Here is a 72,089-nt window from a genome sequence, read left to right as displayed (position 1 = left end):
ACAATGCTATAAGGTTGGCGTCCATGTTTTTAGAAGAGTTATGCCAGAGACGTGGGGACGATAGCAGGTTGGCCATTGGTGTGTCTCTAGGAGACAAGAAAGGATGTCACTGGTGTGTTTTGTGCAGAGGTTAGATCTTGCTTGGCCCCAGTGAAACCTTCAATGTTCCCTGATACTATTCAAAAGTCCAGCCCTGACAAGGACTCATGACCAAGACCTTAATTGGGATGCATTAGCTGATGTAGGATGGCATTGAGACATAGTTCATCTGGATTTTGCCTATTAGGGGCGCATAGACCTGGTAGTTGCGAGGGCGCTGTTGGATGATTGTGCCGATCACCGTTAGCATTGATACGAAGATTGCCGAAGTTTAGCTGTCATCAAAAGTAAAGCGCATAGGAGTTGCTACTTGCTAGGCAACGTTGCCTTTGTTGTCTTCTGCTCATCACGCAGTCTGTAGTAATGCCAGGGTCCATGCTTCTTAGTATGACATCACAAAAGAAGCTGTCATCATTGAGCGGAATCATGAGTCGAACTGTGATCGGACCACTGACTACAGTGGATCAGATTTCTTCAGACTCATGGAAATGGGTCAAAGGGTAAGCGCTATTTAAAGAGGAGTAGATAGCATACGGTGTAGGTCTCTGTTGGAAACTTGTGCCGTCCGCCCACGTACGCATTCGACTAAACCACCGGGTCTATGTGCCTTTAAAAAGTAGTGTGTGCAGTTGAAGGACTCACAGATATGCTACGTGTACCTGACAGGGACCACAATGCGAATGCTCCTTCCATGGCCCCCATGCAGTCAGTGATGCAGCTCACCTTTTAATTTATCTGCAAGGCTGCTTAATCATCAGTGTGTGAGCATGCTGAATAATTTACACGGACCTCCAAACAGCAATATCCAAGATTAGAAAGTAGAGCGTGAGTCAGCAAAGAAGACAAGCATAGCGTTTTTGTTTCTGACTTTGTTTCGCCTCAGGAGAGAAATGTTCAGAGAAATGGGAATCTTTTAGTCAGCAGTGATGGGCAATCCTTAGTCACAATGTTTGTCATGCATTAATTCATACACTAATGAGATTTTTAATAGAACATGACTGGAAACATAGAACTGTGTAGAAATTTCATTTTCATGTTTGCAGAAAATATCTTAATTTCCTCTTTTTAGAAAGAAATCCCCCGTGTTTATTTCAAACATTGTATGAACTCATTTTATAATATGCACACGGAGGAAGTACGGATAGATCATTCATAAAGTGATCTAGGGCTTTCATACAAGAGCTATCATAGGCACGTTACCTAAACATTTGGTTGCAGATGCCCAGTTCATAGAAGTCACGGACAATATATATACAATGTATGTGCGAAAATCTACCACATTCAGGTTGGTGTTACCACTCAACATTCCTCCAATGAACTTGAAAGTGAGCAGCCTGTTGACCTCATATTCATACTGCATTTTTGGTGTGAATTCTTTTTAGAATTAAAAGTAATATCAGGGTAAAGTAAGTTGCTCAGGGCCCTGTTTTATCAAAAGATATAATCGATTTTACATTTCCTTAACACACTGGCTGCCATAGACTTATGATAGAAATCAACTTTATTATCAATTTTAACTCTTCATAAAACAGGGTCCAGGTCTGAAGTCTCTCTTTGGGTGTGTTACCTTTCAATGGTTGTATTATATTGAGAGAATAATATTTTGATTATCTGCAACATATTTCTGGAATACAGTATGTCTTTTATAGGTCATCAGTGTTATATCCAAGATACTTGCAAAAGACAGACAAAAAAATTACAAGACCATTTAAATTTAGTATACAAGTGTACATAAACTATTAAATGGTAATGAGTACGATGGTACAAGATTTCGCACTAGGTGTAAGATAGAGGCGTTCTATTCAACGAAGCAAAGCCGAGTCGAACGAAGTGAAGCCGAGTGGAATAGTGCGAAATCATGTTCCATTGCCCAGTTGACTCCATATTGACATTCAATATGGCTTCCTGTGTCAAATGCCCATCACAGGTGGGGAGGACAACAACACGAGTCACAACGCCGTGGAGGTGTACGACCCGCAGAGCGACACCTGGTCGTTCGCACCATCGATGAAGCAGCGGCGGAGTGGATGCGGTGTGGCAGTGTGTGACGGGAAGCTCTACGTGGCAGGTGAGAGTCGATAATGTGCCGAGATTTTTAAAAGAGGTCATAAGTAATTATAAAAAAGGGATGGTATACAATGTAGATTTTATAAGATGGGAAATAGATTAAAATTTTGTGCAAGATAATTAGAAAACACTTTTATGAAGTATTCAAAGAGCATACAATTCTACCAGAGGAATTAAAAGTTCATTTTATGAATATTAGCTTTTATGAATGTTAGCGTGTGAACCCAGCAGTCTCGTATGTTGTATCTGATATGAACAGGATGCAAAAAAAAAAAAAAGTCAGCCATACAGAATTCTAATGCAATTAAAGCTTCAAACTTAAATACAAACTATGTAGCACAAGCCTGACATTTGAGCTTGCATTTTCACTTATCTGCACTCCTAAGCAGCCTGACCAATGAGGTGCTTTCTCGGCCAAGCATTTTAGAGACACTTGTGAATGTTAAACAGTATGTATGCAGGTCGAATGCAGTATGCTGTTGAAGATAGTGTCGCAGCAATTCAATACAAGTTATTCATCATCCTGTCCCGTAACCGCACCTGATTTGGTGCGTGGTTTAGGTGGCTACGACAAGAGCTACCGAACGGAGAGGGCGAGCGTCGAGTGCTATGACCCCGAGACCCAAGAGTGGCACTTTGTGGCAGAGATGGAGAAGGCACGGTCTGGCTTGGCGCTGGTTGCCATGGAGCACTACATCTACGCCTTTGGAGGTCGGCTGCGGCACACCGATCAATTCTTCAACATTGCCGAGAGGTATGGGGCCCCAACCAAGTTTCTGTGCAATAAAAGTTTGTTGTGTTTTTTTTTTCTTTTTCTTTTTGCATTCTTGGTTGTTTTATTGAAAAGCAAGACTGGTACATGGTTGTAGTAATGTTCTGAGAATCAACAGTTCATTGTTTGTTTAAAAAAAAAAAGCCTTGTTGTTGAATCAAAATAAGAAGACATGCATTTGTTTATATGAATATTGTACATATGATTTGTAATGAATATTCAAGTGGGCGCAAAAAATGGCTGGTGACAAGTGTTAAAGCTGTGTAAAAATCTCTGCATAAAACACCTTCCTTGTTCCTTCAGCTCAAATGGCTTGTCATATTTTCCTGAATCAATCCCTGTCTGTACAACAATGATCTGATTGCTATATTCAAAACATGTTTTATGCATTTCATCCTTCTATCAGTCAGGAATCTTTCTTTTGAAATATCTGACTGCAGTTTCTCAACCATGTCTCTCCTTCTGCCTTTCTTTGAATCGAGAAAAAAATTGACCGCCTGCTTTCACTTTTTTCTCAAGAATTGTTTAGACATAATATGTTGACAGATTTCATACAGTCTTATGTCATTAATGGGCTTTATTTTAGGATTCCTTTTTTGAGCTTTTATTTTATTTAATAAACAAAAAAATATATATGATTGCATTCATTAGTCAGGGTCTCTGAAATCAGTTGCAACCTCTTTCCTGTATTTTTTGTATTTTCAGATACAATACACAAACCCAACAGTGGTCTTCCATACGTTCCATGATAACGCCCAGGGCATGGCCAGCAGTGGCGATCTACGACAACAAAATATTCGTCATCGGCGGCTATGACGGCACGAATCGCCTCCGCAGCGTGGAGGTCTACGATCCCCACCTCGATGCCTGGTCGCGGATGAGCAACATGAACGTGGCGAGGGCGGGCTGTGGTGCAGCGGTCGTATGACGTAACGTGATATGAGAGGAACCTTCATAGGTGGTTAGAGAAGCATACGCAAAAATGTGCAGAAATATATTGTAGTACTGAGGACATAGAGTACTATCACACACAGTTTTGGCCAGTGTCTGATGGACATTGTCCAAAAAAAAGGGATTTCTAGCCAGGATGTTGTCATTGAAAATAAAACATCATGTCACATACGAACTAGGATTATGAAGTCCACTTGCTGTTCTAGATAGAGACATTTAAAACCATCTCCGTTGCTGCCGAGAACTTTCCGATGCACTCTAATCACGAGTGCGCAAAGGAAGTGACAGTAAAATTGTAACAACATCGACACAAGGACTTGCGCCGGAATGTGAAGCAGGAGTGCTATCTATGTTGTTTTTATGAGCATTCGGAACCAGGGAAAGTACTTGTACAATGTACATTGACTTCCAAAACAAAACAAAACAAAAAACTTCTCTGCTGCACACATGGAATTCCAGTCACGTATTGCGCACAAACACATTCTGGACTATTTGCCAAGTGTCATCGATGTGGGAAGGTTTTCCTCTTCTGCCAAGGTTGACTCGAGCCATTTTGACTCTGATGTGTAAGAATGGCCCTGCCTAATTGCTTTGGAGCAACCTGCCAAATTCCAAGAGAAAGTTAACCAGTCTATTCCACTCGCATGGGTCCCAATCCAGTATGGTGAATATTTGTCCTGTAGTCTGTGTTCTCTGTTCAAGTCAATGCTGGAGGCATTAATGCACAGGATCAATTGTTCTCAAAGTTTCGCATCACGACTCTGTTGTGGGGCAGGAACTCTATCTCTATCACATTCCTGTGCCCCCTCGCCCCCCCCCCCTTTCAGACCAGAGATCTCTCCTATCAAAATGGATGTATGATGTATGGATATATGACGTATGCATATGGGGCATTTTCATGTTTCTGAATGGCAGCATACTGATAAGTCGTATGAAATATTATATTGAAATGATGGTTTGAGCATTGTTTCATTCGAACATCATTAGCTCATACGACATATATTCACGTCTGAATGCTCTCTTGTCTGTACGTTGTATAAGTAGGCAGGGCTTACTTGCTTCCTACATGGTGAATCCAATGCAAAGTATAAACACTGTACACATGGCGCGCAAATTTCATACTGTGCAAGGGAAAATATTGTCCAATATTCACAGGCTTACCTTGAAACATGACAGTGCACGAGATCTGATGCTGCCATAAGATTATTGTGTCTTGGGAGTTTGAGTATGAATGATCTCATAGCAATACATCATATGTCCAGACGTTATATGAATGTACGATAATTCGGTGTGTCTGAAAGTACCATTATGCGGACCATTCCTTGCAATGCTCCGGTTGTGAATCGTTCTTGGACAAAGTATCTTCTGGTCAGTTTCCCCTTGACCAGTCTCCTGGACGGTCACCCCAGGACACTTCAACCCACTGTGGTTACCCCTCTACTGTCCCCACTGAACGATTCCTAGCAGAAAATAATGTTGCATGAAAATTGGCCTTATGCCGACTGTCTTTGGATTTCACTTGTTCTTTTGGGTAACTTCCAGAGGTGGTAATTCTTAAAGGGTCATCACCAAGAAGGCGGTGTTTGTGCTGATTGTCCAGCTACTTTTTCCAGCCTGATTACAGAACCGACTGGAAGCATTTTTCATTCATAGCCAAGGTCTTTACTCCTCTGCCTCGTACTTGTATTTGTTTTCTACATTCCCGATATTTTCTGTTATGTTACTGTCTGTTTTTATGTATTCATTCCAGGCGAAGACTGTATGACGTGACACTGCAGTATTCACTGCGACTGTCACATTGCAGAGCTAACGCAAAGACCAGAATATCAAAAACAATTGAAAGGAAGTCCATGATTTTAAACTTTACATCATGGGTAGTAATTAAGCATGAAAAGTGCACACTATTCATATTTGGATATTTCTTGCCGCATGCTACGTGTCAACATCAAAATCAAATTCGCATGATCAATCCACGAGATTCAAACTGCTTTTGTGCATTCTAGCCAGAACGATTTACATTGTGACTGAGTTGTGCAATGAATATACAAATGAGACAGTAAAAAAAAAGGGGGGTGTCCACTGCTGGCTCAACTGTAATTCACACTTGGTGTTTCATAGGGATTTATTAAGCCCATTGTGTCCATTATTTTGATGCAAGTGACCCAACTTGAAATGTTCAGGGTCCCGTTTCATAAAACTAGTAGATATCAGTGACAACTGCCACATTTCTGTGACAAGTTTGCTCTTAGCCAATCAGATGCAAGGATTTCAGTGCTTATAAAACTATGACAACTTGTCACTGATAACAAGTTTTATGAAACGGGGCCCTATGCCAGGTCTGGCACACATGATGCTTTAGAGTGTATTTTACAATGCTGAGTTTTCTGCCTCAGTCTTCCTGTTCATATCGTGGTTGTATGGAATCAGTGGTTGTGCTGCTTGCGAGATTTCGCGGCAACGGAACTGGGTTTGCCACTCCCTGAACTTTCCATACCACATATTATGCAACTAGACAGTCCCACAATGCACTGGTGAGCTCAGAACATTTCTCGCAGACTCATCGACACATGAAATGTACAGCTAGCAACTGCGATTTGTTCGGTCTTTTTACAAGCAAGTAATCAGGTGTGCACAGTTCTTTTTTCTCATCATAATACGACAGGCCAAGACCATCCATGCAGAGAATAGCCATATAAGCAAATTCTAGCAATTACATCCATAAAATCAAAAGGTGATCAGCTGGGCTCCATGACATCTGCTCCTGCGACAATTTCTCCCATGAAATATCTGCACGCTAAAGCCAAATGTAAAACGTACCCACAAAAATAACCCTAACCCTAACCCTAATCCTGACATCAAAGTAAACCTGAAACCCTATCACAACGCTAACCCTAACCATTGAAGTCCTTGGAGAAAATAAGACTGGAGCAATTTTCACAGGAGCAAACGTAGTGCCACCGATCAGCTGATGGCTGCCTCGTAATGGAATAACCATATACGCAATATTCTCTTGAAGTCCGAATTTGAGCAATTATCTGTAAAGCATTCGGTATTCAACAGCGCATGTATGTATGCATATGTGTGTCAGCTACAGATGCGCACTCCCTGTGTGCGAGAAGTCTTCATGCATTCGCAACTCCAAATATATGTCTATGAGATCAATGGGTTATCAAAACTAAAGTGTAGCATCTACCACCATCTAGGCAGTTCTATAACATGCAGTGTGGGGGGAAAAAAATGTATTGGTAATGTTGCTACCAGATGCTTAATACTGTAAACATGCTTGTTTTGATGTTATTTAAGTTTTGCACTGAGCACCTCATAAGTACATTCGTAGCTGCTTGAATTCGCACTACGCAATAGCTCACTCGTGTGTTTTCGTGCAGTACACGAAAAAAGATGGAATTTGATTTGATGTTTCCATGCACAAAAAAAATGATGTACTGCTCAAACTTCACATGCTAGTAACATTTGGAGAGGGAACAGACTTGTCAACTTTGTTAGTGACATCAGCTATGAAGTGCTAGTACATCATACTAGAACACATACACACACACTTATACTCACACGCGGGATACTACTGTACAATGTGTAGTCAGCTGACGCAGTACACAATTCAGCCCACTTAAAATATGCATTGAAAATCAGAATGGTATTTGTGCAGGTTTTACAATTCATGCTAGCCTTATGTAGTGTGAAATGCATGAAAATTAATGTAATGTTAATATTTCTGCATTTACAGTACTCTGAAAAGTCCTATTTTGTCTGGGATTTTGGCCTTTGTGCTCAAATGACATTCAGACATTAAGAAATGCTATTAAACACCTTGTTATCAGCCAATGTTATCCTTTGATTTCAGCAAGAATTGCAATGAAGTAGGACTAACATAAGGGTAAAGTCACACTGATCTAATAGGTATCTTCTCTCTTAATTCTGGGCACCGTTTCACCAAAGTTGTCAGCGCTGACAAGTTGTCAGTCACAGACAATTACCATAGTAACAGTCAGTGACCAGAGCATCTCAACCAATCAAAACCAAGGATTTTACTGAAATAGTCAGCGCTGACAACTTGTCAGCACTGACTATATCGATGAACACCCCCCTGTGATGGACCCTTCTCCCACAGATCTTCTCTGTCTGTGTAAAGATTCTGTTAATCATGAATGAAGAGTGCCAGAAACGTGATGGGAGATAACAGTATTACAATGATTATTTTATATCAGGGCTTTCTGTGCTGACAAACATAGAAGCCTTCTTTAATGATGAGTGAATTTCATCCATGAGTAAGCAATGATGCAAATGCAGTTACCATGGAGATTTTGTTCTTTAGATGGCATCCAACACAGGTGTTACCAGGTACTCTAATAGGCAGCACTGTTCCCATTATATTGGTGTTCATTGTGGCAAGTAAATTTTAGAGAGGATGGTACAACATACTGTTTCTGGGATGACATTTTTAGCTTGTCTATTTATTTATATCTTTATTCAGTTATATATTTATTTATCTATTAATCTATTATATTTATTTATTTGTTCAGTTATCTGTCAATGTGATCTATCTATCTATTCTGTCGTTATTGCATTTTCTTCACAGTCGCTTTGCTTTTATCAGTATCGTCAGTGAAAAAAAAAAAAAATGTTTTGCAGCAGTCACATTTTGAGGACCAAATACAGACTTATGTGTTTGTTTACACCATGAGAAAAGATTTTTACCCAAGAAGTCTTTTTTCCCCCATTTACACTTTCAGCCAGTGCAGTATTCCAGCACATTTTAAGTTCATCAGTCTTGCATAGTGATGAGCCATTCATGATAGCAGCCCTGTTGATACCGTTTCTTACATCTGGAATATAGTACGCCTTCCCTTTAACTGTTGTTGCTAGGTAACCTTTGGGCGTTGTTATGGCGACCTGTTACAAAGGGAGTGAGCCCCACATGCATGTGTGGTCATGATGACCTTTGTTATCTGCAGGTTTTAACTAAAAGTCTTGATGTTGTTAAAAATCGAGAATTTAAGCACAGCCAAAATGTGAACCACCTTGAGCGTTTTCTGGAAAATATGTTATCAAGAAAGCATTTACAAACCTTTAGTATAAGTCTTTGAAACTGTATCGGGTTAAAAAAAAAAGACTCAAACCTGTATGTACTGCAAAGCCTTGTGCTAACAGATTGTGTGTGTGTGTTTTGCCTCAGTGTAGAAGAACTCTTGTCCAAAAATGTGAAAACTTGAATATGAGTACGTCACACTTGGACCCCGAAACTCAGTATAGCAAACAGTACTTGGAGAAGAAGTAGTGTTCAGATGACTTTGGAATGCTTGAGTGATACTGATATTCAAATGTCCTGCATGTTACCGGATCATGTTAATCAGAAAAAAAGTATACAATGTAGTTGTAAAAAAAAATCTCGACAGCCACTGACCACCATATGAAGTAAAAATACAAAGACCTGTGCTGATGTTGTTAGCATAAACATTGTGATTTTCTCCTTTTTTTCTTTTTTTTGATCATATGTTATGAGACTAGTAAGAGAGCAAGGTTTTTCAGTGAGTTTTCTGCTACTGTAAAAGTGGATATTTTCGCGCGACTAATTTTTCGCGCTTGGCCGGGTAAGAAGAGTTTCGCGTGTTTTTAATTCCGCAGTGTCAAGACATCAACTGCTGGGACGTATGGTAGAAATTTTCGCGTGTTTTTATTATCGCGCTAGCTTCTGGTTGCGTGAAATGCGCAAAAATTTCAACACCGTTATAATTTCCACTTTTACAGTATTCTACAAAATCTTCTTGGGGCTCTTTAGATTTCCATCAGGCAGCCTGTTGATGCTGACGATGGCGACTATGGAGTTTCTCAGAAATGACAGAAATTTCCAGTTTGTGTGCACAATTGTGGACAGTAAATAGTGAAGAAAATATTGCACATTAGGAGACTGGAGGGGAATCTGTAGTATGGTACAATGTTTCAAGTAGTGCTCAAGACATGGCATAGACACCTATCATACGCAATATGTTGTAAGAAAATATAAAAGTCAATGGTGAAAGATTTATACTTTGCAAGCAAAAAAAAAAAAATGTGCCTAAAGTGCTGTTAAACTTTTTATTTTGTGAGAAAAATGCATCGTTTTTTGCCTTGAATGTTCAAATATAGGGCTGTGTACTTGTGTATCAGCAAAAAAAAAAGCAAAAAGAAAGTGATGTATGTGTATATAAAGAGATGCTATAAAATGGAAGAGATTTTTTATTTTTGATTTACTCAAAGTACATTATTCCCCATGTTGCTTTTCTTTATGGTTTCGCAAATATCATGTGCTAAATGTTATTTCTGTTGTTTTGTGTGCAGTTTTTATGTTGTTGTTAGCAATCTTCCTATCTTATACTGTATACGCCATATATTTCCCGAGTCTAAATTTTTGCAAATCGGGAATTCCCGACGATTTCGCGAGTTGTTAAATTCGGGATCGTCGAGTCTTGTATTGAACGGAGAAATGTACATGCGTACGTCACATCCACATCGGGATCAGAGTCAATATTTTTGCGTGTCTTTAATTTCGCGAATAGCACTTGACTCACAAAATTCGCGAAAATAAAAACCTCGTGAAATATTCGGCGTGTACAATACATAAACACCGACAGCAACACAGTCATTGTATTGAATGTACAGAAGCAACATCGTAATGTTTGCCTTTTTCATACGTTAACTAATTGATAGTTTGGTGGATTTGAAGGCCATTAACTTTTTCACTGAGGGGATCGTAACTTGTCATTCATAATTTGTGATTTTTTTTTATTTTTTTTTTTCTGGCATGATCCAGTTGTTGATGTCCATTCAGAATTGTTTCTTAATTCTTGAAATGGGCAGGCCCAGAGCTGATTTATTTACAATCTCAGAGACTCCAACTCTCCCGCTTTCGACGGGAGATCTCCCGCCGAAAGCCCATTTTTGCAAAATTTCCCATTCTCCCGCTTGAGATTTAATTTCTCCCGCCCTGGCTCTGTGTCTCCCGTTGGAAAGGATTTCTTACTTATTGCCATATCGTATGTTGCAAAATAAGCCTTAGATAGCATGAGAGAGCATCTAGAACCCTAGACTGGACCCCGGCCGCAAGGAATTCTGGGCTTCGCGCACATCATCTTGGAGTCTCCCTTTTGCTAGGGGTTTCAGGCGGGAGAATCTCCAGATCAGAAGGTGCTGGGGATTGGAGTCTCTGCAATCTTGTGAAATTCTGATGACAGGTTTTATTTATCTGGTGTGAAAGAACCTAATGTACTCACTTTGACTTGACAGGCATAATCAATGGTCTCAATCCATGAACTGAGTTGCTCTCTTTACAGCCATTTTCCAATTAAGATTACAAGATATTCATGCATGCACTAGTTAAGTGTATTATGCAGAATAAAAAACCAACAACTGATAGTATGACATCACTACCAGTAGCTCAGTATGACAGAGGATTCAGTTGTTGTGAAAATGTGACTAATCAGGAGATAATATGCCAACTTGTGAATCCATTGAAAAGGAAAACTTTCAGTGAGGAATCATTGAGGAGTTCATTCCAAGGTAGCAGTGTTGTATGTCCACATGTACATGTATTTCTATCCTCCACTGAAGTGTTTCTGATTTTATATTGCCTTGACCCATTATTGGAGAACCTTGCCATAATGAGAACCTTGTTATAACAAGGACCTCAAAACTATGACAATTACCTTTTTATGTCATGTTTCCCACTAAATCAAGATACAAAAACAAAGAAATACATTTGTAGGGCATATTCAATTCATAGAGTTTCGACCTACAAAATCACCATATTATAAGAATGTTTTATTATATCATACCATTTTAAAGCAAGGTTCCACTGTAGAGTCTACTTCAAATGCCCTTTAAAATTGTTTTTCTGTGTCATTTTGTCCCAAGATAAATTTGATTTTGACAGTTTTGTTAAGTCCATTATACAGTAGTAGAAAATGCTCGGCTTGAAATTCCTGTTTAACCTCGTGTCGTGAGTATGTGAGTTGAAAACCATGCGTCATGGCAACATTCCATATTGTGAACAATTTTAAGGTGAGAGGGGCTAGATTGGGCATTTGAGGTGTCTTTGGAATCTGCTCCTGATTTTAAGGAAATTTCTACACTGCAAAAATATCCACTTTAACAGTAAATTTGAAAAGGGAAGTAAAAACTCTCGTGAACAGAATGCTAGAAGTTTTCTTTGAAATCAGACATTCTTAAAAGATGTAGAATAATTATCAGAGTGAGTTTTTCATGTATTCACTCGACAGTGATAATGGTTGCAAACACATATGCAAATTAAACATGCAAATTTAATGATGTCATGAGCTAACATCTGTCCTATTGGTTCATGCTCCATGAGAGCCAAGAAGCACTTGCTATGGGATTCACTTTCATTACATTCCAACCTCAGTTAATAATCCGCCATGTCAGGACCAGTGTCCATCTCGATACTGTAAATCCAAAAACTTTTGTGTGCACGAAACTTTCTCAAACTTTGTCAGGAGCCAAGATGAGCGAAAGTAAAATGCATATTATGTGAAAGTTCTCGTCTACACAATACATTAAATGCCAGAGGCAATTCACATTAAGGTTTCGAGCCGTGAAAATGACGTTTGGCTCAAATTCATGAAAGTTTCAATCATGCTGCGAATGTTCTTGGTTTAGTGAAACACCGTACTCTCAAGCATGACATTCTTGTTGTGATAGGGATATAATGTACATCAGGCATTGTTTATTTGCTTTTCACTGCAATAATTTCGCATAATATTTGCATGTTCCCTAACTCAAATAATGTTGAAATAAAATTAATGTGAGTGGGAATACATACAGCTGTATTCCTCTTGGTCAGTGTTCGTTTCCTCCTAGTAACAGTATTTCGCACTAAAAATGCAAAGACAGTTGTGTGCCAGTCCATGTTGGGATAATAGAGAGATCCTTGCAGAGTGATGGCTCCACATATATTCACTTGTATTTTAAAGGTACGTAGACCCGGTAGTTGTGGGGGTGCTGTTGGATGATAGTGCCGATCACTGTTAGCATTGATAGAAAGATTACCAAAGTTGAGCTGTCATCAAGAGTAAATCACGTAGGTGTCACTGGGTAACGTTGCCTTTGTTGTCTTCTCTGCGCATCATGCAGTCTGTTGTGATGCCAGGGTGCAGGCTTCTCAGTATGATGTCACAGAAGAAGTTTGCTAAAGTTGTCATCATCAACTGAATTATGAGCCGAACTGTGATCGAACTACTGATTGCAGTGGACCAGACTTTTACGGACTCATGGAAATGGGTCAAAGCAAAGGAAACTTGCGCTGTCCGCCCACGTACGCAATCAACTAAACCACCGGGTCTATGTGCCTTTAACCAAGATCAGATTGTACTTCTAAACTGGACAGTACTACAGTGTAAACCATGAAATACCATTGCACACTGAAGATCTTGATTTATGATTCTTTGAAGGATCAATTAGAATGTCAAAGCCCCATTTGGGGGTCTGCCAAGGATCTGACTGATTACATTAATTCTAAATTCATGGTACCATGTTGTAGTTATACAATAGAATCATCACAAATATGTTGGTGTGCTGACGAGTTTGTTTGTTTGTTTGTTTGTCAAAGCAGGCTTTGCTTTTTAATAGCTGATAATGCAACTGCTCTGTATATGTGTGTATTTTATTTCTTTGCAAAAGTGTTCATTTGATGATAAGTTTTGCTCATCTAAAAATGGTGGAGGTTTTTATCAAGACATTTTTTGGTGCTCTGTGACTTTTGAACAGTTTAAATGATTTTATTGTATCGGGCTCTTAGGGTTGTACATAATCTTGGATTGAAAATCACATAATAAATTATATCTGCATTTACAGAAAAAAACAAATAAAATTGGTTCCATTTTCTTGACTTTCTGTGTCTTGACCTTTTCTTTCATACCTTGCTCCCCTTCCATCCTTGAAATTTGTATCTACAGATTGTTACTTGTTCATATCGTACATTTACAGGTTGTAACGCTGTTGGTATGTTAAGCAAATTTGGGGAAACTACCGGTTGTTGGAAACATCCATTGTTAAGTATTAAAGGGATGGTATAGTATCGGTGGAAATTAGTATTGGGCTTTAGCTTCTTTTTTTTCTGGGGATACCAAGAAATCACTTATTAAATAGTACAGAGCATACCATTCGTAGAGGAATTCAAAGTTTATTTGATGAAAATTGGTTTTGGAATGGCCGAGACATAAAAAAACAAAGTAAAACAAAGCAATCATAATAAAAGGTGGGTCCCACCTTTTATTAGGATTGCCTCGTTTTGGATATCTCACATTTCTCATTATTTTGCATTTGAAATGGGCGAGATATCCAAAACAAAGCAATCCTAATAAAAGGTGGGACCCACCTTTTATTACGATTGCTTTCTTTTGGATACCGTTATCTCACCCATTTCAAAAGCAATTTTCATCAAATAAACATTGAATTCCCCTTGAAAGTACATTCTCTTTCACATTTCGTAAGACATTATCTCACCAAAAAATGTTAGAAATCTGAAGTTCGGTCTCATACAAAACCATACAATCCCTTTAAAGGGAACGCAAACCCAAAGAGCAATGTGGATTGAATGGAAGCAGCAACAGTAGAACACATCAGTGAAAGTTTGAGGAAAATCGGGCAATCGATGCAAAAGTTATGAATTTTTAAAGTGTTGGTGTTGGAACTGGTGGGTAAGGAGACTACTAGAGGTTATGATGTACGAGTGGACTACAATATAAAGAAAATATAAAGGGATTCAATCAAAATTCATTTTTCATGAAAATTACACATTCCATCAACTTGATACTGACATATGTTGGGGGTAGCACTTATTCCCCCTGCTTACTGAAAGCGGTTAGTCAAGTACTCTTTCATTTTGCTAGAAAAGTGAATTTTTGTGGAATTCCTTTTATATTTTCCTTATATATGTCCACTCATACGTCATAACCTCTAGTAGTCTCCTCATCCAGCAGTTCCAACACCAAAACTTTAAAAATTCCTAACTTTTGCATCGATTGTCGGATTTTCCTTGAACTTTCACTGATGTGTTCTACTAATGTTAATGCTTTTACTCAATCCACATTTCTCTTTGGGTTTGCGTTCCCTTTGAAGGGTGATCAGTAGTGTGGGGATACCATGGAGTGGCAAGGCTGACCCAACATGGGTATGTTGGAGAATCCCTGCAATGAATCATGTTTAGCTTTAAAGGGATTGTACAGTATTGGTGGAGATGAGAATCGGGCTCTTAACTTTTTGCGAGATACCAAGAACACGCTTATGAAATAGTACAGAGCATACCATTTTAAGAGGAATTCAGAGTTTATTTGATGAAAATCGGGTTTGGAATGACTGAAACATCCACGCAAAAAAAAAAATATTTAAAAAGCGATCGTAATCAAATGTGGGTCTCACACTTTATTAGAATCGCTCTGTTTTGGATATCTCAGCCATTTCAAAACCAATTTTTATCAAATAAACGTTGCATTCCTCGTGGAATTACATGCTCTTTCATATTTCATAAAGAGGTTTCTCATTATCTCACCAAAAAATGTTAGAAACCTGAAATGATGTCTCAACCAAAACTATACGATCCCTTTAATCATTGATCTCTGTGTAAGTACAAACGCAGCCGAAGAATCTAGACGCGAGTTGACTGTTACCGATAAGCATACATGCCTCGCTGTACATATTCGCTCATGGGCAATATTTGTGGTTTTAGAATGTACACCAGTGGGCAACGAATGAAGATCAATATAATTGGACCGCCCCAAGATGAATACCCACATTACTTAAGTACTAGGTCTTAAAGGGAAATTCCAGTGCACCTGAAAGTCGGTCTGAAAAGAAAGAGTAGAATTTTTGTAACACAGCAAGGAAAATTTAATCAAAATCGGATGAAAAATAAGGAAGTTATGACGTTTTGAAGTTTCGCTGATTTTTCAGGAAACAGTTTTTTGACAGTCAAAACGAATATGCAAATAGTGAAGTGATGATGTCATCCCCTCACAACTTGTTATATAGTTTGCACATACAATTTTGAAACTTCCAGTTTGTCATTCAAACATAATTACACCCCAGTCTCAAATCCTAATATACATGTATGTATATCCAACACCATTACTCTGAAGTTAGTCAACCAGGAATGACATCACGTTTTACAATTTGATAACAGAAACAAGGATTTTTCATTAGTTTTCTGTAAATGATGAATCGAAAATTGTGAGATGACATCACCAGCTCACTCAGCTCACGCATTTGCAAATTCATAACTGTTCTGCAGAAATTCACCTCCCTGTGTGAACAATAGTGTATTGAAGAATTTCAACAGTACACATAATACTTACGTTGATTACAAAGGTATTTTTTATTCAAAAATTCAAGTGAGAAAAATAAATCAAATTTTCAAATTACCGAGACTTGATGTATGTACCTACTTTTCATTTTTAATTAAACTACAAAAAATGCAATTAATCAAAACACTTTATGAATTATATAATACCAGTATTGTAATTTTTTAAGAATATTATCTTCATCATGCAATTACTGTGAAGATATTGGAAAAAGGAGCTTGAACAGAGTGAAAACAGTACTTAAAGAGATAATATAGTTTTGGCTGATGGGCTTCAGGCCCAACTTTTTGTGAGGTAATGAGAAACCTCTCACGAAATATGAAAGAGCATACAATTCTAAGAGTTATTCAAAGTTTATTTAATGAAAATTGGTTTTGAAATGGCCGAGATTTCTAAACCATAGAGGTCCTAATAAAAGGTATCAGAACCATTTTGTTTTACTATGATTCTGGATATCTCAGCCACTTCAAACTTGTTTTCACCAAATAAACTTTGAATTCCTCTTTATAGTATTGTTTGCTCTTCCATATTCATTAGTGGTTTCACAAAAAAAAAAACAATCAAAACCATATCATCATGTGTCAATTTCTTCATTGGTAAGAATTCTTTACCGTTATGGCCAATCCCTTAAATGGCAAAAAAAAAAATATACGTACAAGCAAACATAAGGAGAAGAACACATCTGTATAACAAAGCCTTTTTAGAGTGGTATGTAGGAGTCTATGGTTGAAGTAGTATACCCTCAAACTTTTTTTTTCTAGTGACTTTTCACCTCCATCAATAGCAGGTCAATCCTGTGAAAAGGAACATTTTTGTATGTTTGCTCCCTGTCAGTCCTCATATCTTTTATGACAGAGATATTGACTACCAGTCAGGGGTGTGTGCTGTATTTGCAATTCCTTCATTTCAAGAGAATAATCATGCACTGGTAATTAACAGAAGCGGATTGGAAATAACCACAGTACAAATTCATAGAAGTGCTATTTGCCTTGAACTTTATCTAGTATTGATAAGCCCGTCGTAATTACCAGGCAACTGTATTCTGACTCAAAAGGGTGATTATATTTCTTCCTCAGCTTAATACACCCAAGCCAATCAGAGTTGTAATTCAATAAACCTGTTTCCCAGTCCCTCATGTCCCTCCCTCCAACCTCCCCATTCCCCAATGGATCACTCCAGAATAGGCACGTCCACTAAAATATAAAAATAGGGCCTACAGTCCCATCATGTTGAAACTATTTCTTTGCTGCTTGTTGATAATCAACCACGGTGTCAATAGCTGAACTCGTGGAACATTCTCTGTTTCATCTCCAGCACCTGAAAATTATCAAGAAAACAGGAGAAGTAATAAAAATAATTTATATGATTCTGATTATTATTACCATAATCATCATCATCATTCTTGTTATAATTGTCATCATCAACATCAATATCATCATTCTCATCACAATTACCATTATTTGATTTCTTCAAATTCACATTGTGGCTTGTTTCTAAGGATTACTTCTCTCTTGAATTTAAGAATAACGAGGACAAACTGTTGAGAAATCAATGTTAGATATTAATGTATACATCTAAACATGGCAGGTCTTTTCAGTTGTTCAGAAATCAATACTAAAAGATATATATAGAAATATATATATATATATATATATATATATATATATACATATATATATATATATATATATATATATATATATATATATATATATATATATATATATAAGAGAGAGAGAGAGAGAACAGAAGGCATGAGAGATATGAACTAAACTACAGAGTACAGAGAGACAGTGGAATGTACTCAATTGGTGAGGTTTTCTGAGAATATCATGAGTTAGTTATTTGAATAAGCAAAATATTTCATCATCAAGAATTTTTGATACTTACAGGCTCTGGATTATCATTTCCATGGAATGACGGGCCCTTCTCTCTTTTCTTCTTCTCAGTTCCATGCTGATATTTTTAGGGAAAAATGAGAGAATATAGATCAAAATATCATGATAATGACACATGTAACCAATGAAGAAAGATACATGTACATGTAGGCCTATAGTATACCATCATTGCATCAATTCCACAGGTTCAATCAATGCAGATTGATGGAAAGAAAAATAGAATATTAAAACTCAGAATTAATTGTTAGTTGCTACGCTTCTCATGGAACTTTGACTCTATAGCCAAGATAGTTTATTTTATAGACCACTGCTTTTACTTGAAAGTGACAACATTCATGCTGAAAAATGACAAAAGTTTTCCATTAAATCGTCTCTCCTGACTCTATGCACAAATAGCCCATACTACTGCAGCCATTCAGATAAGTGAACAGAGGTCTGCTGATATAAATTATCATTTCTGATCTGCCAATAAGCAGCATGTAGTTGCTTCCAGCTTGAAGTAGTTCACTGCTCAACATTTACAGAAATTTACACAAAATACAACGAATGCCTTCTTGTATTCCACAGCACAACTTAATCAGAGCGGCCAATATGACGTACAATATTTTGCATGAATCGCAGTGATAACAATCATCTATTGATGTGTAATATATTTGTTTGTTTGTTTGTTTGAGTATTTGCTGTTTGTTTGTTTGTAGTTCTGTACAGTGAGTGTGATAGCTCGCTAAAAAAAGGAATGCTACAGGGAAACGAATGCTTGTGTCTGTCAGAATGAAAGAGAACTCTCTGGGATAACGCACCTTGGCCTGCTTCTGTTGCTTCCTGAGATATTTTTCTTCCAAGTTCCTCTGCAAGGTCACTCTCTCCTGATGAGACAAAAATATGTTTGAACAGAACTGTTTATCTTTCTAGTGTGTCTGATTCGGTTTTTTTTTCTGTTTCTACAACTCAAAGTTCAAAACTACACCAGACACGCCCTTATATCATTGGGTGCACGTCACGAGACCGACACCCACGGGTCATACAGCCCACGAGTCATACAGCTCACAAGTCATACAGCCCATTAGTTTGACACTATAAGCTATCAAGGCCCACGAGACCCACACATTAAGCCCCTCGTTGCATCTGTCAAACTTGTGGGCAGTTTTTACTTGATGTCGAACTCACTGGGCTTTATTTGCCTAGTGTCGATTTCATGGGCTGTATGACTTGTGAGCTGTATGATTCATGAACCTGTTTTCAATGTCGAACTTGTGGGCTGTATGACTCGTGGGTGTCGGTCTAGTGGGATGACCCCATCTAGACCTATTTCCCGTGCACCACAAAATCAAGGCCACCTCTCTACTAGATATTTGAAATGAAAATCATTGTCAGTGAAGGCTTGCATTGCAAAAGTAATATCTAAATTAATGATCAATCAAATTTCAAAACATAACAGTTTGCACATTTTGGACTTAGAATGAAGACAGAAACACTAAACACATTAAAGATATTTTGTTGTTCTCTCTTCACACATGGCTCAATGTGACACCCAATGGCTCAAAACTACTGTTAAGTCACTTTCAGGACAATGTGATGGGTGCAGGCTTTCATGTCTTGCATATCAACTTGCTGTTTAATGAACACTTTGGAAGAGTGAAAATAAGACCAATATTACATCCACTATAGCTCTTTCACTTTCACGATTAACAAATTATCGCAAGGTATCATATTCATTTCGACCCAATCATAATCCTGTTTCTGACAAATATATGAGGAGACTGTCTTGTTACATAATAATATTTAAATCTTCAGTAATGCAGAAAGCATTTTTTTCCTGTGGATTTGCAGTGGATAATTGAGGTGCATTGATATTTATGCCAAATTGTACTACAAGACTGGGCATTGTTATGTCATAGTTTCATCAGGAATCGAACTATGCATGTTGGTCTTGATTGAACGAGGCCAATCTAGGCCATTTATTGAGCAAAATAAAACACGAAAGTAAGTCAAATTAGCGTTTGCAATAACAGCCTTGAAACTTTGAAAGCACCACACCCTCAAGCTTGTGTAAGGATGCCCATACTAAAACACACATACGCACACACACACACGCACACACATACACATACAAACCTGTCCTTTAGAAGTATAGCAACAGGTATCACAGATAATTTTTGGTGCAGTCAAATATGATTATATCATCTTGGTATACTCACTCCTTCAGGTTTGTCAGCATTAAACTTTGGGCCTCTCCCTTTTGCCTTCTGCTTTCTACCTGCAGTTGGAGACTAGAGTAGATTCGGGGAGGATAAAAAAAGAGTTACTACCATTTTTGCATTGTTTGCATTGTCACTGTATGTTTCAAAATGTCTAGGTAGACATCAATTTTTATCACAGCGTGTTAAACTTTTTTCTTTGTGGATTGAGATGTAACTGGTGAAGTATTATGTGTCGGGGTGTTCGTATGTGTGTGTTCTGCAGGTTTATAAAAATCAACAAAATCATGAAAGAATGGAAGGTCAACAACTTTGTTTTTCTTTCTCTCTCTCCATATCTATTTATATATCCATCTATCTATTTATCCATCTAACTATCCATCCAGTTATCTATTCCTCTATCTATCATCTATCTATCTACCTATCTAACCATCCATCTATCCATCCATCTGTCATCCATCCATCTATCTATCTATCCATCTATCCATCTATTCATTTACCTATCCATCTATCTATCCATCTATCCATCTATCTATCTATATATCTATCCATCTATCTATCTATATATCTATCTATCTATCTATCCATCTATCCATCACCATATTCTATCTATATATATATCCATATATTTATCTATCTATTTCTATATCCATATGTCTATCTATCTAGCTAGCTACATGTATCTATCTATTTATTTCTCCAAAGCTTCCAAGACGTTGCCACTTTCCACTTTTGTTTGACGACCACACATGATCATCTCGCACCAAGAATCTCAAAATCGAATCTTCTTTCACAAATTAAGAGATCTATTAATAGAGACCAAAAGTCACATGACCTATATACACTCACGTGTGCAGCATTCTTCTCGTGTTGGAATTGGAAGGCGGGGCTCTGGGGAGGGGACGGGAACAGCAGTGGAGGGGGTGGTGGCGGGAAGCCATTTTGACCCTCGTGTAGGAAGGAGGGACCCTTGGTCTTGGTCTTGTGTTGAGTCTCGTTGATCTCATGGACAAAGACACCGTTGGCAAACTGGAAATCATCCTGGCATATACAGGACAAAGAGGGCGCCATGAATATTTAACAAGTGTGACGTGACTGCATTGTATTTTTTTTTTTTTTTGTTGATGATGATACTTGAGAAATTTATAGGGAGAATCCAGTTGCAGAGTTAAAGCAGTGATATACAGATAAAGACATGCTTACACACAAACAGTATGCATATGATTTATGAACACAAAAATAAAGATTGCATATATCTCTTAATCAAAGGGGTAAACAAGCAAAGTAAGCATAATACTATAAGGATGCATGCCAGAAACAATTTAATTGACATGTAGGCATTGATTAACAACGCTTTAATACTAAAGGCCAATACTCCTCAACGAGCAATAGTATTAAAACTAAAACCTAGCCTTGCAACGCAAGTCAAGGTTTCTTTCCAAAATGGTATTGTAACTAGGAAAGAATATCATGCAAAAAGAACAAAATAAAAGAAAAAAATGATGAAAGATTCCATAAAGGACAGGCTGGCTGGAATCTCTTCCTTACCACTGGGGACGGAGCTGGTATGAGGGGTGCGCTGAGATTGGGCGGGGCTCTCTTGGGTCGATGGAGACGCCTCAGCAGCCTCTCCCGCCTTCTGCGCCTCTGGCGATCGACCTTCTCCGCGGCCTTCTCCGCCTTCTCGGAGGCGTCAGCAAAGATGATGACGTAACAGCAGCACGCAGCTACGAGAATCACGACCAGGACAAAGATAGCGCCCCCTATCGCTATGGCGATGATAGCTTCGATGCTCAATCCTTCGGCAAAGGAAAGTAGTGGCGGAGAGAGATGTCACAATATATAAGGCAATGGCAAATAGTGAAATTTAATTTGCGTACATTGTACCTTATAAAAAGTACAATGTACCCTGTTTTTTATTACTTATTCACTTTGTACGTTTATATGTTCTTGATCACGTTGGAGAAGGAAAAAGAATAAACTGACCATGCACTACCTCACATTGTCTATGCACTAGGAAGTCAGTTCCCAGTTTCACGTTTTCCAAGGAGTTATCGGAGAACTTTCTAGAAACAAAAAGAAATGCGCAAAACCACGTTTTTTAATGTTTTGATTATTAAACCCACTATGCATTGTCGAATTTTCATAGGACACATTTCTTAAAGAATCCAATAATGTATTTATCTGGATCAATCTATGAAGGCTGAGCCTTCTTCGGGCAAAATGATAATTACATAAATATGTGTGTATGAACATGAACAAAGAAAGTGAGATTCCATCCGAATCCGAGACCTCCGGATTGCTAGACCCGTGGTCGAACTGAGTGAGCCATGCGAAGCCCTACTGTTCGTCTTCAGTGTTAGTCCCTGAAATCCCTTTGTTTCATTGCTTGTCCGGTCAGGAGTTATCATAAACCTGACATTAAACCAGAAGGATGGAAATCATCTTGGCGATAAATGCGATGGATCTCAGAAGTGATGGAGCTTTTGGAATATATGAAAAATGCAAACAAAGAGAAACTGTGTTAATTATATATAAAACAGGGCACATAGAACAGTCTGGTTCCTGAACATTAGCACTGGACTTAGATGATAAGTAACTGTAATTACCTCTATATTGACACTGTGGTCCATAATACCGCTCCACACAGCTTAAAAGGGAAAACGGGGAGAAAAAACCAAGCCAGAGATAAGGGGTTGAGTACATTGACATATATACAGGTACCATGTGCGATGAAATAGTTCCTGCCTCAAACCTAGTTAGAACAGTCTGATTCTAGAACAAAAACATAGAAATTCCCTATGAACTTTTGAATACTATCCATTATAATTAGTTGAATTGCATGCTGAACTAAAAAAAAAATCCAACGAAACCTATTTAATTTGTAATTTGGGAGAGGGTGAATTCTTGACTCGGCACAAAAATAAATCACTCTAATTTCAGGTCGTTGTCAGTTAGGAATTGGCCAATATGTGATTGAAAAATTTATATTCCCAATATTAGCAAAGTGAACTTTAATAAAAAATGAATAAAAGACTTGTAGAACAAAACTTAACCATGGGATCGGCACATTATAAACAGCATGTGATGAGGATTTAGCGGAAATGAAGTCTGTTGAAATTACATTATTTACTAGCTGCATTTAGCGGTGAGAGAATAAACATTTTGTTTCAACAAGCAATTTACTTTGATATATTGCAAAATCAAAAACTTACCTGCACGCAACATCGTAAGTGGTAGAATTTACGACGGAGCAGCTTCCTCCGTTGAAGCAGTACCCACTGGAAGGACAGATTGCTGTCAAATCAAGGGAAATAAGGTACTTTAAAAATAAGTAGGTTCTCAAGCTTATATTTTGCGAACATCATAAATGATTACGTATGTGTCGGGATGTGTATCTTTTTGAGGAGAGATTTATCTTGTTCAACGATTTTGAAGTCGGCGGAGGAAAATCTTACAAAAAGAAAAACAAACAAAAAACATGCAAACAAAAAAACAAAGCCGTACAATCACAATTAGTACATGAGGTAAATGTACCTGTTGATCGAGCAGATGGGCCTCATTCGAGAGGAATATCGCACATTTTATGTCGATGTTATTATTTTGTTGAATACACTTTATGTCAGTATAGATTCCTGGATATACCTTACGCTATCCTTTGCCTTCGATTATCTACTGTTGATAATCTGATAGTGTTATGTCCTCCGTCATGTCCATTTTACTCATTGATTGATAGTTTTTACTTTCAGGGTCCTGTTCTCTCAAGCTGGAGTTATAACTGATCATTTAATCAATTATAAACATGACCCTCTTAAAAATTGACCATACCTTTTAAGCAACTATAAGTCGCCGTTTTATTAATAGATTTCTTCGTTCTTGTAATTTATAATTGATTGCTGTGACTCATAATTGATTGTAAAATGGCAATTGATTTGTAGAATTAACATTATTTCAGGACTTAAAATTGATTTCTGGGACTCATAATCAACTACAAGATTTGATCAATTGGGGCCATATTTGTTTGTTTGTCGTTGATGTTGTTGTTTATGTTATTTTTTCCGCTAATAGATGAGAAAACATCACCTTGCACCTACCGTTACTGCATGACAATAAACATAATTTCAAAATATATGTTTGCAATCTTCAACTAACCAGAGATATTCTCATACCAGCTGAAATCCAAACACTATAACAGAGCCAGCATCCGTTAACAACTCATAAGATATCAACTTGGTCATTAATTGGTGAATAGTGGCAATGCCTTGCTCAAGGAGATACTAAAACGCTGTCAGCTAAAAATTTGAACCACGAGCCTCCAAGTTCACTCAATTAGTCTCAAACCGCTAGGCCACAACACATCATAATTTTTAAAAAAGGGGGAAACCTTACCCTGCACGCTTCTCGCAGTAGCTCCCTCTACGATCTCAAGATACAGTCCTGTGCTGACCCCTTCCACCAGTTCAAGGGTCACTGGGGTCACCGAGTCGTCAAACATCTCCCTCACTTCAACGGTCGAGGGCGCGTCGGTGGGGTCGTAGGTCAAAGTATACTCCACAACGATGCTCCCGGGGCTCAGAAACAGGATATGAGACATGCGGAATGGTGACTGCGAGCCATAAACACGCTCGAACTGTAGGAGGGGAAATGGCAGTAAGTTCATATCAGCTTTAGATGTCTACATTAATCTCAATTCTAGACGGAACAGTTTTCAATTCAAACATTATTTTAGAGCATTTAGAGTAATTATAATAATGATTATGATAATAATGATAATGATGATAATATGTCATCCATGCAGGATATTCAGGCCCTATTTGTATGTCTGAGCGATAAAAGTTATAAGAGGCTATATACTTGAAAAAAACCAAACATAATATGCATGCGTTATGATGAATATATTGAGACAGTTTTAGAAAAAGCTGGTGTTAGGATGCAGTTTTTGATTTCGTTCTTTTAGAACAAAATTACTGAAATATGGAATATACATGATATTCACAACGAGTATAAACATACTAGATGGAGGTGTTGCGGGGTTTTTTTTTCTCTCAACTATTAATATCTTAATCGAATAAAAACATTTGCTTTTCCTTCAATGAGTTGAGTGGTTGCCACAATGTTTGAAAGAAAAAAGAATGTGTGCCATACAATAATTATTCATTACCTCAATGTTCAATGCAATTTGTATCCATGCACTAGCAATTCAATTATCAATAAATCTTCACAATACTGTTGAGACGTTATAAATGTCATGATGTTGTTAATACTGTACTCACGTGATCATAGATCCTGTCGGACAGGCTCAGGTAGCTGCTGCTCGTCGGGTCAGAGCAGCACGCCTGGAAGTCGACCGGGACCGTCCCGGGGGTCTCAATACTCTTCAGCGTGAACTGGCCTCGGAATTCAACCACGTCTATAAAAAGCAGGATGATGAAGTAAATAAAAAAATAGTTGGACAGGTTTGTCACTTGGATAGATAGCGGAGGGACGATGGCGGTATTTTTTTGATATACCGTGCATTGCTAGATGTATTTCATGCCAAATATGCAATTCCCAAACTGCTTTGTAAAGCTTGCAGTTTGCGGACAGCACAACAGTATATTTGAAGAGCTTGCTTCCAAAAAGCACTAAATCCATTGAAAAATGATGGATTTAGCGCCTTTGGGAAGCAAGCTCTTCATATGCTGGTTTTGCATTTTCGTAACTTGTCATAGTACACAGGTCTGGCTAGAACTAGCATGGCATACTGAGATTTCTGTAGATAGCAATCTGATTGTTTGAGTCATGCTCCATAGAATAATCTTATCCATCGAATAGCAGTATTCCGTAAGGATGGTGTTTCCTTACGAGGCTTTTTCTTAATTTTATCAAGAAGGACACTAACACAAAAATATTGCCTTTTAGAGGAGCAATACCTATCCCCGCGAAAGCACTTTTTTTTTTGTTCTTTCTTATTTGCCTCCGAGACAAGGTATTCCCGACCAAAGCGCGCAACGCTGAAGGAAAAATATCGTCTCGAAGGAGAGATATAACTCCCAAAGGACTGGCAGCCGTTATACGACAACGATAAACAAGGCAATATACTGAGTAATGATATAGTTCTATATGCCACAAAAGCAAAATCATTTCAGTCTAACTCCGTCGGCAGCCAGTCAACTTGTTGAATTATAATGACCTGACGTGACGTCACTGCTCGTAATATAATGATTTTAATCCTCGCACCAATAGTTGTATTATAGCCAATCACCGACTAGTATTTTTGTAGACCATTTGAATATTGAGCAATGTGCTAAGATTGTCTTCATGGACTAAAAAAGAAAAAGGCGCGCGGTGCAGCCATTCTCTTCATGTGCACACTCTTAAAATACTATACATTTCTTACATTTTTCATTAGAAAATAATGACAATGCCACAGTAAATGTTGATGTTCCAGCTTGTGTACTCACTGAGGTCGAAGGTGTCTGTCAGGACAACGTTGGATGTGGCGAACGAGTCCCCGTTAGGCCCTGTCAGAGCCCCGAGGAAGATGTCCTTAATGCCCTCCTCATTGTAGTGGGAGGAGGCGCAGAAGATGAGCAAGAAACCAACTACGTAGTTGTCATCGTTGTCGAAGCGGCTGCTGGTAATCTGGACGCCGACGAAGTCCGCGACGAGGGAAGTGCTTCTGAAGAGATCGTCCAACTGTAAAGGGGTGAAGTTTAACCCATTTCTTCCTAAATATTAAGTACCTTTGGGCCGTAATTATGACGTCTCACACAAGGGATGAAATGAGAAATAGTATTAAACAAACAACACAGTTTTGGTGACGATCTGTTTCAGCACGTTCGGTAGGACCCCATGCGTGCTAGATTGTTCCTTAAAATGATAGATTCTTCTTTGACGATTTTTTTTTTCTTCAAATGATAGAATTTATTGATTTCTCGAAGCAACATAATTTTACAGAGGATAAATGAATTACAAAGTTATTACTTCAACACAAAAACATTTCTTTGATACAAACAATTTAAACACATATCTGTGATTTTATACTTTTTTTTCAAATATTTAGATATCTTCTTACTAAAAAACATACTATAAAGGGTCGTACATGCGAGAATGCGAAAATAGGATAAAACAACTTTTGGCAGTCCGAAAGCCCGCCCGGGCCCGCCCGACATGGCGACGACGAGTGCACATTGAATAACTTCCACAGGACCATTGCAATTGACTACACACAGCCCCGCCGCCGTACACAAGTGTAACACTTGAGCTCAGCGACAGGGCCGCGCACAGCCACATTGCAATGTACAGCTAATAAAAGGAAATTCGTAAATACTAATAGGCCCCATGGACAGAAAATCTAGAAATTAGCAAACAACATTCACCCGCCGTCCCCACGCTCAGGCAGGCCCCCAGCGGACTTCCGGCAAGCCATTGGAACGCCAAGGATGCACCCTGCCCGAAAGTATGTACAGTGTATACATTTACATTACACACGCCACACCCAGGTAGGCTCCTAGAAAGCCACCGGGTTGCCACGAACATACCCTGCCCGAAAGCATGCATAAATAAACTTACATCATAACAACGTTAAAAGAAACTCGCGGGTACATAGACCTTTAAACTATTTTCATGCATACCTCCCCGGCAAAGGTTGCTCCAGGCAACCCGTAAACACGTCAATATCCACCTGACGTTGCAACAACTAAATGTATGCAAAGTGGATTCCAAGTATGGAATTATTTTCTACAAACAAAATCGAATGTTACCAGTTTCCGAGAGAAAATACCTCCATATATTTGACTACGAACCAAATGAAAGTGTTGCATCAGCCCCATCCTTGAATCATCAAAAAACATGAAATACACTATATTAACGAAACAACATCAGACAGTTCAAATAAGTTGAACATGTCTCCATTTATCTAAAAACACAGTGATTTTACCTTGTTTTAGATATATAATTTCTTCAATTTCATAATGATGTTTCAAAGCTTTTTGAAATAACGCCAAAGATAATGTACCGTTCTTACATCTTGTGGCGAATATGTAATATTTGGCATATAAAAAAACAGAATTCAATGTAGTGAAAGGACCATTTAAGATTCCAAATATGAAATCGTTAAATGTGAGAATAACTTCGTCTTTCAAAACTTGTCTTTGGAACTCTCTCAAAAAACGTTGAGTATAAGGGCACTCCCAGAACAAATGTGTAATTGTCTCGGTTGTATCTAAACAAAAGGTACATAAATCAGAATCTGACAAACCAATTTGTTTTAGCAGTTTATTCACCCCGAGGATGTTGTGTAGAATCTTGAACTGAAAATAACGCAATTTTGTCGACAATGAACTTTTAAAAGTCAGTGACTGGTTCTATCAAAATTGAATTCCATTTTTCTTGTGATTTTGGAACTTCACGAAAATTATCTACGCATTTTCTATGAATAAATCTACATACTTTAGGAGCTTTCTTAATTTCAAGAATCAGTTCTTCTTGATAATTTTTATCTTGAGTTTGAGGTTTTTTAACAAAATTTTTCCAGTTAAGAGGAATTGCAGATATGATGGAAAAAAAATCCAAAAAATTGCATTGAATTTCATATTTATTTCTAAATTGTGAAAATGAAAGAAAATTACCCTGTTCATTCAAAATATGACAAATTCTCGTAATACCTTTATTTATCCAATTATGCTTAATAACAACTTTTCCATTAATTCTAATGCAAGAATTATTCCATATAACCTGATTATGAATATATCTGTCAGGAGGGTTCTGAGAAAAAACTAAATTACTCCAGCAGACAAGAATTTCTCGTATGAATATATTTCCGACCTGATTAATCATATCCTTGCAATCAAGATTACAAATCCAAAATAAGTCTCCACCGAGATCTTTCATTGACAAGTCAAAAAAGCATTTGACGATTTTACTAGAAAATTAAACATCAAAACTCCCAAAACAGTATAAAAACACACTATGATATCAAACCAGTTCTATGACTTTGTCCATGACCTGGTTTTTTGGTCCAAGCTCATTTTTCCATTGACATTATTGGAGGAATGTACCGGATATCTGAGAAGAGTTTGGTCTAAATTTGACTCCTAATACTCACGTCATCTTGAAGGTTTCTCTGCCGGTACGAGCCGGCGAACACTCCTTGCAGTCCGCGAACCACGTCCATTGTCACCTGCCCGTCCAAGGCAATAGTACCTACACAGTTTGACAGAGTAGACACACAAATACAGTTCTTAACAGAATTGTACCACAAAGAACAATGCTAAATATTGGCATGCTATTTCTTTGGCAACAATGCATGCATCACGCTCGTTTTGGGAAGATCAGAAGACCGTATTCATTGTGTCAAGTCAGTACAACGAGACAGATCTCACGCAAATAGACAGCTGGATAGACTCATAGCTATACCGTATGTCCCAAAAAAAATTACAACGGGACCCTCCGCAATGATATCTCTAAAAATAGTGAATCAATCTAAATACAAATTCAGAGTATGAAACTATAACTCATTGCCCACATCTTACGGAAAATCCCATTCGATTTGCTTCAGTGGTCAAAGAGAAATGAGAAGTTTTGTAGAGGATGTCAGAAATCTCTTCCCTCCAAGTTCTGTCTATTGTATTCACACACAAGAGCATCGAAGTGCTAAACTTGGAAGAATCAGACTCATGACATGCTTTACAACAATCAACATTTCTCTGTGACCGCTTAACCAAATTGAATGCGGTTTTCTGCGAAATAGAGCTAAGATGTTATATTTCAAGACTCTGAAGTAGCATTTAGACAGTTTAATCATATTTGGTGTTATCAATGCGAAAATCTGATTGTAATTTTTTGGGGACATAATGTATAGGAGATGAATACTGGGATTATCAAACAAGTCTACGCATGCTATCATTGACGATCTCGAGGCCTATCACGGGAGAATGAAGACATTTATGCTTCGACTGTTATTCTACAACTAGCAGCACCCGTGGAAATCCACGGGTCTGAGGGGTTTTATTTTTTTTTTTCTCATAATATGATTTTGCACATTTTTATTGAAGAAATAAAAAGAAAAGTCTTCTCATTCTTTCGTTAATTGTGCTGTCTTCTAAATGACCACCCTTCCCAGAAATTTTATAATACATTTTTGTAGTATATGCCCGGCGATCCGGTCCATTGGTAGGGATCATTCCCGCCACTACTTGCTTTTATTATAGAACTCAGTTTCGAGGGGTTATTTGCACCCGTTGAAGTCCAACAGTTGTCTTGTTGCCCCTCACCCCTCCCCCCCCCCCCCCTCACGCACACACACATTTCCACCTCCGCAGGGCAAAAAACAAAAACATTCAGGGAAAAATTACCAAAAACGCAAATGAGATTCCCCGAAAGTTCTGCCCACAGGTTGTTCCCGTCAAAACGGGAAGATATTAACGCTATGACTTTGATTACCCCCTGCTCTTGCATCCACGCGGGCACCCGCGGGAATCCACGGCTGGTTTCAAGGCCTCGGTTTTTTTTTTTTTTTTTTTCATGTTTCTTTTCCCCACGTTATGAGAGAAAAATGAGATATTTTCGTCTTCATAATTTTGCTCCCTCCTTTTTGTTTTTAATCACCAAAACTTGGCTTGATATATCATATTAATATAGAACTACATCTGCTTCAGATTGTACATTATCATAATCAATATTAGGCCTACAATTATTGCTCCTATTATAGTTATTATTATATTATTATTATTATTATCCTTATTGTTATTATTATTATTATTGTTATTATTATCATTATTATTATTATTATCATTGTTATTATTTGGGGAGGGGGAGATCATAGTCATCAGGTTTAATAGGCACCCGTGGGAGTAGGGTCTCACGACCTCGTATTTTTTTTCTTTAATATTTTTCCCATGTTATGGAAGAAAGAAGAATATATACATCACTGCATTCGTCTTCATTTGCTCCCTCTTTTTTCTGTCACCAAAACTTGGTTTGATAGACCATAGAACCACACATTCTATTTCCACTTGCAATATATTTTAAAAATAGGCGGTCGGCAAAGCGAGGTTTTCCTCTACGTCCGCTCATCTTATGAATATGTATGATTACAGCAGCTCTGCAGTAAACGAATGGACACAGCTGCGCGTGTAATCTGATATGGAAGGGTACGATCGGCAAATATATTTAGCCGCGTCCTAAACAGTCTGCGTACAAATAATGACATCGGACTTGAGAGCAAACGGCGAGCAAACGGCGAGCAAACTAAATGACGTACCTGAGCTGCATATAGTATTCTGCAGTTGTGCAAAATACAATTATATAACAACGTTCGTTGTTTTCCTTTGGGGACGCCAATAATGGCGAACTGTACGTAAATGCCCTTGTAGTCCATATCACGCACACACAGATTCGTGTAACCATCGTCAATACATTCAGTACACGTAACAGGCGGAGGCAAAGGTACATCACAGAACTATACACACAGTGTAGAGTGTGTAGAGTTCTGCGAGGTACATTGTGTGTGTGCGTGCGCGTCCGCCGGAAGATGTCAGAGATTTCGCTGCACCATCATCTTCAGTATCCCCCAGTGTCTCTGCAAGCTAAAAGATGGAAGATCGAGAAAGCAGGAGGCCAGCGCAGGTACCGTGAATATTGAAACGCTCGGCTCTTTCGTCACGCACAAAAATGCATTATGCATATTGCTAATTAATTTTTCTTTTTCGTCCTCGACGTCGACATGTAGGCGGAGAGGGGACGAAACCCGCGCCATTCGATGTAGGATACTCTCCTGCGGCCGACGGCACCGGTCGCAGCTGCCCGGAGCCGACGGCTCGGGAGGAGATAGACAAACCAGCAACGCCGAAATAAAACAGGAAATACATAAAGCCGCGACAACAACAACAACTTCGAGTATTATAGTATAGGACAGTTACTGAAACATGCTCATGTTACAATATCCCATAATGTACTATTCTTCGGAAAAAATAAAAATGCTAGGTCTCGACTTGACTCAACAAAGAGACGTATCATTGTGTTTTGATATATTTTACCAAAGTACAGTACACATGACACTGAGTTGAATAACGTAACTTTCGCCAAAGTTCATTTTGCGTTCTATTTCATTGCTTGTAATACAGTAAGCAATATAACGCTCAACGTTGGTGGCTCACTTTGTTTGACTTCAACGAAGATGACGAATGAGCAGACGGCAAAATTTCCGCTGGGGTCCTCCGCCACGTAGAGTATGGTGGAAGTGCCCACGGGAAAACGCGAGCCGGATGCCCGTCCCGACGGACGCGTGATTGTCACGCTCCCGGAGTTATCCGTGGCGCCGGGTGTCGACCACAGCGCGCGCACGTCAGAAATGGCGTTTGCAACATAGAGTGTCTGGTCGTCCGGGCATGGGGAGATGAAAGGTGGTTCCAAGTCTGTGGACAAAAGTTTGTCATACCAGTGATGATGGGAATATTGGTATTGATACAGCGGTAAAGATAAAACAATAAAAATCAACGACAAAATGACAATCATGTGAGGCGATCCGTCATTATTATTTTCATCATTGTCATAATTTTCATAACACGTCTTTCGAGTACGTCGTGTTGATAAAACGCACTAATTTTCTTCTTATTATCACCCCATTCATATCAATATGAAATCAATCTTACACCTAAAGTTCGCTCACTCCATTCCCCTGTATAGGCATGGCAGTCGAGCAACCATGTCAAACTTTCCGCCAATCAGTAGCCCTGAATGTATAGGGATCAACAAAAGCTACGATTTACACCATCGTTCCTAAAGGACGTACACACCATGGTAAATCTGTAGAACACCTAAACGAGTTATTGAATGCCTCTGCTTATTATTGCTGCCTACACTGTCTATTTCGGGTGTTAATTAAGAAGGGCGCCCCATGTAGTTTGATAACAGACATTTTAGTCAGCAATTTTCGTTTGTTGTTTGTTCTGATGTGCAACGTATTCTTTATGTCGTCGAACATTTTGAGTGCCTTTAGATACAACGGCCGCATAATTCTTTATGAACATATTTATATGCAAACTACGGAATCTAATTGCGCGAGCTCAGCGAACTGCTTCACAACATTGTCAGTTTGCCCAACATTCTGCGTTTTGTCATGATTGCAAGGGCATAGCAGGAGGAAAGCGGTGATGCAACATTATCACTTGCATGCTTACCAATGACCTCTACGACGAACCCGCAGTAGCCGATATTTCCCGCGCTGTCCATGGCTTGGTATTCGACATCGTACGACCCGAGTTCCAACTCCACCCCTGGCTGATAGTTGGAGGTGATGTCGACATTTGGGTCCTCGTCGTCCGTGGCCGTAATCGTCGGCCACGTCACAGTTGCCGATGACGTTCCTTCGTCGGCAACGAAGTTCAGTGTCCCGACGGGGCAGTTGTCGAAGACGGGAACGGCCTGATCAACTGTGGAGCAAGATCACCATGATACCAGATTCATTTCGTTTCTGTCTACGTGCAATTGAGCATTTGACATCTGATCAAAGAAAATTCGAGCGTTATGTCCAATTTCTTAGAGCACAACGAATGACACGCGCATACTGTTAGTCTTATATGCTCACTATGTCTTTGCATTACCCTTTTCCGCTCTAATGCTTACGTAAACGTTGTTAATGTTAGAAATGGGGAAGAAGGTATAATATACATGTACCTTCTTACCTTAATATTAAAATCCTTCATTCTTCAGGATATTATCTTTCAAACCATACACACAAGACAGGTAGCAATTGGGCATAAGTGGTTTCTGGAAGTTATTGGTGCGTTTATTTTATCAACACTCTTGTTCCCTTGATTAGGCTAACAGAAAAACAAAATAAGATGAAGAGCGAGAAATTGATGAATAACAAGAATCATTTCCCCATATTATACATTTGTCATCATTGGTAACACATTGGGCCATTAGAATCACTGACTTGAAAGTTTTTATTTTCATCGACTCTTTGTTTTGAGTCCCAATTGATGCATAAAACTCCATAGCGTTGTACACACTGATCAAAGTTCTTGGCACAGAAATGATTAAAAAAAAAGCACCTATTTAGTTTGATCCAGATACATATATATTCTAGCTGCCAGTACCTGTTATTGTGACGGTGAACTCGCACTCGGCCGTGTTTGGGGGCGTGGCCTCGTCACTCGCGACATACCGCACCGTGTAGGTTCCAGCGAAGAAGAGCTCGGGATTGGACGCCGTGGACGTGATTGTCGGTGCCACGCCCGAATTGTCTGACGCCGTCGGCTCATCCCATCGCACGATGGCCGAGTTGGTCCCTTGGTCAAGCGGTTGGGTTATGTCGCTGGGACAATCTTGCAAGACGGGCGGTTCAGCATCTGACAAGAAAACAGAAGTAAACGTGGCTTGATCGTGTTCCTACCAGGATTATGTGCAAACATCTCCATCAAAATAATTTCTGTGAAATTCTTCCTTTTTTATAGCATTAACTCTGCACAAGAATCATCGTGATAAATCAAGCGTCGTCTGTTGAATGAGGTTGAATCGCTAGTTATTTCATGCCTCGAGCATGCGCACACTCATTCCAAGACTTGACAGATTATGCAAAAAGCAGAGAGAAACAAAGCGCCTAATATAGTTACGTGAAAGTGATTACTAGTTGTTGCTTCATGTGTAGTATAGCATTTTTTATGACAGTATATGACACACTTATATTTCATTTTCTCATCAGTAACAGCAAACTTGACATAGTTTGCTAAACTTTGCAGAGGGCTCACCTTGTACCACAACAGTGAACACGCACGTCGCTGTGTTGCCTCTCACGTCCGTGGCTGTGTAGGTTACGGTGACTGGTGTGTGGTAATACACGCGTAGCGGTTCTGAGTGAGTCATCGTTATCTAGACAGACGCAACGAAATATTTTGGTTTTATTTTCGAATACTGTACATTATCTTAACTAGATACAAGTTTGGTGCGTTTACGTTGATTTTTTGGTTTGTTTTGTTTCGTATTTTAAACTTAAAAACCTGTAAGCGTTTCTCTGCAGGTGCACCATAAAGACCCGGGATGCCATGTTATGGGAAGACTAGCCCGACTCGGATACACTCTCTCTACTCGGATATCATCGCTGATAGGAATTCTTTTTCTAGAAAGACTTCTTTAGTCGGGATTTCCGAATGTGCGAAATTAGATCGAGTCAATCGGGTCAACATTCTCTCCCACACTTGGTCTTCTGTCGGAGAGGGCGTTCTTCTTTCTACAGGTGTAACAGAGGGCTCTCCTACAGGGAGAGACCTCAAGTTTTCGAAGTCTGTTATGAGTACCTAAAGTATGTAACAAACCTTCACCTACTTCTGCGTTGAAGAGGAAAACACATAAAAACTTTAAAATGTTTTTACCCTCTTCATCACTAACACTCATGCACAACAATAATCACCTACAACACTTCCATATACACAACTGCACATGATTGTTATGCACTTACTTATGCCCCACTCCCACACACACATTAAAGTTTTTAGCTCACAGGATACACAAATCCCAAGACCACCTCTCACCCACTTTAATCCCTTATAGCAACTGAAGATTCCGTAAATAATGACCTATTGTTCCCTGGAAGAGACAGCTGTATTACTCTCATTTTGACAACTTTCTAAATTGTGCGAAATAGCTCACAACATAGTTATTTTGTCTATCATAAGTTATTTACATATTTATATTATATATGTAATATATAAATATATAAATATATATATATATATATATATATATATATATATATATATATATATATATATATATATATTTGAAAGCCTATTAAGACTTTACCACGAGACTTGTTTGTCACAGAAGTAATTCTGACATACTTTTGTTGCCTTTTGACCTCTTTGAAGTTACGTAACTATACATGCATATTCTAAAAATTGAAGACAATAAAACTGGTAGAGCATAAAACTACAAAAACACGGACGGCGGTTTCGGGAGGTTCAGTTATAAATGGGTTAATCAGTCACGCACACACACGTTATTACCTGTAGGGAAGCTTGTCCTGTGTAATCGTCAGACACAGTGATTTCTGGCCACGAGACATCGGCGTAGTCCTGTCCCGCCCCGTTGTCCCGCGTGATGGTAGCAGGGCAGGTGAAGACGGGAGCAGTATCAACTGATGGATCGGTAAAGTATGATGGGGGATATTAACGCGGGGCATGGTTTGTCACGTTGCCGTATAAAACAAAGATACAGTATATCGAATGACAGAACATTATGCGCAGGCACATGCGCGGCACCAGTCCTCCCTAAAATGATTCATGAAAGCGGCTACCCTTATCTACATGTTTTTTTTTTTTAATTCAGCACTTTTCAATGCATTTTACAGATGTTTGACCACTTTTCTACATCGCCGTAATCACCTATTATTACCCTGCAATACTATGCCCGGCACAGTTTTGTTCTTGAAGCCGATCCACTGCATGGGTTACTTCTTGGAGACGGACAATACAAGATTTTCCTTTTCATTTATCTCAAATTCTTAACTTTAATTCCCCATTTCTATAATTTGACACATCTACAGAATAACAGTGGAAAAATTATTGAATGAAGTAAAATTACAGTCTGTAAGGAATTAAAAGGTGTAATGGTACAGGCATAACTAAATAGTTGTATCAACCCAAAATGACGGGGGAAATGGAATATTTCCTACTATACTAATGAATAGAGCCAATGTTTTTTTTTTTTTTCGTCATCGACTCAATCTAAGAAAAAATATGCTGGTATAATAAATTTAATGATTTGATTTTCTTTATCAAGGATGGTCCCTCTCAGTGTTGTCACTGCTCTGCAAGTGGGACCTGGCATTATTATTGCCCTAATTTCACAAGATACTCATTTACACACTTGGATCAAAACCGACATGGTGGGTAAATACATGATCTTGTCCACGGACGTGAGAAGTAAGTTGACAGGGAATTGAACTCGAGCCCTTTTGATTAAAAGAGTTTTATCCACTATGCCACAGTGCCCTCAAAATTCTAGGCTTATTCAGATTCTTAGAAGATAGTGGGCACAGGTAAACCTGCAGGAATTGGTGAGAAATGGCAAAAGGTAGTAGCTGGATTTCAGAGATTAGGGGCCTACGGGCATTTTAGTTTTCACGCTGATATACATTCCCTTAACCCTATAAAGCCCAAGCTATTTTGACCCCTTCCAGGCCCAAGGGGGGGGGGGGCACATTGTGCCCCCCCCCCTATATAACTTCTTTATTATGTTATGTATGACCGTCATATTTGGCACATGGGTAGAGCAACTCACACTCTACATGACCCGACATTTGAAATTTCTCAAGGTCATCCACTGAGGGCGCTATTTACCAAAATATAAAGAAATACATAGGAAATATCCTAATATCATGTTTTTTCTTTTTATTTCTTTATCCCCAGTATATATGTTTCTATTTTATATCAATCATTTTCATATTTACCATAAAGAAAAAGCAAGTCAACCTTCACTATTTGTAATGGTTGAAATTTCTCAAGGTCAACATGTGGGGGCGCTATTCATTACAATATAAAGAAATATATGAAACTATGATGTACTGCTTGGAATGGGTACATATATTGGTATCACATTTCATATTTCCAAAATATTGAAATTTTGAGTTTGCAGATTGATAATATGATAATCAAATAATATTACAGGCAAAGCTTGTGTGAAAATAACCCAAAATAAAAGGGTAGTTTTTGAAAAATGCTGTATTTTCGATTATTTCCATTATATCTATTGTTTGATGCCTATGTCGTATAAAAATAAAGGAAATAATAAGAAGAGCATTTCAGGGTAATTCACAACCATTATTACTTCACATTTTGGTCCTTCAGCAAATTACAGCCAAGAAAACCCCCATATCATCCACTATTATACTGTTAACTGAAATTCGAACAGAAAATCATGCAAAATCTGACGAACATGGTTGTCAGTTTACGGTTGCCATGGCAACCAGCAATATCGGACATAGCTAAATTATATATCAAAATGTTTGCAATAAGATTCTAGGAAAAGTCACCAAATTTGGTTGAAATCGAGTAAAGGGTGTGGGAGTGGCAAACGAAAATATGGTAGGGGGGCACAATGTGCCCCCCCCCCCTTGGGCTTTATAGGGTTAAACGAAAAGAGCAATGGGAACAGACAGAGTGCGGACAAAAAGAAAACTTGTTATTTAATCGATACTTACTAAGCACACTGACAGTGAAAGTGCAGACGGCCGAGTTGCCATAGTTATCAGCGTAGGTCATCGTGACCCTGTCGTTTCGCCTGGTCAGGCTGGCCTGGAAGACGAAGCCGGACTCCAGGTTGGTCTGGGTCGTGAACTGACCCGAGTTGTCCGTGACCGTGGGAGATGACCACGTGACCGGCAGGGATATGACGCCGACGGGAACGTACTCGACGATGTTGCCGGGGCAACCGGTGACAACCGGTGCCTCGTCATCGACTGGGGACCAGTATTGAAAAGATGACATGCGACTGTTCAAGTGCATTTTAACAACAGAACTTTCACAACATGAAGTCGACGTAGCAGTTACAATTATTTTGCCACCAACTTGATGTTCTTTAAAGTCAGTTAACTTATTAACATCTAACATAATTTTGCAAAGATGTCACTTTGCCGTGAAATATTAATCTCCATCATCGTTTATATAACTACAGCATTTGTAATGCGTCATCGATCAAGTGGCCTATTCTGAGGCGCAGAGGGGCATAACATACATGAGCAATATTGTGTAGTTGTACATAATCATGACAGTTGAAGAACAAGGAAGAGGTAGAAATATCATATTAATCTATTTGTATATAATAAATAAACATAAAATATGAATGAACATATATCTTATCATGTTAAACAGAAATTCACTCAGCGGCTTCAATGCCATGTTTGTCTGTTTTTTAGCCCAATATCAATCATTCGGCAACTTTCGAAGCATGACAATGCAAACTTTCGCATTCCATAGTTATATACTGTCTAGCAAGTGGAACGCACCTGCAACCGTGACGAGAAACGAGCACACAGCCGTATTGCCAACCGTGTCGGTGGCAGTGTACTCCACTGTGACGCTTCCAAGCCCGAAACTAGAACCTGGCTCGACCGACGCAACCACCACTGGCGTTCCATACTCATCCGTGGCATTGGGCGGGGTCCAAGAAACGGTTGCCTGGGTGGTTCCCGTGGCAACCCATCTCGTGATGTTGCTGGGACAGTTATCAAACTCTGGTGGAGAGGCGTCTTGGGTTTCTGTGAGTTAAAAGGGCAAAGGAAATGCATCAAATGATATTTCCTAGTTCTTTCACGCATGTGTATTCGCTCATAATGTTCTTATATATTATAAATCTTTCTATTCACGACCATGACGACAGAGGTCACTAAAAAATGCGCATATACTTTTTACTAACTTTAGGGGGAAAATAATATATATATATATATATATATATATATATATTCTATTTGCTCATGCAGATGAGTGAAAGTTGCAACACATTAAATTTACATTTGCAATTCACTTATCAATCTGAAATTAGAATACAGCAAAGGAAATTCGGGGGAAAAACTCAGTTTTCAGGACATTAAAGCACCGGACCGAGGTCCTTAAAAAGGCAGAGAACAATATTTTTCCTTCAGCATTGATTATCTCAGTAACACGTTGAGGAAATATATACCTCATATCAATATTGATTAAGATATTTTCAAATGCTTTTATTGTTTATACATTTACCACAATATGTTTGAAATTACAATTCTGCGTTCACACAATCTGAATAAATCATTTCATGTTACGTTTAAGGGAAACTATCCTTTAACACATACAAGCTATTTGCATTGTGCTACTCACCATTGACAATCACGGTAAAAGAACACTGGCTTGGGTTATAACTCTTGTCCATCGCTACGTACAGGACCTGGGTGGAACCCGTCGGGAAGTTCGTTCCCGGCTGGTGCGTCTGCGACGTGTAGAGGTCCGTTCCGTCGACGACGTCGATAAACGAGGGCTCGGTCCACGTGACCGTCGCCTGGTCGATTCCCGGAAGGACGTACTCGATGATATCAGCAGGGCAAGGTGTAACGAGCTGTGGTGGCGTAGTATCGGCCGTCTCTGGGGAACGCAAATTTTCATTGTGGGATAGAAGAGTGAGTGGCCCATTACATATAAGATCAGGGCCCTGTTTTATAAGGTTGTTCGTAAAGTTACGCATGACTTTACGAACGACTGGAATATGAAGTGCCCATAATTATTTGTGCCCATTTTTTTCCTTACGTGTACGACTGTATGACAATATTTCATCTACATTGAGGCAAAAATACACTTTCAACCATTAAAACGTGTGTCAACATGTAAGAATAATAATTACCATCTACAAATTTCAACTTTAGCTATTGAAAATTAACAATGATTAGGAAACCCACTTGGCTTGCCATATTTAAAGTCGTTCGTAAAGTCGCGCGTAACTTTACGGACAGCTTTATGAAACAGGGCCCCAGGGAGACAAGAGTGAGTGGCCCGTTATACATAATAATGGTCGGGAGATAAGAGTAAGTGGCCCTTTACATAATGAGATCAGGAGATAATGGTGAGTGGCCCATTATATATAAGGTTACAGATATGAGAATAAGTGCCCCATTATGTGTATATGGTCAGGTATTTAAGAGTGAGAGGTTTACAGGGTCAACCTATACGAAACAAAGCATCTGAATACTCCATTAGTCAGGTATGGATTTGACATGACGCAAGCAGAGATTTTGATAAGGAGCGAATTAGGAATTTATCTAAAATGAGGTGTCAAATATCTAAAAAATACGAAAAAAGAACAAGAAAAAAACAACTTCCCCCAAATTGAAATAGTTTCTGAAATTATGATCAAGAATGATTAACAACGTTGATTAAATCATATCATCTGCTTTAATAGGCGTGCACACCGTCTTATTCTCAAATAAACATTTCTGAATTAGACAAACAAAGCTGTACATTCAGATTGAATTAATGCAAATTGAAAGAAATAGGCCTAATCTTTTTATCCACTGAGAAGAAAACTCACTCTCCACTTTAACCCTAAACACACACTGTGAAGACTCTCCGGCATCATCGGTGAACACGTAGGTGACTTCCGTCGTTCCGAGCGGAAACGACGCGCCGGGCTCGAAGTCGCTCGTCACCGTGACGGTCCCACCGTCCGGATCTACCGCGGTGGGCGGGGTCCACACGGCGATGACACTGGTTGCTCCGTCGGACGCGCCCACGAGCTGGTTACTGGGACAGTTGGAGATGCTCGGGGCAGTATCCGCTGGATGGAGAGAGACAAGAAGTAATAAACTGTGATACGTTTTGGTTTGGAGTTTGTTACGCATCGATATGAGATGTGGTTTGGTTAACATTTAAGCTGAAGAAAAAAAAAGTAGGTAAAAATACTTACGAATAATCTCGATGAGGAATGAACAAGTTGTCTGCAATCCATATTTGTCGACAGCCGTGTACGAGACAGTCGTGTTGCCCAGCGGGAAGTAGTCCCCTATGGAATGAGAGGACAGTAAGTAGACTTCCCCCGAGCCGTCCGTAGCTGTGGGAACCTTCCAGTGCACCGCAGCATCGTTGGTGATGACGGTATCATTCGGGCAAACCAACGATGGCGGCGCCGTGTCTATAATTGGACACAAAATTGAGATGTTGAAATAAACCGTTGTAAATTATATGCTCAGCGCTGGGACAATAAACTGAAAATAGAAGCTCCATTTTTCACCCAGCCCGATGAATTAAAGTTTAGTAACCAATTAAAAAAGTCGTTTTGTAGGATCATAACATGAAATTAGTATCAAACATTGGTTTCATATCACAATCTTTTCAGTATTTTTTTCTTTCACTTGAATGATTGTACATGTATGTTTATGTTATTTGTCATGAACAATTTACTCCTTGAAACGAAACATCAGATATGTGAGCTACTACAAATCCCCAGGGTAGGGGAAATTAATTTCTTCATTCAAAGTCAAGATAAATCATATCATTTTGATCTTTCTAAGTACTGCCACACAAATGCAGGAGTCTTCGATTGCAAGCGTCGTCACGTCTGCATGATCAGTAGACTACAGTGTATGTTGATGTTTCTACATGTATAGGACACCGTAACTCGCTGATATATAATAATATGTTGCTATAGTGATAATAATTACACTGATAATCATCACATTATGCTAATGAGATGAAACTACGAAATACACGTAACACGTAAAAACCTTAATGAGCCTCCGCATGACCTACACATACAATATTCTTCACTACGATGTAGTTTACTGTCTAAAATGAGATTTAAAGGAGTGGTACATTGATCAGTTCTTGTAAACTGGAATAATAAGTACCGACGTGTGGTGGTTTTGGTGTTGTTGTTGCTGATGCAGCTGCTGCTGTTGTTGTTTTATATAATCAACTGTAGTTGGTAAATTGCAAACTCATTGGGGGGGGGGGGGGTATGAGGTGACAACGTCCCCACCGCTAGCTTTAATATACAATGTGTGCATTTTATGTATGATTACACCCAGCATCATTGTTTCATGAAACCATGTGGCACAAGAAAATAAATGTAAATTACTTACTTTATGTCATCATTGATGACTTTTGGACCAGTCTCTTTGTTTACTATTTGGCAACCGCTCAAAGTAAATTCATATACCTGTAGTAGACCTTCCTTATGGAATCAATCGTCAAAAGAGCACTTGCACTTAATGGCGGGTAGAATAAGTGTAAGGATCGAAGATATTAATATTGAAATTATTTTAGATACTCCAATGACGGTAAGGCCATATTCCTTGTTTTTGTTTTTGTAGGTATTAATATGCAAACGCAAACAACTCAGGTGTCCCTGCATATGAAAGGAATACCAAATTAGTTTTATCAAGTGGTTCGCTGCTGCTCAGAAAAGTACATGTAAATTCAACAAAAAAGAATGAAGAAGAGGCATATCTAGAAACAATCAAACAAGTGGTGGCTCTCATAATGTGTCAGAAAAAAAGTAGGCGGAGGAAAGTATCATGGCTAGAAACCCACGGGAAGAACTACTACGCCCTATACTAGAGAAGGGGAAAAAAAACTAACCTGTCAATATCTCACAGCTTGGTCCTGCGTAGTCGGCGGGACACGAACAATTTCCGGACACACACATACCGCCATTTATGCATGCTGGAATACATTGTGAAGATACTGTGAAAAGAAGGTGGTAAAGTTGAATGTCTAACAATATCAGTATACTGATATCAACACGTACTCTGAAAGCAAACATGTAATGGTACATGTATATCATGACAAAGATGCTTTAATGTAAAAGTTATAATGTTGCTCATTGGTGATTCCAAGAGCAAGATGTAAGCATCGCATTGTTACATGTGTGTGTGTGTATTATATGTGTATTATACATAATTATACAAATTATATATATATATATATATATATGTATATATATGTATATGTATATGTATATATATATATATATATATATACATATATCATCATTATTATATCATTATTATCATTATCATCATTATTATTATTATAAACATTGTCTTATAAAATCAAACTTTCTCATCAATTATGCGCATACCGTAAGCCACACACACACACGTGCACCAACACACGTGCATCCACACACATATAGATACACACACACATGGATGCATTGATTCGAGTTATGCGTTGATTCGAGATATCTCTTCACCATTAGTTTTACTGGTTTGTCCAGATACCAAATAAATTACCTCATGACACCTGAAATACATCGTTGGACAGTCTGAGGAGAGTGTTCTGGACATAGCAACCTCTCATCAATTTGACCACCACAATTTATAGACAATGTTTTCATCCTGACACTTCTTACCTATAACCCATGTCCACATCGATGCCTTTATATTATTGTTTACCTTGATACTAAGAGTTGGCCAACTCTTAGTATCAAGGTAAATAATAATATTTTGTTCTTTTTTAGCAAAAGTCGATAGATGAAGTTATTTGTGAGTAGAATGACGTAGCTCATAATCGAAACTCCAATCGCACATTTAGCTTTGTTTGGTCCCGTGTCAACATCTTAATGGTAATTTCGGATCCCGTCAAGTACTAGTTCTTGGACCGTGACTTAATTGAACTATAGCCTCCTTGAGAACTGCGCAAGAAGATTCACTCGTTTTGTCTTTGCCTTATCTGGTCTTAGATTCTCCTTATTCCTTCTTATTATATCTACCTCTGCTTTTCTTACAGCAACAGCAACACATCTATTGTGACTGCCTTTATACGCATTGATGACGTTCGGGTTATTGTAAAACTTCTTTTTTCCTCCGTACCGTCGCAGAAATAGCTAGGATCAAAGACTGTCACTTACCCAGTACGAGATTTGCCACCAGGCAAAAGAGTGGAATCAGAAACATAACGGAAGAACTTGCAGGAAATGAACCCATCTTTACTCCTTTCTTCATCATAATTCTAGTCCTTCTGCGGGGTTAGAATCTTGATTAAAAAACTATACATATCATGTGAAGCCAAACATAGCAGGCAAAGAATCCACGGACAGCCAGAAATGGTCAGAAATGCCAACTAGATTAGCAGAAACAGCGTAATAGGAACTGCCATGATCCTGAGGTCGCACTGAGGAAGAAATAACAAGACAATGATACATCAAAGTGAGATTCGCATGTGAAATGTATAGTACGCACTTTCTGTGCAGCCTCCAGCGTATTACGTCTCGGCAGGCCGCACCCAAAATATGTGGTGAGAACATGACAATAGACGAGATCCGCCGCGGGTAACCGAACCTTTTGTATCATTACGTAACATCTTCAGTAGGCCTATTCTTGGTCTTGGACTATTCACACACAGACTCCGAGAATGGCTTCCAAAAAAAGACTAGTCTCGCAATCGCAAACTTACTTATTTTTCTTCTTAATAGTTAGTTCAATTCCTTTTACTGGTGTTGCGGGTCGGATTTCAATATTGTATTATTTCTATTTCCATTACTTTTATTGTTTTTGTTATCAGTTCTATAATGATGATGAAAATGATAATGATAATAATGATGATGATAATGAGATAATAAACGGAAAGATGTTAACTCCGCAAATGCCATGGGTCGTCAGCAGCACACCAGGGATCACCAGTGTTTCGGCCATTTAAGTGCTGTACACCTCCCCCTGGCTGGCCGGTGCTGCGTTAGGATCCCCTTGACAGCACCCCCATGGCATTTCAAAGAAGAACAAAACAAAACAAAACAAAACAAAGCAAAACATCACAAAACAAGACAAAAAAAAGGGAAAACGCTTGGCATCAATCACCTCTCCTCACTCCAGAAACACTCTCTCTACACCCCCCTATTCCCACCACCCCCCCCCCCAGGCCTTCCCTACTATCCATGCAAATCCTGTCTCTGCTGCCCCACAAATTCTCCTGATCCACCTTTCCCCGTCCCTACCACCTATTCCCATCCCTCTGACCCACCTCCTTACCGATCGTCCAGCATATCCCCTGCACCTCACCTCCACAGTATGCACCTCCGCTCTCCACCCCCCTTTCTCACACTCCTCCCTCAACTCAGCATACCTATCCAGCTTTCTTTCCCTTGCCTCATCCATCCTTGTCTCCCATGGCACAGTCAGCTCCACCATTGCTAACCTGTGCACAGACCTAGCCACCAGCACCATGTCCGGCCGAAGGGCAGTTACTACCACCTCCTCTGGCACTGTACGGTTTCCCTCATCCACCCGCACCTCCCAATCATCCCCCGCTGCTAAGATTCCCCCACCATCATCCCTCTGACCCTTCCTTCTCACACTGCATCTCACCCCCTCCTTCACAAACTGGATTCCCCTCACCCTAGGAGGCCCATTCTTCTTCCTTGCCTCCACTGCCACCCTCGCCACCTCCGCCATCTCCTTCAACACCTGATTATGCCTCCATGTATAGGCCTGTAATAGACCTCCACATGCTGACAAAATGTGCTCTAGTGAGCCCTTCGCCTTGTTGCAAACCCTGCATCCACCATCCTCCACAATGCCCCATCTCTGAAGATTTACTGGAGATGGCAAAACATCAAAGGTGGAACTGATCATGAAGCGCACAGCTCCAGAGGACATTGACCAGAGGTCATTCCATGACACCTTCCTCTGCTCCACCCCTTCCCATCGGGTCCATGCTCCCTGCACTCCCTGCTGTACAGCCTTGGCAAAGCGATACTCCTCCTCCTTCTCCTTAACCGCCTCCACCACCAACTCCCTCCTACCCTTCCTGCCTTGCTTGCTGTACCATCTAACACCCTGATGAAACCCGACCCCTTTCCGACCCACCTGAACCGCACCCTGCATCTCCTTCCACTTTGCCATTGCCACTGCCTCGTCCGCAGCCTCCTCCGCCCTCCACTTCCTCCCTGTGCGGATCGGTGGCCTAACTCCTGCAATGCCTGGTCCTTTGACTCCCTCATCATCATCACTAGCCTAACCTTGCCAGCTTTAAACTCCTCCACCACTGACGTCATAGGCAATTGCAACCTGCCTGATCTGCAAAAGAATGCCAGATCTGTAAGCATTCTTGGAACGCCTAACCACTTCCGGTAGTACGAGTTCATCTTCTGCTGCATCCTCTCAACCCTGGACACTGCCACCTCGTACACCTGCAGTTGCCACATGATCCGTGGTAGCAAGCCAAACTGGCAGCACCACACCTTCGCATTCCCAGGGATGAGTGTCCTGTCCACCCTCTTCAACCACTCCACCACTTTCTCATAGATCTGAACTCCTCGGTGCCTGTCATTCAACTTGCCCTCATACCACCGCCCAAGGCTCTTTACACCCTGCTCAGTGACCTGAGGGATATCTTCTCCCCCAATCTGAAATCTCCCTGCGACCACCTTCCCCTTCCGCACTGACACTGAGCGGCTCTTCTTGGCCTTGAACTTCATCCGTGTCCAGGCCACCAACTCCTCTAACCTATGGAAGGCCATCTTTGACCTGGGTCTCGTTGCCAGACACGATTGTGAGATCATCCATGAAAGCCCTAATCGAAGGCACAACCACATCCGCAGCCAGCGTCAACCCTTCAATTCTCGGGGCCACACACCGGGTTAACACTTCCATCCCAAGGACAAACAGCAGCGGCGAGACTGGACACCCCATGGGGATGCCAATTTCTAGCGCTTGCCATTCTGTTGTGTAAGTCTGGGTCGTGAATCTCATCCTGAACTGGCTGTAGTAGCTCTGCACCATCTCGCGGATCACCCTAGGGACCCAGAAAAACTCAAGAGCAAAGTTGAGATACCTGTGAGGAACTGATCCATATGCATTTGCAAGATCCAACCAGATGACATCCACATCCTCCTTCTCACGTTTGCACCTCTGTATTGACTCCCAAATCATCTGGACATGCTCCGTGCACCCAGGGAAACCCGGGATCCCTGCCTTCTGTATAGAGGTGTCCACAAACTTGTTCTTCATGACAAATTCTGACAACCGCCTCGCTAAGACACTAAAGAGGATCTTACCATCCACGTTGAGAAGCGAAATCGGCCTAAACTGGCCAATGCCTTTGGCATCCCTCTCCTTTGGGATATATACCCCTTCTGCCACACACCAGCTGACTGGAACAATCCGCTCCCGCCATAGCACCCTTAGGATCCGCCACAGCACCCTTCGGACACGAGGACAGTACTTGAACAGCTTGTAGGACAAGCCATTCTGCCCAGCTGCACTACCAGCTCGGGCCTTTTTAACCACGGCTTCAACCATAAATGGATAATAATAATAATGATAAGAATAACAAATATACAAATACTATAATGAATAATTATATACACAGACATAGATAGATATATAAATAGAGAAAGAAAGAAAGAAAGATAGATAGATAGATAGATAGATAGATGGATAAATAAATAAATAAATAAATAGATAGATAGATAGATAGATAGATAGATAGATGCATATGTAGATAGATTGATAGATAGTTGGATGGATGCATAGGTATATAGATAGATAGATAGATAGATAGATAGATAGATATGATATAGACAACTTTAAAACGGAGGAGGATGGACATAGACTTATCCAGACTTGAGCAAATCGTTCACTTGGTATTACTGTCAAAAGAACTAATAAAATCGTTTCTACTTTCCCGTGCTGACAGTTCTTGTTTTCCTAAGTTAAATTTTCTCCCTTCGACGCAAGGATGAGTGCTTCAATCGAGCTGCTGCCCTCTACGCTAGGAGATTCTTCACTTTTTGATCCATTCGTCCGCTTGTTCGGGGGGGGGGGGGGGGGCAGGGTGTAAAGGGGGAGATAGACAAGACCAGTACATTCAAAGATATGAATGGAAATTAAAAAAAAAAAACAACAACAAAGCGTGGAGAGGAAAAAAACAAAAGAAACGTTGCCAGGCAACGTCCAAAGGAGCAGACAAACTGAAAGTTGAATATAAAACTGGGGGGGGGGGGGGGGGGGAACGCAAATCGTTCATACTTTTAGCAAGATAGGGTCAAGCTAAAAGACATGTTGAGCACAAACCACACTTTTTGCTTTCCAGGGAAAATAGCGTATCCTGGGAGTGGAAACATATCACAAAATATACAAAGGTGAATATCATACTAACAGAAAAGAGAACACTGACCTTGACCTAAGTGTTTTTATTCCAAAGGATCATGGTATAAGCAAAGAGGGTCTATTCATATGTCATCATTTTCTGAATTATCGTATAGTAACTGATTACATCGCTTCAGTTGAATGTTTTCATAACGTCATATGAGCTTAATGGACAGATGGTACATCGGCTACAACAACAACGGCATTCAGCTATATTGATATTCCTGTTAATGAGCAGTATAATGGGAATTTTCACCATATTAAAAAAAAAGGTGGTGGAAAGATGGAACATGTTGTAACAAGCTTTTTTTTGTAACGTGAGCTCAGTGATGATTATGCAATTATCATGACCTTTCGTAAATGATTTTCAACTCTTAGACTCAACATCTCTAGAAATTAATAAAGTCATATTAGCTAAGAAAGTGGGAGAGATAATATAATTCCAAAGTAAGGAAGAGCAATGAAGACCAGATTCTAGCACACTAAAATTCCTCAAACGAAAGCTTGAGACAGCAACATTTTGTTCGTCATAGACTGTGTTGTCTGGACTTGTACCAGTTGCGTGAACAAATCTTCGTGTTTACAGCATTTCGTAGAACATCAATTTTATTCACTGATGTAAATACTGGAAAACATACGATGATTTGGTAAATTGACCTGCTTTTAAAGTTTGAAAGTTATATGTAATATTCAATGGTCGCTTGAACGTGTATATAACATTGCTGTATCCTTTACACAAAAGAGAAATTACATTATATTTTGATATATTCATTTAGTATATTCGATGTACTAAACTCGTCTTATAGTATATGGAGGGCAATTTGGTATCATAAAGATGATGCAAGCCTCAGTCGCATGAAGCCCCGTTACGATAATAACTTTGACATCATTATTATGTCGGATAATATTATGAGTGAAATTCTTGAAAGTGCGAAAGATTAGGTTTCTATCGTCGTGATCGTGTTGTCTTCAAAAAATACATCTTGCATGCTAATACCGTTGAGAAAGCTCACTTTTTGTAAAAATTATTTCACGGAACTGTAAATGTTTTGTTAGCATCGGACAAGAAATTAGAGACATCACAAAGAGCAAGCTAGCAAACTTTCAAGTTTCACATAATTTTTCTTGAGTCAAAAGTATTATGCAGATTGAACGAGGCGTCATTTAACGTCTTTTTTTCGCAGCTCTTTCATTAATTAACACACACTCGTCCCTTTCTTGACGTGGGTTCAACGAGAATCAATTACAATTATCATTATGACATAGACTTATTAAAGTTGTAATAAATTATGAGTACAGACGTTGAATAGATGAGTCGGTTCTTGACCAAAATGTGTATATCATACATAATTACATTAGGTATAATATGATGCAGCACCTATGTATATCAGGGACCTTGCGATCGTCGTTATCTACTGTGCTGGGTGCTATCTCGCAGACGAACTACCCATTATGAGGACCGCGCTTTTAGCTATGTAGCACCAACCATGTGGAATAGGCTTCTTGGTAGCATTAAGAGCATTCATAACCTCAAAACTTTTCAGTCACGCCTTAACCTGTTTCATACTGAATCCTGAAATACCCATAGACTTAACATGCAGGCCACCAGGTTCCAGTACGGAACGGGTTAAGTATCATCTGTTTATCAAGAAGTATAGGACATCCCAGTTTTCATTTGCATATTGTGTTTTTGTCAGATGTCTCAATCTATTTAACTTATTCCTTTGAATTATATTGTTGAGTAATTATAATGTATAAATGATTGTAGCGCCTTGAGTGATATATAATTGTCAGAACGTGCGCATTAGAGATGTTTATTATTATTTTCATTGTTATTTTAATAATGATTGTTATTATAATATCCGCTACGATATCTGCGACGTGGAAATCCGTAGAAGAGCACGCTGCTGTGATTTCTTCTCATCGAAGTCAACCTCGTCATGGAACTGACAGTATACAGGGCCTGCTATCCAATTTTGCTATCATGGGGGGGGGGGGGGGGGGTATAGGGGAGCCGGAGGGAGGGGAAGAAGCGGATACTTGACCTTTACTCCGGTCCTAATTAAAATCAGATCTAGCACAAAGGATGATATTTGCATGCAAAATGCATGCAAATGTATAGATCAATAACCCTGTGAGGGGTTTGGCCGTAATCTACAATGTGGTAATTAAACTTATTGGTCATCGGACTTAACTGGGCATCAGCTAAAGTCAATATCAGGCCAAATGGACCTCAGTCAATTATCCGTTCAACCAATTCTTTACCGAAAGGAGGCTAAACATATTACCAAGTATGGGTGCTAAAGCCAGACAAGCTTGTTAATCGAACCACGGCTACAAGGAAGACAGACTAGTCTTTGTAACAGCAAACACTGGAAAAACATCGGTGTTAGATTAAACACCATGGGTGTTAGATGTAACACCGAGCAAGTGTCAATAGAGGAACACACCCACAGGTGTAGAAAGTATGTTGTGATGGTGTTGAAAAGTGTTCACCTGGCACTTCGTGGTGTCAATTTGACACTGTAGCTGGTGATATTTTCGACACTGCACTGGTGTTAATTCAACAATGACACCGCATGGTGTTGATTTGATATTGCTGGTGTTAATGTCAATGGTATAACACCCGCCCAGTGTCAATAGGAGACCACACCAACTGGTGTTGCTGTGGTGTAGATGTGTTCACACATTTTTAAAAAGAATCAGTGACTCTATCGGAAAATAACTATTCAAAAACATGTTTATTTTTTGAAGTGACACCCGGAGGTGTTAATCTAACACCGCAAACGAGCAGCGGAAATTTAACACCAGTTCGGTGTTTTATATTTAACACCGGCCTTTTTGCAGTGAAGACGTCATCAGTGAGTATAGTTTGATGGGATGGGTTTGCATTAAGCACGGAATTTATCATTTCGGAAAGAGCGTATAGATAGCTAAGACCCTGAACAAATCAGCGAATGTTGAAACATTATGGCATCATCTAAATACATTATTTCAAATTATTTTGACAGGCATAATGAAATCCAAAGTACTAAAAGAAGAAAGAAGAAGAATAAGAAATAAAGAAAAAGAAAGAAGACGACGACGGAAGAGGAGGAGGAGAAGAAGAAGAAGAAGGAGGAGGAGGAGGAAGAAGAAGAAGAAGAAGAAGAAGTAGGAGCAGGAGCAGGAGGAGGAGCATTTTGAGACACCACCGTGGTATAATCATTTTTCTGGTACGCAATTAATCATGAGCATTAGATAACATTTTGTGCATTCCTTAAACTTTATTAGATTCTCAGCATTTCTTGTATGTTTCGTCATGTTTCGTTGTAGACGCATTGTAAACAACGCCTATACTATAACTTTGGAACCTACATCCTACAAGCTTTGCTATTCAAGAGGTTCCTCATTATTACATTCTTTAATGATATGTTCTTATACATTTGTGTAATTTTATCTCAAATTGACTGTTGCGTTTAAACTATTTTTTTTTTTCGAAATCAAACGGAATGAAAAGTTTGTACGAAAATGTGGAATATGGAACAAGAATAAACAAGAAATTATAAGTGTCTCAACTCTAAACAGAAGGGGCCTGGGCGCTAATTTCATCAGGTAATCTCATCATTAGACGTTTTACCATCACGGTCCCTCCTGGTCCATTGCATGATATATGGGTCTCTGACAAAGTTGTGGTTTTTATTATGAAGAGTTTTATTGCAAAAGGAGCTTAGCGCCATTTTTAACCATTTCAAAGTGTGTCCATCATCAGATAGATCAATATTAAACCATTGCAGTAATACCTCACTTGCAACATAACAAGGAAGTTATATTTAAAAATATAATGTATTTTCTTATTATTTTCTTTGTCTTTTAGCAGCTTTAATCACAAATATCTCAACTTAAGAAGAATGGAGTTAGTTCGTTTTGCGATAAAACTCTTCATTGTAATAATATTACATATATTATATCATACATTAAAAAAATAGCAGGGCTCTCTGGTATGGTAAAGTCATCAGTGATGAAGTTAGAGAGGTTGATGAAGCATGTTATCATTAAATGCACCTGACAAATTATCTTTAAATTATGAAAAGTACCGTGATAAAAGTTAAAGCCACAAACCGCTTCGATTAAGAGCTCAACGAAATCAACCTTCAACCAGAGAATAATAACTGGCTCTGTATTACGTTGTACCTCACTTTGTCACTTATGCATGTGATCGATGAGACAAATTTACATCCATGCGAACATGCAAAGAAAGAGAGACAGACGTTTAGACAGACAGACAGACAGACAGGCAGACAGACAGGCAAACAGATTTTGCCACGTATCGTTGTGCATAAACCTGGATCTCCGACATTGTGCGTTACCAACATATTACGCAAAGGTGACCTACTACAGCGCCATCTACGATTCATATTATAATGAATGGTGAGTGGTTGGGAGATTCTGAAGACATTCGAGCCTGTGGTCGCATGTAGACCTCATTTAGCGAATTGTTCTGCGAGGCCACAGTATATACTCGTCTACTTCATCTTGATAGGCTTAGACTATGACGTCAAAGTAACATCATAATATTTGACGTCATATTGGTGATCAAGATATTAATATTTAACCACACAATGTTCAATTCTTCCATGGAAATTGATTGAAACATGACGTCCATGAAACAAGAACCAAAACTTAAGCTGTAATGTATCCGGCAATAAACAGAATAATGGAATCGATAAACTGATGATAATTATGCAATAGATCAGGTCGGTAAATGATGTATCATTAATCAGTTGGATCAATTAGTTAAAAAATTTACGTATTGTTTACATGCTTCGAAATAAAAGTGTAATGCTTCACTCTGGTCATTAATGTCCTTCTTTTTTACTAAGAGAAAACATATCTTTAATTCAAACTTCACAGGATAAGGACATAACAGTAGATAAAAATAATCTGAATACACTGCACCATAATTAAGTTAGTCCTTCTTGACTATGAAAGTAGTTAAATCTACATCCTAACTCAATAAATGTTGTAGACTGCAGTTCGAGAAATGGTGTTGAAAATAGGGTTACAGTAAGTTGGTTATTCTGAAGGTTGGTTATTTCAAATGTTGTTGGTCATTCCGATGGTTCCTTTATAGTAAAAAATGACAGAGGATTATTATTTCGAAGGATCGTTCATCCGAAAATAAAAATATAGGGTTCGTAATTCCGAAAGGTTACTAGTACGCACCTTCTTTTTGGATTAACATACCTTGTTTCATTTTTGGATAAACAAACCTCAGAAATAACGCCACAAATTTGTTAATTATCCAACCCTATTTCATTTCGGATTCAAACATCCATAGGTGTAGGGACTTAGTTTTAGAATACCGAACTTTTGTAATAGCGAATGTCACCCGGAATAGCATTTACGGTGCCTTCGTAATAAATCAATGTAAACAACTGGCTGGCCATGCAGTTTCTTGGTGGAAAATAATAATATGGCTCCCATTAATGTTCCAATGTCATGGGTCTCACATCATGCCAACAAAAGAATTAGCAGAAAGTCGGAAAATATATAGATTTAGCATCAACGAAATTTCATTTTGAGTCAGCGAGACTAAGCCGGCATGTATGTTTGTGTTCTGGATACCAGAACATGCAAGTTTTTTGTTTTAATGATGATTGATGGAGCCCCTCTCCCCCACCGCCCGAAATAAAATAAAATAAAATGAAAACTACAACACAGAAACAAGCAAAAGTTACAAATAAAGGAACGATAACACCAACCAACCCACCAACCAACCAACACCTGACGAAAAAAGTCCACCAAATAAAGGAAAATCAGACAAATTATGCTGAACAAACAATCAAGCGAGAAGTAAGGCAAACACTTTGTGGAAATTGTTAATACCAGAAAGTAGGATCACTATTCGGTCAGATGGGACAAGATTCGGTTGTACTCAATTATTATAACAATAACAATAGGGTCCTCCTTGCCCTTAGACCCTTTCAAACGTCAATGATTGAAAAGATTTGAATTATTTGTGTTTTGTCTAGCAATTGAATTGTCTATCGGTAATATCATACAAGATTTCCTGTTAAACCTTTGCACAGTTTATGTCATGGACTACTCTCAGAGTTTAAAATTCTTCTTCATACATAGAAAGTAGTACATTCTTCAGCTCCAATATATTTGCAAAACCTTGTTTCAGAACTATACAGTGTACTACCCTGGCAGAAAATGTAGTAAACAATTAACAGTTAAAAGAACAATCTCGACTCTCGGAGAAAAAGCCTTTGTTTCTGCAGCCCCATCTCTCTGGAACGCTCTTCCACTGAGGATCCGATCAGCAGAAACCACTGAAACATTTAAAAAGCTTCTTAAGTCATATATGTTCGCATCTTGTTTTGGGTGAATATTCATTGAATTGCTCATCGGGTATATATTTCTATCTCTTTCTTCTTCTTCAGCGTTCTCATGTACAACTATATAATGTATGTTATTCTTTTTATATGTCCCTCTGCACCTCAGAATAGGCTGCTAGATCGATGGCGCATTACAAATGCTGTACTTATTATTATTATTATTATTATTATTATTATGATTATTATTATTATTATTATTATCATTATTATTATTAACGTTACTTTTACTGTCCATGACCCAGAACATGGAGACAGTAATACATCTTAGCAAACTGAACTTAGTTAAAAACACAAAATGTAGCGACGTGTCCAGTAAAACAAAAAAAAAATTAAGAACAACCCAAAGTAAGTAAAGTGTAAACGCAAAAGATTTTCTCACTGCTAGAAACATTCTCCTGCGTTTCAAACGGTTGCTGGAGAAATAAATGATCAAATAAGTGATTTATAAGCTAAGCAAAGACAGATGAACAGGAGATGTTGAGTGAGATTGCGTAAATGAATAATTTAAGGACTCATAAGAAATGATAAGACAAACAAATATTAAGCCGAGGTGAAGAGTGGTAAGTGGTCGTAAGTGTGTGACGTGCAACATTTAATTCCAGAATCTAAATTACGTGTTTGTTCAAATCAGGCGGGTTACCTACACTGGGCGTTTACACGTAGAGGGTACCACGAGACCAACCCACGAGGGGGGGGGGGGGGGGGGGGGGTTGGAGGGACAGAAAGGGCATAATATGTAAATTTCACGACCTCCACATGTGGATCACCTCTGGGAAAGGTACATGTGATCTCCCGTGTTACATAATTGACAAAGTTATCCATGAATTCGTCCAAACTGAGTCTACCCTGTTCGTCCCCTGCAATTGTCCTACGCTCATGCAATATGTAGCCATAATCCATTTTACTGTATTCATAAGAATTGACACCATAATGGTAGTAGAATAGTGAAAGAGAGCAATTCATAAACATGTCATGTTACTGAATGTGGAAGCTAATTCACTTGTGGCAATATTTCTCACTATCTTACTTTTGATCTATTTACATACAAATTACGTTTACCGATGCTTGAAGCTTATAGTTTATTATAGTCAACTGTTCGACTTTAGTCTATTAAGTTTTCATGGCTTGGAATGAGGTGTAGAAATCGAGAAGTCTATCAAATAGAGTTAAAAAGAAAAAAAAAACCAAAAAACTTGCTGAATGCAGACGGTCCACAACCGATTGTATCCTCTTATATCTAGTTGTATTTTGCCCTTTATCCTCCAAAGATATTACCGGTACCTGCGAACAAGGAGACCTCCCCCCTGCGAGGAGAGTCGACGCGTCCGAGATAATTGGCAACACGCGAATACGTCATGAATTATTAATGAACACAGAATTATGAATATTTCAGCGGAAAGTAAACGCGAGCTCGCTGCTCTACGTGCGTTCTCGGGCGCTGTGTGCGTGGGTTTGTATGCCCGGAATATATTGATGAACCCTCCGCAATAGGCTGTGCATGTATGGCTTCGTCGAGTGTACGGGTATATCCCTGCATGTATGCGTAGGATGTGTTTTCATCATCTACCTTAGATCGAAGGGTTGAGAAGCGGGCTTTACAGCCCGAGCGCTATGCCAGATGTACCGGCTGCATAAAGCAATAAAACAAGCATGGATTAGATGATATACTGACGAGGATTCATTTTGAAAAAGGGGAGACTTTACTAGCCGTTTCGGCTGACAGGGACAGCAAATTTAGCGGCGAGAAAAATGGCTTCTCCTCAATCGTTGAGCAAACCGGCGGCCGCCCCTTCTCCGGGACCTTCCCCGCCCGGCCCAGCGCCTGGTGCTGCTTCTGGAGCAACGGTTTTACCCGAGCTGGATTTAAGTCACCTAACAGAGGAGGAAAAATCTCAAATTTTGGCGGTTCTGGATAGACAGCGTCATGAGGAGGAGAAACAAGCTAAGCTGATACGGTAAGTAACCAGGAACGTGTAGCTGACATTCCAGATAATTTTATGCCGACCACTTGTGCGTCAGTCCTATCTCGTCATTAGTGGCCTGACCATCGGTTTCATCGCTGCTGCGCGCGCGATCGCATCCATCGAAATGGAATATTAACTAAGAGTACATTTGCTATTAACACCGCTAAAAAAATCATAATCTGATACAGTGACTGGGATAACCAGTACACCAACATAGTCTTTCTTCATTGTATTTGCATATGTAAAGAGGAGAGATGCTGTAAGGAAGTTTTGGGTCAATTTTATACCATCGCAATTTTGTTCATCTTCCAACTTAATGTGTACACTTTGCTCCGCGGTATATGGAACAGCTATGGGTACCCAGTATTACCAGGTGGTTATACGCGCGCGTACGGTCCTCCCGTACAAGTCTTTGCGATATGTATGATGTCCTTGTGTTGAATGTTACATGTAATGCATGCAGAGAGCAGCTACATTGTACATGCGTGGAGTCAACTTGCTAGCTATCTACGGCTGCCGTCTGTGCAGAAGTCGTATTTCTCCTGTCCGTCCAATGTGATTATGAGTTGCGGTGAACTCCCCGGCTACGGGTGCCCCAGCATTAACGGACAGGACCGATAATTCCCTGGCAGATCAATAATTAGTTATTGTACACAGCCGCTAAGCCCCTGACATGTAGGCCCACTTCTGTTTAACGCTCCATGCCTTGTGTACAAAGCCATGGCTGTTCTATTAGATACCCCATCATAAACACTGGCATTTATTATGCCCCTCCCTGTGTAATACAAAGAAGACATCGGGTTTAGAAGCAAATGATGATTATTGGTAGGTGACCAGATGGAGAAACAAGCAATTTCTTGAAGGTTTACATACAGTGTATATCACATGAAGGGAAAAAAAATTCTACATAATTTTGCCGAAATAAGTTACTGAGAAAGCTCTCTTGCACAATCCATTGTGTAATCTACAGGTTGGAGATAACACATTTGTCTTTGAGGCAAATTAAATAATGATGATTATTCAAACTGAATTACTAAACCTACTCTTTAATCTCCTAAGCATTCAGTCCTTTTGCGGGCATCTATGTACACAGAGATATATGCCTCCTTGTTTATCACATCTAATATACAGACATCTGCAACTAGGAGGTATATACACTTATATATTTCCCATATATATTTCCTTTATATTTCAATCTGAATCTGTCCCTCTCAGTTGATATAATAAATATCTCTCACTTATCTCTCACCTGCTATTCCTGTCTTTCAGAGCTCTATGTTTATATATTTCTATTTCACATCTCCCCTATGATACCAGTGATATTCATTGATATACTGAAAGAAAGAGAGAGAGAGCAAAAGAGAAAAAAATAAAGAGAGAAGAGAACAATTTGGCCCGTTGTTTATTCTCAGTCTGTCTCTCAAATGCCTATATTTGTATTGCAGCTCAGCAACAGATCTCTACTCACATTGCTATATCAACACACTGCCTACATGACAGTAGCAGGTCACATACTATGTCTGTTGGGAATTTTGAATCTTGCAATGGACAGAGTTAATGAGAAGACAGGTTACATCTGTATCACATTCGTAAATGCCTTGTGATTCTTCAAAATCAACCAAGTGGTTACATTACTTGTGTTTATTCATAGATCTGTATTCTTTAAAGGCTTATCCATGCTTTATAAACATTTTTTCTGTGTGTGTTATGTACAAGGGCTGCACCAAATCAAGCCATGCTTATGCAGTAGCCCTATTATTCATTGTATTGCTGATACATTTCTGCTGTACGTTGTATAAAGGCAGTGAAGAAAAAATATTTTGCTAACAACTGATGTTTATATGTATGGCATCAGCAATGTGTGTATATATACATGTACATGTATGTCCATGTACCATGATAATACAGGGACCAATAAATCAAATCAAATCAAATCAAATCAAACAGATATAAAGATTGGAGCAAAGAATTGTCAATGCCTGTAACTGTCACAGCAACATATGTCATTTGCAGCCAGTCAGTATTAAGGAATTTCTGGTGTAATAATGGCAAAAAACGAAAATGTTTGTTACTTTAACATTAAACTACTTTTGTAGTATATAGGTGTCACATTTTGATGGTGAACTCTTTCTGTTGTATACCCATATCATAGAGTATTTCACATTGCTGATATTGTTACATACCATCCTTTGATGACTCCTGTTTAAAATTGAAAAAGAGAAAAGGAAAAAAAAAACGCTGAAGGGAACAGTTTATAGTTTAACCCGTTGAGGAGGAGTCCCGAGTATACTCAGGCAGGTATCTATGGGAAATGGGTGTTGTAGCAAAAATCAAACGTCCTCAACGGGTTAAGGGGATGAAGCACTGATCTATAAATCCTTGAACTGCCCAGAGATGTCCCCTCAAAAGCCACCGTTCCAGCCACAGCCAGCAATACATGTCAGTGTGTGTGTGTGGGTGTGTGTGTGTGTGTAGTTTAATATGTGTTTAAGTGCACTTTCTTATCACCTAGTTCATATCAGTAGTATGTCACTGTACTCTGCAATTTGAGTACATACAGTTTACACAAACTGAGACTTGAATACTTGACATTAGCGATTGCCTGGGCCCACTGAAATTTGATGTCAAGCCACAAAATGAAAAAAAGGCTATCTTTTAATGGCCCAATGAGGCACTTAACCCATTGAGGACAGGCTAATTTTGCTACAACACACATTTCCCATAGACACCTCCCTGAGTATACTCGGAATTCAAGTTGGATTGTTACGTTTCTGATTATTTCAGGCCACTGCATTTCTCTTTTTCGGCCACCAAAATTTCACATTTAAAGATTTAGTGGTCCTTACAGGCCAGTAGAGAAAAGTGTTACAATCAAGTTGCCCAAATCCATGCCAAAGTATTTATTTTATTGTTTCATTCATTAGATACCACAAACCTATGTGGGTGCTAATGGTTACACTCCATGAAGAATTAGATTGAGAGTGAAAGACATACAAGATGTAAAATTAAAAGACAATAAAATGTTTAAATTCTGGCCTGTCATGCTTATAATTGGAACCACTGCAAATTAAATGCAGTGTTTATGGATTGACATGATCATTTTTTGACTCGCCAGTATCTAATCATGGTTATAACTTTTTTCAATGTTTGTCTTCCATTTTGAAAAATCCCCACTGGTAAGTAGTGTTAGTAAAACGAAAGTTTCCTTAACCCTTTGACAACAGACTGATTTTGTATACCACACGCATTTCTTATAGACACCTGCCCGAGTATACTCGGGACTCGTCTTCAACGGGTTAAATGCATTATGAATTTATTCAAAACATGAAGTCTTTTTTTAATGTAGAATACCTCATGCTGTAATTCATTTTTAAAAATTACTGTCAAACAGCCTCTTTTATTAGTATTTCTGGTACAATTTGTCTTCATGCAAAATAAAATGACAAGGTTTTGAAATGATAGAAAAAAAAAACTACCTTTTACAGTACTTCTGAACTCTGATTCAGCATACTAGTACTTAAGATGTATGTAAATTTTCACATTTTTATACAATATGTATGTTTTTTGGTTTGTTTTGTTTTTACCTCCGGGATATGGTATTATCTATTTGCTTGTTTGTTTAGTTGTTTCACTGTGTTTTGGTATGTTTTTATCAATTTTTTTTTGTGTGTGTCTAGAGGTTGGTGGTCCTGACTTAGTGTAGCATAAACCAGAATTTAGGGACTTACCAATTTATGGGATAATGTATCATATTTGTTCATTCAATCTAAAATGCAGTCAAATAAATAAATTTCATGACATTCAATATCAAGCCACCCCCTCTCCACCACCCCCCCCCCCCCCCCCCAAAAAAAAAAAAAAAAATGGGGTGAAGGGAGGGAGGACTGACAATCACATTCAGGGAGTAATTTTCCTGGTATCGCATCGCAATTTGCTATGCATTTTTACAACACTGCTACACAAACTAACTTTTGTGTAGCCGTTTTCTTCCATAGAAGTGTACAGGATAACATTTAAAATATTGTTCATCAGCTGAAATTGCTAATCAAATTTGAGTTGGAAAATTCTTCCCTGACATTTAATTTCCTCTTTGGTACTCTGTGGTAATTTGTTTTTCAAAGACCAAATTTGATACAAGTACTCTATTTAAAAATCAAGGTAGAAAAAGGGCAGCATCACAAAGTAGGGGATGGAGCCATAATATCATAGAATGATGAGATTTAGAAATAATGTATCTTTTTTTGCTGGCCTTTTATAAGTATTTTGTAATATATAATGGTATTCGTGGAAGTCAGTGTGAAACATGAAAAGAGACAGACAATTAAATCAGGATTTTTTACACACTCTGTTTCTTACATCTGAAAGTTAAATTTTAGAAAAACATGACATTTAGCCTATTATGAAGCTTTTTGTTACCTTTTTCCTCCCTACAAGTGGTGGAATTGTTGTTCATTAAAGAGAGATACAGGCATTGACACTGTAGACTATATAACACAGAACTAACGCCCTTTTGGTTCTCAGTTCGGTACGTCATTATTGCCCTTATCTACCTACACAGATGCTTTGAAATGCATACAGTGCAGCTAATCTGCTGCATGGAAAGGTTAATGGTAGTTATTTGAACAATTCATAGCAGTGTTGGGACACATGTGTTGACGCTTGAGATCACATGCAGTAGTTTAAAAGTGGAGCTATTTGGTCGATTTTTATGAACTGCATGTCATCTTTATTACTTTTGAAATTGTTGTTTTCATTCATTCACCTTTCTTTTTCATTTTTTGACATTTCCTGATTCTTTACCATGCAGTAAAGTACTCATTAGTCCTCCCTGTGTGAAATGTTAAGTGCCGAGAGGTTAATGCCCTAATTGCCTAAATGCAAGAATTTAAGCAGAAATTTGCCAACAACCCTCAAGGCCTAAACCATAATATATCTTGCACACATTTGTATTTAAAGCAAAGGGCTATAAACTGAATGGTGACCAAAAAGCACAATGTTCCAGTTTAACCAAACATCGCTATTCTTACAACATTACAGTGGGCAGTCTGTGTTTATACGCGCCTATTTTTGGACGCCCGAGATCAATTCTTCCTCACCCGCTATTTTCCTTTCCAGACTGCAAGCCGTAGAATTACCCTCGCACAATCAATACTCCTGCAGTTTGAATACGAGGGATGTTTTTCTCTACCTGTGCCACGACGTATTTTTGTGTTTTTCAGTGGTTTGTTGTCTGTTTCCACAGTTCAGTGAGATGTACAAATTTTGTAGGACGTAAGGCCAAGGGTTTAATCATTGGATTGTGGTATCCACTCATCACAGCTCTGATGCAGGGATCTATCTAGATATTTTTAAAATGAGGAAGAATAAAAAGTAAAAAGTCAAGGCTTTATGCTCTTTCAGAGATGACCATTTAAAGATGTCCCCACCATGGCACATGCAAATTGTGCTATGGAAGGACATGAGGAGAAGTTTGCAACATATTGGTAGATAGAGATGTATACACTTTTCAGAGAGAGAGAGAGAGAGAGAGAGAGAGAGAGAGAGCATTTTAGATAGGAATACAATCAATGTACATGCAACCAGACCAGCTGCTGAAAGATATACAATTAGACTGTTAAGGAGATTCGGTGAAAATGAGACAGATATAGAGATATAGATAGATAGATAGATAGATAGATAGATAGATAGATAGATAGATAGATCTATAGACAGACAGACAGACAGATAGATAGATAGATAGATAGACAGATAGATAGATGATAGATAGATAGATACACATAGATAGAGAGATAGATAGATAGATAGATACACATAGATAGATAGACAGATAGATAGATAAATACACATAAGATAGATAAATACACATAGATAGATAGAAAGACAGAGAGATAGTATAGATAAACAAAGAGAAAGGAGAGAGAGAGAGAATAGACTCATTTAGAAAGAGATACAAAGAGAGAAAGAAAGACTGCATAGAGGAAGATAGGGAAAAATATATCTGTGGATAGAAAGAGAAGGATACCGTGTTAAAAGCTGTTATTTTGCATGTATTTCTCAATTGTGGAGGTCACGGATATTTTTGCGATAATTTTTTGTGTGTGTGTGTGATTTGACACTGAAGCTTTTCACAAGTGCATTTAGCTTGTCTGTTTGCAATATTTTTGCGTGGTTTTGAATTCGCGGCCTTACAGTTATTAGGGAAAATTCGCGAAAATTAAACCCTCATGAAAATAACAGCTTTTACGGTATGTGTGGCTTGCTCACTGACTGATTACATAGAGACTATAATCTTGTGACCCGCTACAACAAAAGGATCCTAAAGTCGCTGACGGCTGAGCCGAGAAAATTGAGTTTGAAGTCACACCATCGAAATTGGTCAAAACAATCGGATTTCTGTTTTTGGCATAATTTTGTAGTATAATGTTTTGTCTAGATCATCTGCCGAAATTTTGAAGCTAAATGATCAAAGGTCTGGCAAGAAATCAGCGTTTTTCTAGACCATGATTTTCCGACTTTAAACGTGACAGAATCGTGTCCGAAGATTTGGATTTAGCGCCGCAGCTAGATTCCGCCCCTAGCAACGAGGGAGTGATCTTATTGATCAATGCATGGCATCCTGATTACTGATTGGTCGTGCGTAGACCGCTGGCGCTAAGCTTGAATGAACATCACAGAGATCGCTAGGAGCATATCTTCTATTGTCAAGCGGTGAAAACTGTCTCGCCTCCTCTTGATCATGATAGCGTCGGAACGAAAACTTTGAAGGCGTTTTTCTCGAAACTCTGATTTCCACAACCACTTGACATACGCTAATAAAATCATTGATATCTCCGCAACCGAGTACTTTTATGAGTTATGCTATATATGAAATTAAAGTAGAAGAGTAAAGGAATAATGTCATGCAATTTTCAGAAAATTGTCCTCCCCCGACTTTCCAATCCTGTTGTTGTAGCGGGTCACATATTGTTTCAGATGGAAAATGAATAGAAGAAACACTAGTATAGACAGGCAGAATGGGTGAGTTATGTTTTTGTAAGCTAATATGCTAATTATCTGCTTTTATTGCCCATGCTATTTGAGATTAAATATATACTACTATGGATAAGATACAAGTGTGGACTATTTCATCTCTGTACTTGTTTTATGGGTCATTAGAGTATAAAATGAAGAATAAAGATATCAAAAATATGACTTTTTATATCACATTTATTTCCACATTTATCTGTCAGCATGATACAAATTGAATACATTCAAGTTTTGGAGCATTATAGGTATACAGAAAGTATATATCTGCAATGCAGAATATTATTTTCTAAGCAATTGAAGCTGTCTACCAGTCACATACTTTATACGCCGAATATTTTACAAGGTTTTTATTTTTCGCAAATTTCACAAGTTAGGAGCAAATCATGAAATTAAAGACACATGAAAATAGTGACTCTGATCTCAGTGTGAATATGACGTATGCGTGTACATTTCTCCGTTCAGTACAGGACTCCACGATTGCAAATTTAACCACTTGCAAAATCGTCGGGAATTCCCGATTCGCGAAAATTTAGACTCACGAAATATATGGCGTATACAGTAGTTAGTGCATATAATGTATACTGAGCACACTTGGAAGGTATACATGGGATGAAAGAGGAGTAGCAATTTACAGAGTAAATGCTGTTTGATATAAATGTATAGCAGGTTACCTGGATTAATTTGATAGGCAGATAGAAATTTCATATACAACTGTAGAAGGAGAAAGCCAAAGTAGACTTTAAACAGGGGCGGATCCAGGAATTCTGTAAAGGGGGGGGGGGGGACTAATATTTCTGGTGCCACTTCCGGGTTTCGTTTCATTTTTTTCTTTTTATTTTCTTCGTTTTTAACGAAAATTAAAGGGGGGCGTGCGCCGGTTGCGCCCCCCTCTGGATCCGCAACTGTTAAATATTAATAGTTCTACGCGCACTTATAAAAAGAAATAGAAAGAGATAAGATACGGATAAGGGTTGATAAAGAGTGAGAATGAAAAGGGGGAGGGAAAGAGAGGTATAGAAAGAGAAAGAGAGATAGAGAGTTTCTGAAAAGAGACAGCTACGGCAAAGTTACATCTGCGTGGGCGTCAGCTAGTTGAATTATGAAGTGAAGGTATACCTGGGACACCAGCTCTTCTTTAGATTACACCAAGGGTAGTGGGCTGATGCAGATAAAGAAGGATCCACATGAGGCATAAAATGGATTTATGCCCCTGTGTATATGTGCCGGAAAAAAAATGGTGGGGGTTGAATATGATTGGTCTAAATACAAATGTCTTGTCTGCACTGCTTGGGTTTTTTTTGTGTAGTTTTTTTTTTATTGGTAGGAAAGCATAACCACGATTTACTACTTCATCAGCGTGTGTGCGTGTGTGTGTGTGTGTGTGTGTGTGTGTGTGTGTGTGTGAGTAAGCTTGTGTGTCATCATGTTATTATGTTATTATGTTATTAATCCATCACATAGCATCAAAGTTTGCCACATGTTTTCAGCTACCTTGTACTTTGAGTGTAGTTGATTTGAAAATGAAAAAAAAAATCAAATAATTGTTCCATTCACATTGTTTACACATTCAAAGTAATTGTGTAAATTTTTGTAAACTCCATTATATAGTGTTTCATGTAATATAATCATATTAATTCATATTATTCAAAGTATATTGTAGTTCTCATTGGAAAGAAGTAAGAGGAACACAAGTTCTGTGTAGATATCTCAATGTATCGTGGCAAAGAAATCAGATCATCAATTCAATCTTTTGATGTAAGATACCAGAAGTTTGACCATCAAGTGTAACAGATTACCAATATGATCCCCAAATAGAATAGTTACAGTAAATGTTTAGAAACAAACATTTAAACAATATCTGACTGAGAGACTCAGGAATGGCACAAAATGATTGAAAAGGTTATAATGCTAGTAATTTTCTTGAAATGTGTTTGTTGGTTTCTCCCTCCTTGTTTAGCTTTTGAACTAAACTAAACTTGAACTTGACCTTGAACTGGTACGTTCACAAGTCATTAACATGGTATAATGTGCAAAGTTTAGGTACTCTTTGATATGCAATAACTAACTCACATTTCTTTTGAATTTCCAGTACTCCTCTTATGACTTCATAAGACTACATACACGATTGTAGTAAGAGTGTGTGTGGGGGCCCCTGTATATACAAATCAATATTATGACACACACCTCCAACTGATTCAGCATTGTATCACATGTATTAGATCAAGCCAGAAAACTTATTAGTCTGATCACTAGACTTCAAGACCTTGCCTGTCAAAGACCTGTCATGTTTTCTCATATATATCTACATGAAAGAAAATATTACCTATGTAATTCTGTGTCCAATTGTTATATACTAGGGTGTGGCTACTGAGACTACATCACTGTAGTTCATGCATGTTATCCCTAATCAATATAGTTTTCTTGTTTGGAGTTGTCCCATTGTCCTGAAGATGCAGGGGTGGCTTGGTCACCGAAGTGAGGTGCCACGGCGAGAGCACACAGGGGGGCAGTTAAGAACTTCAAATATTTTTTCTTTTTTTTTCACAACCACTTAACCCTTTGGTTACAAGCTCTGGGCAAGCCATGTATTACACCTATGGGAAGCAACAAATTAATACTGACATTCTTAAAAAGACTGTTACATTCTTGTAGGGCTGGAAGTAAGATGTATTTTATAGGGAAAGAGTTGAAGATGTGGTAGCAGTTTGTGGAAGAAGCCAACTGTTGGTACTTTTGTGTAGAGAGGAAAGATGGTACCAAGGGAGCTGTCACGGCTGAGCGGTTAAGACCATGTGGATAAGACTATGGACTGTGGGCTAGCTTCCATGCATGCGCGCGAGGTTCAAGTCTCAGCCTAGCAGTACTAAGAGTAGCACCCTTTTTGCAAGGCATGTTATCCTTATTGCCAAATCTTTTGGTAGAGAGACCTGTGTGTAGGAGAGTCATATTATGCATGTAAAAGAATCCACTTTACTTCTTTCATAAAGAGTTGGGAGAAATACCAGTGAAGTGGTCAAAGGGTGCGTTCGAGCGCTCTAAAGTGAATCAAAGCGTACCATACCGAACTGTGCCAGTTTTGGAGCATTCGAGCGCTCTGTGGAGAAAGCATACCTCACAAGTTTTTTTTTCATAATAGGTCACGCATGTTTTTAGCAAGAATGTCATCCACCTGGCGCTTGAACTACTTACACCTGTCCCGAACAAAGAGAATGATGTCTTTGCATTGTGACGTATGTGTATGATACGCGCATGCTTTTCAACAAACTTTTGGTACATTTTGGTACGCTTTTGGAGCACATCGGGAAGTGGTCCACTTTTGGCTCAGTACAGTATGGTATGGTACACTTTAGGAGCATTTGAACGCTCCTCTGGCGCGGGTACGGTACGGTACAGTTTGCTTTAGGAGAGCGCTCGAACGCACCCAAACATACAAGCATTGGCTGGTATATCATTCAGATGGTGAGACCTGTGGGTCAGATTGAAAGTCACTGCCTTGTAGACTAGGACATTGCCATAGAATCATAAATGATGATGATAATGATAATGTTAATAATGATATTTCCTAGGAATTGATATGCCTTTAATCTTGTCTAAAATCTTATTTGAGACGAGTCATCCAAGAATGCTATTTAGACCCTAAACCAAGGAGAATGATAGGAAAATCTTGACTTATCCCACATCTCACACCATGTGCTGATGGAAATTGTTGGAAATAAATCAACTATATTAAATTTGATTGATAAATTGCTGTGTTTTTTGTTTCTATATTGTAGTCTTGAATAAGTTGCACAAATGAATTGAAATTAAAAAAGAAATCGTTATTACTTTACTGTGAAAGATTTTGTGTAATGCATTTTTGGAACGTTAACTGTTACATACACCATGTTTATCAAATAATGGTATTCAATATCATTGTTATTACTATCATTATTGTCATCATTATCTTAGAGGGAAAGTGTAAAGTTGTCTAATAGGAGGAGAATTTTGCAGGCATCACTTGAAAGTGTATCTTTAAGTTTCATAGATTTACCAGCCCCAGGTGCTTAATGTGCACAAAAAATATCTTTTATTCCAAATTTTATAATGGAATGTAGAAGTTTAGGTATTTAACATTTTGTTGATTTAATGAAAAGTTGGCTGAGGAGATGCACTTTCTTTCTTTCTTTCTTTCTTTCTTTCTTTTTGATGTAGAAGATAATTAATCATGCATAAAAAAAGACAGCATATCATTTTAATACATGAAGAGTTTCATCTCAAAATGAGCTAAGTGCCATTTTCAAACATTTCAAAATAAGTCCAGCATCATATTGAACAAAATAAAACCTTTCCAGTAATACCTCACTTGTAACATAACAAGGAATATTCTAGAAGTTACGATTGAAAATATCCTGTATTTTCTTATGATTTTCTTTGTTTTTTAGCAGCTTGTATCACAAATATCTCAACTTAACAAGAATGGAGTTCGCTCGTTTTGGGATAAAACTCTTCATTTATACATCATAGAAAAGAATGAAAACTGCTCCTTCAACTGATGATTGACTGATGTTGGAAGAAGTAGCGCCATGTTCCTTTGAGCAACTCCACAGTCTGCTAATCACATCAACGTGGTAACATTTCCGCCGGCTTAATGAGTTTACTTCTATACTCACACCCGGTGTGCTCAATCCAGTGGAAGTTGCATTGCATGTATAGATACATGCTGCTATGGTTTCAAACACGCATTCCAGTCTTGTGCACTGTACTGCATCTCCCTGTAGTCTTCTACTAAAAAATTTGATGGTACGTGCCTAACAATATCTGCGCACATTCTTGAAAGTATGCCGCTGTGTAGGAGAATGTTATCTTTGGTTTAAACAAGGAGGTTCAAGTAAATGGAGTCACATCCGTCTTGTTTCCTTTACTAGATGTTCGATGCCGCCGCTCAAAAATATTTGAAGCATGTGCCAAACAGGATCTTCCACGCAGATAGTAAGACAATTGACTCGTGTCTCATTGCATAATCACCAGCCACTTTCTAAGGAAGATATGTCTTTGTGATGGTAATTACTTTTCGCTATCCCTTCTTATAAAAGATAGGTGGTACAGACACGAGGAAGTGCGAATAGAAATTGTGCAAAAAATGCTGAAATAAAGATGAAAATTACTCGACTGGGCATACCCGGGCACTAATCTGATATATCTATCAATAAAGAATTATACTTGAAGATTATTCCATGCTAGTTTTATTTGTAGGAATTAAATGGAAAAGTGGTAAAACTGGCTTTCCAGGATGGTACAGTTTTAAACATTTTCACATGATACAGCTCTGATTTACACTTTTGAACAAATTTCTGCGCGGAATTGACTTTTGTTTTACATGCGTTATCATTAAGTGAAATTTCATTTCATTTAATAAATAAATAAGCAAAACATGGCCAATATTATGTTAACGTTCAAAATGAATCTTCAGATTGCTCAGCAAGATGGCGGCTTTGAACATCGATCATCAAAGGCACAAATGCACCTGTGAAATTCTTTTGTACATCAGCTGACAACTGTTTGAATAATTACAGCCAGTTGGAACTCCAACTCTTAAACCTCCTTGGTTTAAACATTGTCAGGACAATTATGTGCTTTTGTGTTTATCAAGATCGTAATGTAAATTTTTCTCAAGTTTTTACATGTATGGGTTGAATCAGTATTTCAGCCAGATCAGCTGTTCAGGGTGTAATGTAAAAGGAAATGTTACTTCTTGTGTCAATTTCAAGCTCAATTTCAAGTTAAAACAACAACAACAACAACATTTTGATTGCAGTACCTGTAAATAATGGTGTCAATATACACAAATGAATATACCTTAGTTGATGTTTTCAGTGAAATTTGAAATATTGTCCATGCATGGAAGTCACAGATGTATGTAAATAAAAGGACATACATGTGTGTTCATGTATACACATAAGACATGTTCATGCCCCCCCCCCAAAAAAAAAAAATATCCAATGCTTCTTTTTTTTTTCCAGTAAATATCATAAGTCTGATGAAGCTGTGTAGAGGGTTTCTAATAGCTAGACCCCGTTTACAGCCAGGCCTCAATTGCGCGGCCGAGCCCCGCAACTTTGTCCATTTACACTGCTGGGCTTGGCCGTGCTTTTAATTCAAACCTTTCAATATTTTGTTGTAGTAGTGCGCTCTGCTTGTAAACAAACGCACTTTGGTATTGTCTGGTTTTCAGACCCTTTGCCAACTGAATACTGTGGCGCCGAAGTCGACGTTCGGGCAAAGGCCTTTGTTGAAGGAAAAAATCTTGTGCAGGACAAAAACCACCTTAAACTATGCTAGCTTTCCACGTTGAGGGGGTTAATATCCTGATTAGCGAAATAGTACAGGCAGAGAAGCCAGACTAAAATTGGCTTCACTTTTGGCCCAGTTTGCGTTTACACTGAGAAAAGGCCGGGCTCGGCCGCGGCTCGGCCGCGGCCAAGACCACCTCCAGAGCGAGGCCAAATGCGAGGCCAATTTTGGCCTCGCATTTGGCCTTTTGCGCGTTTACACTGAAATGAGGGTAGACTCGGCCGCGGCCGAGCCACGGCCCAGCCCAGCCTCGCTTCAGTGTAAACGCGCAAAAGGCCATACGCAAAAAGGCCAAATGGGCTCGGCTGCGGCTCGGTCCAGCCCAGCACTGTAAACGGGGTCATAGTGTCATATAATGTTTGCCATTGTGTGTGTTCTTCTTGGTAAGTGCAACAGTTCAAACTTTTATTAAACTCTCTTTTTACTTCACCAAAGCCATCGACCAGTGTTTCCTCTTTGTCTATGTGTGCGATACTACAACTATTTTATTCCATCTGGTAATGTATTGGATACTACATAATTTTGTACTAATAAAACTGATTGCATGGCTGCTATTGATATTTGTTACATTTTTTACAAGTTAATGCTGCTAAGGCCATCTTACAATATTCCTGACAGCAGTGTAGCATAGAGACACAGGGGAGCCTAGCATTGTAATGCATTGCATTGCATTATTGCAAACACAATGGAAACTAATTTAACCCATGGCATTTATGGAAATTGGATATGAAGTGCATCAAACCATAGAGAACTTCCAATATTTCACAGGCGGTGGATCAATATGTCATCATAGACCAGTTCAGAAAATGGATGTGGATGCATTAAGAGTTTGCTCTGTCAGAGCAGTCGATCTGTATCTGTTTTATGTACTGAATAGAGTTAAAAGAAATTTTACTTGGTTTTATTGCGATCATGCTATCTGGTTCACACATCAGGCGCTGCGTTATAGACATTTGCATTGCAATGGCATTGGACAAGGTTCACCTTTTTGGGCTATGGAAGCCAAGTGTTCACAGTACATGTAACATACACATCCACTTATATGCCACCTATTTACCAAAAAGAGGGCAGTTTAATGCTATGGGGCAGATTGTACTATGGGGCAGTTTGGGTACTATGAGGCTTCAGGCAATCATTGAATTTATGCCCCAGATTTCAACCAATCAGAATAGAGGATTCATCAAATGAGGTATGTATATCATAGATAAAGTGAAACCTGCATGTAGATTGCGACCATGACTTATACTGCAGAGACATCTGTGCCACATTCATCATTTTTTAGCTCCAATTTTCTATTTTAGTGCATCAATACTGGTGTTTTTTTTAGATGGGAGCTACAGCAGTGAAAATGGCAAAACCATTGTCACCAGAATACTGTCAGATTTTCCTTAGCAACAATCAGTTCCTTCTTCTTTTTTACTCTGCCAGATCCCAGTCTATTC

At 38.8% G+C, this 72,089-nt stretch overlaps 3 protein-coding genes across 4 annotated transcripts in view; 2 read left to right on the top strand and 1 right to left on the bottom strand.

The window, feature by feature from the left end:
• Positions 1-4,633, top strand: part of LOC139731939 (kelch-like protein 18) — an 8,910-nt gene extending 4,277 nt beyond the window's left edge. The window contains exons 5-7 of the mRNA XM_071642815.1: positions 2,027-2,167; positions 2,728-2,920; positions 3,644-4,633. Coding sequence (XP_071498916.1) covers positions 2,027-2,167; positions 2,728-2,920; positions 3,644-3,866 — 557 coding nt within the window. The 3' untranslated portion in view covers positions 3,867-4,633. The remainder of the gene's footprint in view (positions 1-2,026; positions 2,168-2,727; positions 2,921-3,643) is intronic.
• Positions 4,634-17,526: 12,893 nt separating this feature from the next.
• LOC139731958 (hyalin-like) lies at positions 17,527-48,095 on the bottom strand. The gene is made up of 23 exons (XM_071642828.1): positions 47,696-48,095; positions 41,762-41,986; positions 41,387-41,632; positions 40,186-40,446; positions 39,339-39,590; positions 38,535-38,792; positions 36,340-36,470; positions 35,086-35,206; positions 34,435-34,686; positions 33,514-33,765; positions 32,491-32,748; positions 29,439-29,536; positions 26,794-27,028; positions 25,624-25,760; positions 24,740-24,980; positions 23,566-23,647; positions 22,960-23,000; positions 21,899-22,149; positions 21,200-21,391; positions 20,351-20,422; positions 18,953-19,018; positions 18,145-18,210; positions 17,527-17,571 (listed from the first exon to the last, which is right to left on the bottom strand). The coding sequence occupies exons 1-23, from the start codon at positions 48,093-48,095 to the stop codon at positions 17,527-17,529; spliced, it is 4,182 nt and encodes a 1,393-aa protein (XP_071498929.1).
• An 8,741-nt stretch (positions 48,096-56,836) lies between these two features.
• Positions 56,837-72,089, top strand: part of LOC139731964 (regulating synaptic membrane exocytosis protein 2-like) — a 207,513-nt gene continuing 192,260 nt past the window's right edge. For both annotated transcript variants that reach the window (XM_071642836.1, XM_071642835.1), the window contains exon 1: positions 56,837-57,282. In XM_071642836.1, the coding sequence (XP_071498937.1) occupies positions 57,077-57,282 (206 nt within the window). In that variant the 5' untranslated portion in view covers positions 56,837-57,076. The remainder of the gene's footprint in view (positions 57,283-72,089) is intronic.

This window comes from Diadema antillarum, unplaced genomic scaffold, assembly GCF_040938485.1.
Source record: "Diadema antillarum isolate AM-2024a unplaced genomic scaffold, OU_Dant_1.0 seq00000389_RagTag, whole genome shotgun sequence".
Lineage (NCBI taxonomy): Eukaryota > Metazoa > Echinodermata > Echinoidea > Diadematoida > Diadematidae > Diadema > Diadema antillarum.
This window is presented reverse-complemented; position numbering and strand designations above follow the sequence as displayed.

Coding starts and splice junctions, on each gene's coding strand:
- LOC139731958 (XM_071642828.1), bottom strand. CDS start 48,095: ATGGTTGAAGCCGTGGTTAAAAAGGCCCGAGCTGGTAGTGCAGCTGGG. Junction 36,471..38,534: donor TTTCACTGTCAGTGTGCTTA/GTAAGTATCGAT, acceptor CCGATCCATCAG/TTGATACTGCTCCCGTCTTC. Junction 33,766..34,434: donor GTTCACCGTCACAATAACAG/GTACTGGCAGCT, acceptor CTTGCTCCACAG/TTGATCAGGCCGTTCCCGTC.